The sequence below is a fragment of the Amborella trichopoda genome, chromosome 13 (assembly GCF_054954075.1).
Source record: "Amborella trichopoda isolate Santa Cruz 75 chromosome 13, AtrichopodaSantaCruz75HAP2 v2.0, whole genome shotgun sequence".
Lineage (NCBI taxonomy): Eukaryota > Viridiplantae > Streptophyta > Magnoliopsida > Amborellales > Amborellaceae > Amborella > Amborella trichopoda.
The window spans coordinates 36807177-36879265 of NC_142348.1; the positions used below are offsets into that span (position 1 = coordinate 36807177).

At 36.9% G+C, this 72089-nt stretch overlaps 1 long non-coding RNA gene across 1 annotated transcript; it reads left to right on the forward strand.

The window, feature by feature from the left end:
- Positions 1 to 10734: 10734 nt before the first annotated feature.
- LOC148779197 (uncharacterized) lies at positions 10735 to 33780 on the forward strand. The gene is made up of 3 exons (XR_016047157.1): positions 10735 to 11032; positions 31479 to 31559; positions 33421 to 33780. It is a non-coding gene; the product is annotated as an uncharacterized LOC148779197 (long non-coding RNA).
- Positions 33781 to 72089: the final 38309 nt, after the last annotated feature.

Consider the following 72089-nt stretch of genomic DNA (forward strand, 5'->3'; position numbering starts at 1 on the left):
GGAAAGAATCAAAGCCGCTGGTGAAACATAGCTGGCATGGTTGGCACGACTAATATCCTTCTGCAATCTTCTCTACACTCCCCCTCAAGTTGGGATTGAAAAATGTCAAAGGATCCCAACTTGGACAAAATTTTAGAGAATTTCGACTTTGTGATAACTTTAGTAAATATGTCTGCCAATTGATCTTCACTTCGAACAAACAGAGTGTCTATGAATTTAACTTGAACCATATCAATTGCTATGTGTTTTGTTCTTTCATGGAAGACCGGATTAGAGGCAATATGGATAGCAACACGATTGTCACAAAATAGTTTCATTGGTAACATTGTTTGAATGCCCATATCATGAAGAGGATACTATAAGCAAATCAACTCGCTTGTTGTTGACGCCATGGGTTTGTATTCAACTTTAGCACTGGAGTGAGCTACAACACTTTGTTTTTTACTCTTCTGGGTGACTAAACTTCCTCCTACCATTGTACAATTGTAGACTTTCTATCATTAGGGCTACCAGCCCAATCAGCATCAGTATAGCAAAGAATATCAATATTGCCATTACGTTTCATTAAAATACCTCTTCCTGGGGTAATTTTAGGTACTTCATGATTCTATTAACGGCTTCCAAATGAACAATTCGAGGTGAATGCATAAATTGGCTTACAAGGATAATAACATGAGTAAGGTCAGGCCTTATAATAGTAAAATAAATCAATTTTCCAACTAGTCTTTGATAATGGCTAACATCATGAAGTAATTCTCCCCCTGAGCTAGTTAATTTTGCATTGCATTCAATAGGTGTCTCGACCGGTTTGACCCCCAATTTTTCAGTTTTTAGCACGTATTTTCTTTGTGAAAGAAAAATACCTTTATTTGAATATGCGACTTCAATTCTTAAAAAGTACTTAAGTTGCCCAAGATCTTTGATGTCAAATTCCCTATGAATTTTTTCTTTTTTTTTTTTTGAAGTTTTGAAATTCCTTCTTTATCATCTCCATAAATGACAATCTCATCAACATCGATAAGCACTATAATTGTCCCATTTTTGCTTTTCGTTGTAAAGATAAATGAATCAACATAACTTCTCTTAAAATCAATGCTTAGGAGAGCAGTGCTAAGTTTATCATACCAAGCCCGCGGAGATTGCTTTAAATATAAGGCCTTTTTTAGCTTGAAAACAAGACCATGGTTTCCTTTTTGTGGATGACCTGAAGGTAGATCCATATAGACTTATTCCATCATATCTCCATGAAGGAAAGTATTTTTAACATCCATTTGATATAAAGACCATCCACAATTCACAACAATAGATAAAAGGACATGAATCGTATCCATTTTTGCCATAGAAGCAAAAATCTCAATGTAGTCTTGTAGACACCCCATTTTAAATCTGACAAATTCTATGGTTTTTGGAGCCTTTAGGATTATACTTAACCTAGTAAACCCAAATATATAGTTCACACAACCTACCTTCTGATTCAGAATCAGTTTGCTTGCCCGGAACCCTTTAGAAACCTTGTTTGGACCCAGACTTCTATAAACACCTTGTTTTACTAAAAAATCATTAAAAATAGTAAAAAAATCCATTTTGGCCCAAATGTTTTCTGATAGCTTCACAAGAGGATGAAGAACACACCAGAAGTGAAAAAAAATCTCAATTTACTTGGGTGACACGACTCGTGCCGCACAATTCTGTGATCCTCAAAATGTGCATATTTGATTGAGAGATTTGTTTATTATGTGTGCATATCCTTCCCAACAAGCTTTGACCCCTATAAGGCCTCTTTTTGAGGTCCTTTGGGGGGAAACGGAGAGTAGATAGAGATCAGAGAGAAAAAACTAGAGAGAGTTACACGAGAGAAGAGAAACCCTAGAAACTGCTTCAGGAACTCGAGCCTCCTGAGAGAAAACCTAAGTCTAAGAAAACTTAGACCTAGGGAACAATCACCCTAGATCTACCCTTAGGGAACAACCACCCTTCTTCAACCAGAGACTTTCTGATGAACATCCGGATCAGAGAGACAAAAGAGGACCGGTTCTGATATGGGCGAGCTCTGGAAGGCTCAGTATCCTTTTCTTCCATTTTATCTATTTTTCTTTTATTTTTTTTATTTCATTTTGATCTTTTTAGTTTCTTAAAAATCATTTTTTTTATTGTCTTGGATCATAGTGGTACTGGCACAGATCTGAGAGTAGATCTGCTCATTTCCGGGCAGATCTGGCCTCAAATCTGAATTTAATTTGTCTCACTTTATTTACCATCTTGTTTCCATTATTTTTATCAGTTTAAGGTGTCAAGAACTGAGAGATTTTCCGATGAAAATCTATTTGATTTTACATTGTAAATAGTTTGGCACCCACCGTGGGGCCTTTCGAGCTTGATCCAAGCGCCAAAATACAATTTTTATTCATCATTTCTCACTGTTTTCAGTCACAAAAAGTCCCAGAAGTCGGTGGTAACCAGGATCTAGGATTTCAATGTTGCGAAAGCTAGATTTTTCTGGGCGACACATGCCGTGTCACTTGAGTGATACCACCAGTGCTGCCCAGATCCAGGGCGACACTCCCCGTGTTGCCCAAAATTCAAAAGTTTCATAATATTCTTAAACTTGGTAGATCTATTCCTGAGACTCTCTTGTGACTGTCCACAAAATTTTCGTGCAAAATACAATTTTTAAAAATACCAAAAAAATATTTTACTGTTCTGTCTACACTGTTCTACTTTACTCTGTTTTAATTTATTTCATCATAAATAAATTTTTTTCACACTTATTTCAAGTTTAAAGTAGTCTTATTTAATCAAGATTAACAAGATTATATATATATATATATATATATATATATATATATATATATATATATATATATATATATATATATATATAATAATTGTTTTTGGGCGACCCTATTTGCCTTGTGCGACACGAGGCATGCCGCCTGAGTTACACGAGATGTGCCGCCCAGGCGACACGGGCCGTGCTGCCCAAGTCTAGGGCAACATGCCCTCTGGTGCCCCTCGTCGTCCAAGTCAGATTTTTTTGAAATTTTGCAGGCTGGGTCCTAGTACTCTCTTGTGACTATCCACAAAATTTCAGAGCAAAATAAAAATTTTAAAAATACCAAATTTTTTTTTTCTTCAGATAGGTTTGTACTGTTTATGACTCTTTATTTTATTTTAATTTGTTAATTTTGATGGAAACCATGTTTTCCATGCTTTCACCATGCTTAGTTTAACTATATTTCATTAAGGTTAAAAAGACAATTTTTTTTTTTTTTTAAAATATACATCGAGGGCTGCTTGCACCCTCCTTAAACCGTGTCCTGTTCAAGTCACCCTCGACTCGGGCCGTGCTCGACTTAGCACAGACCATACCTGGTCTCATTGTTTTGACTTTACCTTCTTAGGGGTTGCTTACCCCTCCATCGATAATGTACTTCGAGCGAGTTTCACCTCGAACCGCGCATCGCTAAGCACGATAAGTGCCGAGCGCTCACTTATTTCCTTACTTGTTTTGTGTGCATTGTGTTCTTGACGTTATTTTAATTGCGTGATTCTTTACACACTTCAACACACACTAGATAGGGAGTGCCTGGGAAACCAGCAAACAAATATTTTAAAAACCCCCAAAATTTGTGTTAACAGCGTGGGGGGAACCTAGCTTTGAGAGTCAAGGCGGTTGGGATTTGCATAACTTTAACTGTGAGTGCCCCTCCCTAATCCTTTTCCTCAAAGCAACTCCACGTATAGTAGGACCTGATGAACATCCTATAACAGGAGGGCAGGACCTATGTGGGGACCTATACCAGCCTAGCCGCATTTCAATAGTTAGGAACTTACTCTCAAGCCAAGCCTACCTATAATACTAGGTCAAAAGTTTTTGTGTGTTTGCTTGCTTAGTTCTGTTGGTTAATCTTAGATCCCAGTCCGGACCTGCTTTTAGTCTGAGTTGAACACTCTGGGTCTAAGTCCAGGCTTGTACCCAGCTTACCCTAGGTCCGAACCAGGTTTCACTTTGGTCCGAACTTAGGCCCCCTTTGGATCCGAGCCGAAGGCTCGTTCCTAGTTCATCCTTGATCTAGTTCGGGTCCACACCTAGTCTGATCATCAAAACTCTCTGAGTCTAAGTTTAGGCTTATACCTAGCTTAATTCAGGTCCGAACCAGGATCACACCCAGGTCCGAACCCAGGCCCCCTTTTGGTCTGAGCCAAGGGCTTGTGCCTAAACCAACTTTGATCCAGTCCGGGTCCACACCTGGTCTGATTATTACAACCCTCTTAGTCCAATCCTTGGCTTGCACCCAGCTCAGTCCAGGTCCGAACCAGGCTCACACCCAGGTCCGAACCCAGACCCACTCTTGGCCCGAGCCAAGACTCATACCCATCTAGTCTAGGTCTAGGTTCTAGCATAGGTCTAAGCTTAGAGTTGCCTCTAGAGCTAGACTAGGCTTATCCTAGTTCAGGGTTTAAACCAAAACCCATTGAGTCTAATAGGTTTCATCCAGTCTAATCATAACCTAGATCTTAGTTAGGGTCTTGCCCCTAGAGACATAGCAGGTCTACCATGAGGCATCGAGTCTAGATCTGACCAAGTCTAAGAATTATGACCCATGGCAGAGCAAGGTCCAACCTTATGGCCCCTGCTTAGTCTAAATCCAGAGAACCTAGTCAGTCTGAGAGGCACTGTCACAGTGCTCGCTCAATGATCATTCGTAGCACTCGTGTCAGTGAGCCGACTCTCGACCCGCATAGAATTAAACCTAGCCGTCCAAGCCGCCTTCAAGGCCACCCTTTAGAAGTCACGAGCCAACATGTTAATAAGGTTCGTAATACCCTAAATAGTCAAGGGATCAGGCCTGAGGCAATCCTCCAAGACATCAGGGTTAACCTCAAATCCAGTCGACACAACAAGAATAATGCCCTGACCCAAATCTTTGAGTTAGCCGATCTCAATCATATGAACCCCGATGGTCATATAACAGCCCAACATTCCAGTCTTGGCAATCAGCCAGTTAGTGGGCGAGTGGGTTCACTTACAACTAGGGAAAGTATACCCAAGCAATCCATCACTAGTAAAGATCAGGGTTTTGATCTAACTTGATATAAAGACAATCCTAAAGTGCATGTTTACTTTCAAGACCTGCTCAATAGAGGATACACCATCCAGCGCACTCAGTCCAAGAAAGTCATGTCAGAAACTCAAGCCGTAGGCCAAGTCCAACATTTGGCTCAAACCAGGATAATCCTAAGGCTATTAGTCTGCAAATCCAAACCACTACGGGCCAGGGGTCTAGTTCTAATCATTACTCGAGCCCAAGACTACTTAGAGGGCAGACTCCCTTTGGCAATAGTCATGGCCTTCCTTCACTCTTTCAGTCCAGTGCTGGGGCAAGAGAATACCCTAACCCTAAGGATAGATCATCTAACTAAGGTCAAGGTCAGGTAGACCTAGCTTCCCAAGGTCAGAGGTCTAGTTGTGATAGCAGCTTGAGTCGTCCATCCCAGTTAAGTGGTAATCCTATCCTGCAGGCCTCCTTTCATGGCCAAGCTATGCAACCTTCGAGTAATGGACATGCTCTGACCCAATTCGGCTCGGGTGTGTCTACAAGCTGACAATCGGCACATCAAGTTCAACACATTCCTCAGGCTCAGTCCTTGGGGCAACCCACTACTTGGGCCCAACAGCCGGTTCATACGAGTCACATACCACAAAATCAGATTCAACAGACTATACAACTGAGCCAGCTCACAGCTACAACGACTACTCAATTCACTCGTATGAAACACCTCCAAGACTCTTTAGAGAAAATGAGAATATGAGATTTTTCAACTCCAAAAGCTTATATACAAGAAATTCTAGGACACCTAGAAGATCTACCAGTGGGGTTTGTGATGCCACATTTTAGAAACAGATTTTTAGAGAAAGAGGATCCTTAGGCACACATCAACGGCTACTTATTGATGGTCCACACACTGCGAGACCGACCCAACCAACTTAAGGTCATGTTCTCGCATAGTTTAACAAAAGAACCCTTGCTGTTGCACCAAAGATTCATGAAGGATGACCCACAAGCAACTCTTGACGAAATGTTTAGGCAATTTTCCTCCCGTTATAGTGGAGGAAGGCTAATGCCCGTCACCCTTGGTGAGTTAACTTCTACCAAACAGAAGTCAGGCGAGTCTCCTTCCCTATTTATAACCAGATTTAGAGAGGCCGCTATGCGAGTCATTGAAACTCCACTCCCTGAAGCCTCGAAGATAAGCATAGCATTAGAGAATATGACTCTAGAATATGTCACGTTCTTCAGTGTGGGGGCAGTCCCTTACTCATTTGATGTTATGACTGAAAGAATATCACGATATGATCGAGCCAAGGAAGATAAATCCGCAGATGAAAAACCCTCTCAAGAAGGAGAGGTGAACATGATCAAGAAAAACAACCCTTTTGCAAACCATTCACAAGGAAAGACTAAAATTCATTCTACCACATAGAGAATGAAGACTTCTACCCAGAGGGAATTCACTCCCATTGATGAGCCTATGACCGATGTCATGAAGAAGTTGCTTAAGGGAAGGCTCATAGAATTACCGACAAGAGACAAGATTCCTCCTTTCCATGGAGGCGATACATCTCAATGGTGCGATTGACATCAAAACTATGCCCATAACACTGAGGAATGTCGAGCTTTCGGACATAGAGTTTAGGACCTCATTGATAACGACACGATAAGTGTCAAAAAGAAAGAGACTAATGACATAGAAAAACCAAAAACTCTAGATGCTTCGACAAACAAATCTGATTGCAACCTGATTAACTCAAGAGAATCACAAGTTGTGCCCAAACCCGAAGACCATCCATAAAGGACTTGGAGTATAAGAAGAAATCAACTGAAAAGTCCAGTAGATGAAGAACAAAATAAGCATAACCTCACCCAAGGGTTAATGACTAAAGATCAAAGCAGCGAGGATGATCTTAGCTCCAAGCCCATAACCGAAGAAAGGGGAAAAGAAAGGGGTATCACATATGAAATTCCACTCTAAGATACACTATCAAAAGTGGCACATGAAATCCCCATCATCAAGAGTCACACTAGGGCATATGAATCCTTCAACCCGTACTTCCAAATTAACACAATAAATGGTTCATATATGTGTGACAACGAATCAAACTCACAAGAGAAATATGAACTCGAGCATAAGCTCAACCAAGGTTTTGATGCTATGGATTCCCAAGTCCATGACAACAAGAAAAACTTTAATTCGGGGACATTAACTCGTGAGGGGGAAAATGAGCAAGCATTAAAAGGAAAGTCTTCACCTTAAAACCTTGATGGCCCACCTAAGTGGGATCAATATGAAGAGGATGACATGTTAGAAATTGATGTGGTCTAGATCAACGAGAAGGGATCATCTTTTAAACAAGGGGTCAACACCCCAAAGTCTCTGATTACGCTTCCAAACAAGGGGTCAATATCTCAAATATCGAAAGAAGACAAACCTTTAGAAATTGTAAGGGGCCCACCTGGACCACCTGCACCAGACTTCTTGGCTAACCCACCTATATGGGATGAGGAGCCAAGCTTAGAAGATTTAACCGAGTTACCTCTTGAGGTGAACCCAGTTATAGAAGATGGAGAAGCCAAAAGCCCAAATTCGACTATTCCCAAAGATTTGGCATCTTCACTAGAGTTGATAGAGCTCGAACTTTCTAAGGGGCCCACTTGGGCCACATTCACAAGAGTTCATGAATGATCCACCAATCTGGGATCAAGAATTGAATATTGAAAATCCAACCATGTTACCTGCTCAAGAGGCAAGCTCTCTAAAAGTCATTAACTACATGAGCATGACTTCAATAACCGGAGGGCCACCATATCAAGAGAATTCATCTGTTAAGCACAAGTTCCCAACGGAATAGATAGCCCTGTAGGGGCAACCCCATCAAAATATTCAATAGGGGCAAACTCCTCTCATGAAGAGGATACAATAGGGGCAACTAATGAGACTGAACCCTTCTTCGTTGACTCCCAATATGTCGTAAGTCCATATATTACCAACTTAATCACTCTTCTGGTGTGAGAATCTCACCTAAGCTCGAGTACTGCGCATGGGCCTACTACAGAGTTAACCTCCGAAAAGCAATTTGAAATTTACAATGAAAAGGATTACTGAATAGGAGTCGGGTGATTAGTCACCCCTTGCAAATAACCAAATGAGGCATTCATGCCTCACACTTCAAAGACATTACCGCCTGATGTGAAACATCAAGTATTCCATTAATGGTAAAAGCCTGATGAGCCTATCCGTCCATACAAAAGATTGAGGGATTAGGAAACTGAGAGTGATTTTAAGTCCAAAAATCAAGGTTCAAGTGGAGCAGTTTAAAGGAAAAGTTTAACAGAAATTTAACAACCATTGTCAAAGAGATTTTGGATGCCAACCTGGGTTAAGGAAAATCAGAGGAAGACCGATATTAGAACCTCCCTACCACTTGGAGGAGGGAAATATGATTGAATTCTTACATGATCTTAAGGCGAATTGCTAAAAAAAAAAGAGGCACCTTTGACTCTTCTTCCTCCTCCTCCTCTTCCTTTGTCATTGTTCTCTTCATCAAAAAATAAACATAAAAAAAATTCATTGGGCTGAAAATCCAAAAGGAGCCCCAAGCATTGGAAAAAAGGCTACCGGGCTGAAAACCCGAAAGGGACCTTGGAGCGATAAAAAAAAAATCCCTGGGTTGAAAATCTGAAATGAACCCCAAGCATGGGAAAACAGGCTACCGGGTTGAACACCCGAAAGGGACCCCGGGGCGACAAAAAAAGAAGAAGTTCTTTCCTTCCTTCTACTCTCCAAAGTCTTTTCTCTCTAAACATCTCATCTTCCTCCCCTTGAGTCAAAGTGGTGTTAAAAGAAAAATCAATAAGCATTAGCCTGACGGAACGTTATTAAGGACCTAGATCGTCTGAAACTTTGAAAGGTGGGTGGTGGAAGAACAAAATTGGAAATCCAAAGAGATTCTGAACACCTAGGGGCAATATCTTGTATTTTCAATACTCTATTTAGCTCAAAACTCCCGATAACTCTCTTTGAATTGCAATACAAGAGCTGCGGTTGGAAGATAAATAATACTTTATGATTCCTCGTCTCGAAGATTTAAGCAAGGACTCGATAAGCTCACATAGAGTCCACCAAAGGGGTCACAAGTGGTTAAATTGTAAGACCTACATTAAAAGAAAACTACCGACCAACAGGGGCAGCAAACAAAAATAATAATAATAATAATAAAAACTCCACAGTCGTATGAGTATAATTGCCGACTATACCGTCCATCAATCACTACATGACGTTAAACTGCTTAGAGGGCTCTATGGTTGCAAGAGCTAAAATTGCTAACCAACCTTGTTCTTCGAAATTATCTTCCTCTTTTCAAAATTTTCACTATATGTCTTGTGTTTTCAAAAACTTTAATTTCTTTGTTAAAATTGTAACATGTCCTTGCTCCGGGTTCTATTTCAAATCTCCCCCTACTTTCAAAATTTCTAAAACGACTTTTAAAAAAGAAGGAGCTTGGACACCCATATATGATGATCACCACGTTGCCACGATTATCGCCTTGCTGCCTCGTCTCTCTCTTCGAAATTGTCCAGACCAGTCTCTTCCTATAGAAAGCCTTTTCTTATAGAAAGCCTTAGGAAATCTTGAGGAAATCCAGGAAAATGCAGATTTGAAACTGAAGATAAGTAGCATGGCCAGAAAATCCAACTCGAGTTTCAAGATTGTGTAACTCACCGACATCTCATACTGAAAACCCTTGGAGGAAAAATTCCCTAGGTGGGTGAACTCGATGAGCGCAATGGCTTGGAGGGATAGTTGGTGTACCCTCTGACCACATGACCTCAGAAAGAGATTATCTTTGACGTTCACCTACCCCTTGAAAGACAGGGAACGCCAAAATGTCTACTTTGCCACTCACCAGTCCCTTGAAGGACAGGGAGTGCAAAAGAGGGGCAAATGTAGACACCTCATTTTACATCTGGCAAATTCTATGGTTTCCTGAACCTTTAGGATCACACTTAACCTAGTAAACCCAAATCCATAGTTCACACAACCTACCTTGTGATTCAGAATCAGTTTGCCTTCTCGGAGCCCTGTAGAAACCCTGTTTGGACTCATACTTCTGTAAACGCCCTGTTTTACCAAAACAATCATTAAAAATAATTAAAAAACCTGTTTTTGACCCAAATTTTCTTTGAGAGCTTCATAAGAGATTGAGAAAGACACTCAAATTAAAAAAAAAAATCAATTTGGACAAGTTTTGATTTTGGTGACACAGGGCATGCCGCCTAGGCGACACAGGGCGTGTCGCCCAAGTCATCTTACAATTGCCCTATTTTACCAAAAAATCATTAAAAATAGTAAAAAAAATCCATTTTGACCCAAATGTTTTATGGTAGCTTGAAAAGAGGCTAAGGAACACACTAGAAGTGAAAAATATCAATTTCAACCAAAATTGTTGTGTCCGACATGGGGCAAGCAGCCCAAGTGACACGCCCCGTGCTGCCTAGTTCTGATCAGCCCCTAATCGAATTTTGACTTTTTCAATTTACTTGGGCAACATGACTCCTTTCGTCCAAATCCTTGATCCTCAAAATGTGCATCTTTGACCGAAAGATTTGTTTGTTATGCATGCATATCCTTCTCAACAAGCTTTGACCCTTATAAGGCCTATTTTCGGGGTCATTTGGGGGGGGGGATGGAAAACATATAGAGATCAGAGAGAAAAAACCAAAGAGTTACACAAGAGAAGATAAACCCTGGAAATTGCTTTAGGAACCTGAGCCTCCTAAAAGAAAACCTAAGTCTGAGAAAACCTAGACCTAGGGTACAACCACCCTAGATCTACCCTTAGGGCACAACCACCCTTCTTCAACTAGAGACTTTCTGGTGAACATCCCGATCAGAGAAACAAAAGAGGACCGGTTCTGATACAGGCGAGCCCTAGAATGCACAGAAGTCTAGGGCCATCCGGCCCTGTTCGGTATGATTTTCTTCCATTTTATCTATTTTTCTTTAATTTTTTTTATTTCATTTGATCTTTTCAGTTGCTTAAAAAGCGTATTTTGTGTTTTCTTGGATCATGTTGGCACTACCACAGATTTGAGAATAGATCTGCTCGATTTCGGGCAGATCTGGCCTCAGATCTGAATTTGATTTGTCTCACTTTCTTTGCCATTTGGTTTACATTATTTTTATCAGTTTAAGGTGTCAAGATCCGAGAGATCTTCCGACAAAGATCTGTTTGATTTTGCTTTGTAAACAAGCCTTACTCCATAGGCTTATGTGAAGCCCTTTCAACTAACCTAGCCATGTGCCTTTCTATGGTTCCATCGATATTGTACTTAATTTTAAATACCCACTTGCAAACAACATATTTTTTTCCATTAGGGAGTTGAACAAGATCCCAAGTTTGATTCGTGTTTAAGGCTTGTAATTCTTCTTTCATGGCCATTTTTCACAACCGTTGTTAATTAGCATCATGAAAGTTTGTTGGCTCAAAAGTGGAAATAGAACTGAGAAAGTTGCAATATTTAGATGAGATATTTCATAACAAATTTGAAGGATGCAAACAACATGAAAAGTAATAAAATCTTTTAAGGAAGAAGGGGGTTAAGAAATACGAGAAGACCTTCGAAGAGCAGAAGCTTGAGCAGGGAGATTGTCCACATGGACATCTTCTTGAGTAACCTCTTCATTTTCACCAACCTGATTAGCTTCTCCCTCACTTTCTTCTTATTGGATTTCCTCTCTTCTTTCGTCAGCATAATGGTTTTCAGTTCTAATTTTTTCTTTATTTTCTTGCGTCTCAAAAATATTACTAGGAATGGGCAATGGAAGTTTGCGTAAATTCTCCCCTTGAATCCTATTTTATTGGGATTTTTGAAAATATGATTCTCTTTCATCAAATTTAACATCTCGTGAGATGTGCAATTTTTTGGTTGTAGGATTGTAGCATTTGTATCACTTTTTTGTGGAAAAAGATCCAAGAAATATGCACTCAGTAGCCCTAGGATCAAGTTTATCCCGGTGTTGATCAATATTATATACATAACAAATGTAGCCAAACACACGTAAGTGAGACAAGTCAATGTTATTTCCTTTTAATAACTTAAGAGGAGACTTATTCCTGAGAATTTTCCTAGGAAGTAGATTAACAAGGTAACAAGCGGATAGGACCGCATCAGACCAATAAAATTTTAGTGCATTCATTTCAAATAATAGAGGTCTGGTAACTTCAAGAATATGATGGTTTTTCCTTTCTGACACACCATTTTGTTGTGGTGTTCCAATGTAAGATGTCTGATGTATAATGCCATTATGAGAGAAATATTTTGTGAATACATTATTCACATACTCTGTTCCATTGTCTGGGTGAAAAATCCTAATTTTGGCATTATACTGATTTGATACAAGATTATGAAATTCTTTAAACATAGGGAAAACCTCATTTTTAGCTTTTAACATATATATCTAGGTGCCACGAGTATAATCATCTGTAAATGTCACAAAATATTTGTAGCCACTATAGGATTCAACAAGGGCTGGTCCCCACGCATCAGAATGTATCAAGTAAAAAAGCTCATCATAATCATGTATTGAAGATTTAAAAAGTAACCTAGGAAACTTGGAATATTTGCAAACCTCACAATTATGAAATCTTGGAGTTAAGTTTGACATCAAAATTTTCAAAACATTTTTAGAGGGATGTCCAACTCTAGAGGGATGTCCAACTCTAGAGGGCCATAATCTACCAATATTACCATTATTAATTTTTGCAATCATAGCATAATTCTTTTGAACCCAAAAGTAAAGACCATGATCCATTTTCCCTTCACCAATCTTCATCCCTGTGGCCCGGTCTTGAAAGATAGCAGAATGAGGAGAAAAAATAATATCACAATTCAAATTTTGAGTTAGTTTGCTAACCAACAATAGGTTGAGAGGAAAAGAAGGCAAATAAAGAACCTCAGAATTGTGGGTTTCAGAAAAGAAATTTGTTCTTCTAATGCCATGAATAGGAATTAAAGAACCATTGACAATTGATACAGGAGTTTTATTGACCACCTGTTGAATCTGAGATAGGTAAGAAGGATTGCCTATCATGTGGTTGATTTCTCTTGAATCAATAACCCAAGTATTAAAACTCAAGGAAGACAGGAAGGTACACTGATTACCTTGATCAGAGGAGATATCATGAGAAGAGAATGCATCATTCTTATCCAATTGTTGAAGAATTTGGGTAAGTTTATCAATGGAAATATGAGAATTGGCAGAAGCACTCTGAGCCAACGACCTTCAGAAGACTTGTCACGTGTAGGTTTAAGATGAGGATAGAGGACTCAACACCTATCCTTTATGTGGTCAAGACCTTTGCAATGCTCACAACAAGAAGGTGGTCTTCCTCCATTTCCACGATCCCTTCTTCTGCCATGATATCCTCCTAGAGATCTCCCTTCAAAGTTTGTATTCGCAGGTTTTTTATTTATTTCAGTTTTCTCTTTAACGACAGTTATAACATATTTCTCACTACTCCTAGCTTCACTTTTTACTTTAACATTCATCACTCTTTTCCTAGTTTCTTCGTGTAATATTGTAGAAAAACTGATGAGAAGCTGGGCAGTTCAGATTACATCAAAATTTGGATCCTTACTTGCTCAAATCAGGTTTGAGAGCAACAAGAAATTGAAAGATCTTATCCTGATAAGCTCTCTTTTGAATAGTGAAAATATCACTAGTAGCAAGGCAATATGTAGATAATTCATCTCACATAGGTTTTAAAATACCCAACAATTCAGTAGCGGTCTTATTCTCTTGCTTGGTTTGGTATATCTCTTGTTTTAATTCAAATATTCGAGTGATATTGTTTTGTTGTCCATAAACTTCTTTTATGGAATCCCATAGATCCTTAGCATTCTTGGCATGAGTAAATATCTTTGTAATCTTAGGATCCATTGAGTTTAATATCCATGACATTGTAAGTTGATCATCTATTTCCCATTCTTCGTACTCAGGGTCATCACTACTCGGAGCCTTTTTCTTATCGTTCATATGCTCAAGTTTTGATTGACCCAGACAACCAAGAGCAAGAGAGACGGCTCTGGCCTAGAATAAATAATTTAAACCATTGAAGAGTGCCGAAGTTAATTTCATAGAGGTGTTACTTTCGGATTCATGCACCACAGTTTAACAGGTTCTGCTTTATTCTTTTCAGCCATGATATGAAAAAGAAACAAATAAAGTGTGAATAGCCACATACCAGTCAAAAATGACAACCGTTTTTTAAGAGAAAACTACAAAAAAACAAGCTTCTGACTGAAGTCACCGAAATGGAGCTTCACATGCTGAACGTACCAACAATAACAAAAAGAGATCAACGAGATAGAGAGTTCAAAGTTCTGCACCCCACTTTCACCCCTACGTAGAATCACAACGGACTCAACTTGGGAAAAAGAAGAAGAGGAAATCAGGTTTGCAACACCATGAAGAACTTGCACCATTGTCAAAGGGGTTTGCACCAGGTTTGCATCAGGGAGTTGTGCTTTTGCACAGAAAAAAGCTTGCACCAAGGATTTGTCTTTTGCACAATAAAAAACATTGCACCAAGGACTTGTCTTTTGCGCAGTAAAAAACTTGAAAAAATCTTGCATCGCCAAAAGGCAACGCAAACAGCAGATAGCAAAAACGACAAATCAGTTGTTCTAAAACAACTCAGAAAGGTAGGCACTGCACACAATGAAAAGTGTTTTACAGAGAGTCGAAAATATGACTCAACAAAAGATCTCAGATTGGGTTCATAATTTAACAGTAGGTCTTAAAAAATCTTATGCTCTGATACCATGTTAGAAAATAGAACTAAAAAAAAGATAGACACATATCAATAGAGACATATACGTGATTCGGTTGTTCAGTCTACATCCACGAAAGAGGAACCACCATATTTTCATTCATAGGATTACAATAATTCCTCATCCTGATACAGGATAAACATGAGTAAAAAAAAAAATCCCATGATACAAGCCTAAAATAATGAAGGATCCTGTAAATAGGGTAATTATGGCACAACTGGATAAGGAAAGAATCAAAGGCACCGATGAAGCGTAGCTGTCATGGCTGGCATGGCTGATATCCTTCCGCAATATTCTCTACAATAATAGAGCTTGGGAAACATGAGTGGGGCTAAATTACTTAAATGCATCTACTTATTCAGAGCTCCCATTCATTTTTAAAGGCGATTCAAACATTTTTTAATATATTGTTTAAGGAAATACTGAGTGATATGAAGTTCGTAAAGCAACCCTCTCATTGTAAAATGGAACGACATCACCAAATTAATCTAATCTTTCCTTTCTTTAAAAGGGATAGATTTTGGTGTTCCAGGGTGCTCATAAACCTTCTATGAGTTTTTCTTTTAAGGTTATTGGTTAACATGAGTACCTCTGCGACATGCAAATACGTTCTGCCACTGCCTCAACATGGAGGAATTTTTTTTGGGTGAAATTATTCATGGATGCTTGAGGATTCAATAACTACCCTTTGCAATTCATTTCTATTATAGAAAAATATATTTGTAGTTCCTAAAATTAGCCGACCCTAAATAATAGGAAAAATACTTTGATGTTAAAATAGTGTAGAATCGAATGCTCCAAGGTCCATTGTAATAAACGACCAAATTATGGCATTCAAAGATAATGCATATATTGAACTGCAAATCATCTCTTTTCTCCATTCATATGGTCTACATGAGAAAGCAAATTAGATTTAGAAAAAATACCACCATACACCCTAATTCGGTGTACCATTTCCCATTAGACCAATAAATTTTAAAACTTTCCAACAACATAAAATTTTCACAAAAGATATATTCTAACCGCCTAAATCCAGTTGTCATTCTTTTATCATACTTTTTTGTCCCAAACAATATAAAAAAATACGACTCTCTTTCTCTCTGTTTTATTACCGTCTTTTTTTCTTTTCTCTTTCTCTCTCCCTGTCTCTCATAATCCCTCTCTCTAGCTTTCTCGTACTCTCACCTCTCTCCCCTAAAAGTGGCCCTCTCTCTCTTCTCTTCTCTAAACCCTCTCCTCTCTCGCATCTCTTCTTAACCTTTTCCCTCTCTCTCGCCTCTCTCCTCCAAACCCTCTTTCTCTCTCTCTTACCTCTCACCCCAACCCCTCGTTCTCTTTCTCTTGACTTTCTCCCCCAAACTCTTTCTCTCTCTCGCTCTCTCTCTTGCCTCTCTTCTCTCTTCAAACTACAGGAGAAAGATCAGGTCTCTCTCGTTGGCTCCTCATTGCTTCAAATTATTCAGCCCTCATTTTAAGTTCCATCTCTACAAGCATGCTTTCATGGTTTACTTCATGCATGGTGACCCAAGTAGATAGCTCTCAACTTGGGTGGAATCAATTGACATTCCCTTACTCCTTATATCCATATGTCTCTCTCTCCTCATTGGCTAATCTCCGAGGTTTTTCTCTCTCTTCCCATCAAAACTCCACTATGCCTGCTTTGCTCTTGGACTTCATATGCATTAGTAATGGAGATGGTATTGATTATGAGCATTTTGGCAACTCTATTCACCATAATTGGGATGGTTGGTGATGATGCTTCTAGAGGGATGTGAGAGGATGCAAAGGGTAAGTTCCGATTAGGGCGATTAAGTTACGTTTTGATGGTGGCTGTAGTGCGATTTCATGACAATTTTGCTTTATGGCCATCATTGGCCTCATATTTCTTACTACTTTCATGTGTGGGATTTGCATGAATGCTTTGCTGCCCCTGATGGGGGGAACAGGTTTGGGGGAGGGGGGGGAAGAGAGAGAGAGAGAGGGTTTTGGGGAAGAGGTATGTGAGAGAGAGAGGGAGAGGGTTTCGGGAAGAGAGGAGAGAGAGAGAGTGTGTGTGTTGGGAGTTGCCAAAGTTTTCAAATTGAAATTCAAATCTTGAATTTCAGATCTTCTATTGTTGTATATTCTAATTGAATAGGATAAGCATTGTACATTTTCTATTTTTATTAGATAGATCCCTATAATCAAGGGATTGCAACCTCTTGTATTCTCTTGTATTCTCTACAAATACCCTACATATGGGTAATATAAAAGACAAAGAATGCTTCCATTCAAATTGCTTTAGAACTTGACATGGTATCAGAGTGTTTACTTTTTCTATATACTGATTCTATCACTCTTATCTTGATGTAAAGCTTTGCTAGCAACCTTTACCATTGGTTAATCGTAGAGCACCTAATGATTCGGAGGTTTTCTCATATTTTTCGTACTGAGGTTGATCTTTCTTGATAGCTTTTGCATGCTTCTTTTTAATCGCTTTTGCTTGCATTCATTAGTGGTTACAAATCATATTTTCTTGGGTGCTCTGTTTGTTTGTGTTTTTGCTTGTGCAATTTTTTTTCTACCTTCTCAATAGAAAGCTTGCATCTCTTTCTCCCTACCTTTGCCTATCGATGTTTGCATCTTTTTTTATCTCATGTGCAAATATTGAAAACTCTCTCTCTAAGTAACAACCTTTACTAGTTTACCTATCAAATTGTTCTCTCTTACTGATTTTAGAAAGTTTGCCTCTATCCTTCTCTATCTTTACATGTCTAATTGATTTTTGGCCAGATTTTTGTTTCTTCTCACTGTTTGATGTAAAAATTTCCTATGATTTTTTGGCATTTTTTATTTTTCAGCAATTGCTGCGTTTCATTTTTATGCTGGGTTTTGGTCAGAGGTTTTGTTCCCTCACTACTGTTTTGGTCTAGCATGATATCACACGCCCTACAAACTTCAAAGACACCGAGCACTTCCTCTTTCTTCAAAGTTTTGTGAGCTATGAATGATAACAACACTACCATGGATTCTTCGTTTGAAAACCAAACTCCTTATGGTACCGATTTTACTAGTATTCAATCCCCTTATTTTTTACATCATTCACGACAATCCAAGGACTATTCTTGTTTCGCATCCTCTCACAGGGGTAGGAAAAATTTATTCTACTTAGGCTCGTGCCATGCGCATGGCCCTAAGTGCCAAAAATAAGCTAGCCTTTATTGATGGAGCTCAATCTAAACTAGAGTCTTCTTCTCCATCTTTTCCTTTATGGGAGAGATGTAGTGTCTTGAAATTGTCTTGGTTTCTTAATGCCTTGTCAAAATATCTCGCAAAAAGTGTTGTGTTTGCCTCTACAACACTTGGAAGTGTGGACTGATCAGCGAGATCATTTTTCACCAAGCAATGGCCCACAACTTTACTAAATCAAGAAATTTTTAGCCACCTTCCAACAAAAGTAATTCTCAGTTGCCTCTTACTTCACACAATTAAAGAACAAATGGGATTAGCTAGCTTCTCTCCCTTCTTCTACCCCAGGCACTTATAAATCGTAATAATTATATACAACAATAATGACTTCTTCAATTTTTGATGGGTCTCAATGAGTTCTAGGTCGTGGTGCATAGTGACATTTTACTCATGGATCCACTACCAATTGTTGCCAAAGCCTACTCCCTTGTTCTTCAAGAAGAACGACACCGTAAGATCAATTTACATATCCCTACACTAAAAGCTACAACCTTTACTATGATTCAGTCTCATCCATTTGCAAAACCTACTGCAAACTATAATACTACCCAAAAAACCTCCAAGACTGGTACACGCCCCTTGCTTCATTGTGATTATTGTCACAAAGATGGTCACATGACGGATCGATGTTTCAAACTCGTGGGCTATCCAAAATGCCAAAACATGCCTTGTGCCTGCAATGTTGTATCCATTGCGGTTCATTCAAGAAAGAGTGTCAGAAACTCAAGAAATAGTAGAATGAGAACAATGCCAAGGATGATGGCAGGCAAACCGGTACATTGACCACAGAGTTGGCATGGTTGAAAACTATGGTGATAGGTACTTTAATATTGCATCAAGTTCATGCAACTCTGACTGTGTTGTAGATACTGCATCATTATTTCATGTTACTTTACATATATGTTATTTTTCTTCTTATAGAGCAGAAGACTTTGACTTTGTAAAGATAAGGAACAATGGTTTCTCAAAGATTGTGGGTAAGAGAGATAGATGAATATAGTGCAACAAGATGTCAGACATTTATCAAATAACCATTTGAACCTCATCTCAGGAGGGTGTTTAGATGATGAAGTGTATCATTCAATATTCTGTAAGGGATACTAGAAGCCAATGAAGGGATCTCTTATCACGGTGAAGGGCAAGAAGTGTTGTTCACTCTACATATCAGAGGTGCAAATCTCTAATGACAAAATTAATACTGCCATGGAGAACCCTCTCTAGACCTATGGCACAAGCATCTTAGCTAAGAAGCATATCATTCCCAATGTCAAGAATCCATCTCTGATTCCATGTGACCATTGTTTGTGAGAGAAACAACATAGAGTCTCTTTCTCTAGTAAGAGCTCTAAAGATAAGAAAATAATAGATCTAATGTATTCAAATGTGTGTGGCCCCATGGATATGAAGTTGCTTGGTGGTACATAATACTTTGTCACCTTTATCAGTAATGCTTCAAGTAAGGGGTGGGTGAACTTAGTGAAATCAAAAGATCAGGTGTTTGATATCTTTTAGAATTTCCATGCTAAGGTGGAAATGGAGATAGGCAAGCTTTTGAAATGTTTCGGATCAGACAATGGTGGGGGGTTACACCTTAAATGCTTTCAAAAGTTAATATGTCAAGTGTGGTACAAGGCAAGAAAAGATAGTGCCATATACGCCTAGCATAATGGTGTAGCGGAGAGAATGAATTACACCGTTATGGAAGGAGTTAGGAGCATGCTATCCACCACCAAGTTACCAAGCTATATTAGGGTGAAGCGGTCCTTACAACATGCAACCTAATAAATAAATTCCTATCATTTTCTTTTGGATGGTGAGATCCCAGGTAGAGTTTGGACCGAAAAAGAAATATGTTATTCATATTTGAGAGCGATCGGGTGTAAGGCATTGATGCACTTACCTAATGAATAAATATTCAAGTTGGATGAGAAAGTACTCCTATGTATCTTTTTAGGGTACCTAGATGAAGAGTCTGACTACATCCTATGAGATCCTGAGAATAGGAAGGTGAACATGAGTAGGGGTGTGGTCTTTCAAAAAGATCTTGTCATTGAAGATGTGAATAAGTCAAAAAAGGCATGAATCTTAATAATTCAGAACCGGTCATAGTTCCTCTTACTGTAGTACATGAAGAAAGGGGAGAAATGCAATAAGAAGATGGGTGGTTCTAAGAGTTTGACATGCTAGTTCCAAGTGATGTGGAGCAGTGGGAGCAGCTTGTTCAAGAACTGCCACCTACAGTTGAACTAAGAAGGTCTTCTAGGAGACATAAACCCTCTGTCAGATACCCTGCATCAAAGTATATCCTATAAATTGAAGGGGTAAACCAAAAAGCAATTAGGAAGCTTAAGCTGATGAACACAAAGAGAAGTTGGTTAAATTAATGAAAGAGGAGATGAAATCCTTATAAGAACCACACCTATGAAATTGTAAAGTTGTCTAAAGGTAAGAAGGCATTGAAGAATAAGTGGGTCTCTGGCTGAAGACTGAAAAAACAAGCTTACAACCAAGGTAGAGGTCTAGGTTGGTTGTGAAAGGCTTCAAGCAAAAGAAGGGCATCGATTTTGATGAACTCATTTCTCACGTGGTGAAAATGTCATCAATTTACATGGTGTTAAGCCTGGTTGCAAGCTTGAATCTTGAGATATAGCAGCTTAAGACTGTCTTTCTCCATGGTGATTTGAAGGAAGAGATATATACGGGGAAACTAGAAGGATTTAAGTTAAAAAGAATGAAGCGGATGGTTTACAAGCAGAAGAAAAGCCTATACAGGTAGAAACAGGCCCCATGGTAGCAGTACAAGAAGTTTGATTCCTTTATGGGGAGTCATAGGTATAAGAGGATAGCCTCAAACCATTATGTGGTCATCAAGAAGTTCTCTAATGGAAACTATAATATTTACCTTATGTTGATGAAATGTTGATTGCCAGTCCGGACATCAGCAAGATTGACAGGTTGAATGAAGAGTTGAGTAATACCTTTACCATGTATAAACAAGGCAAAACATATCGGTTCCCCACTTGGAAGCCACTTCAAGTTAAGTGCCCAGTAGAGCACTTCAAATGATAATGAGAATGAGAAAATGCAAAATGTTCCCTTCGTGTCGGTTGTAGGAAGTTTGATGTATGTCATAGTATGTACGAAGCCTGATATTGAACACACAATTGGTGTGGTGACAAGATTTATCACTAATCTTGGTAAGGAACATTGAGCAACAGTTAAGCAGATATTCAAATATCTCAGAGAAAAATCCAAAGTATATTTGATCATGGGGGAGGTAAACTTGTGTTACCAGGGTACTCAGATACATATATCTCCAGGAAGTCAACCTTGGGATACCTATTTAATTTTACAAAGGGAGCTATTTCATGGCAATCTAAGAGGTAGAAGTGTGTGGCTCTTTTGATCACAGAGGCAGAGTATATTGCAATTACATAATTTTGCAAGTAGATTATATGGATGAAGAGATTCCTTCAAGAGTTGGCTTGAAACATGTCACGTGTATCGTCCACTATGACAATCAAAGTGATATTCATTTGGGCGAGAATGTTAGCTTCCATTCTAAAATGAAGCACATTGGTGTGCGTTATAATTGAATTTGGTATGCCTTGAAGAAATAGAAGTTATTGCAATTAAATAAAATTCTCCAGATATAATGACAAAAACCTCGGCCAGAGACATGCAAGACTTATGTAGATTGCATGGGGGCAATCTAAGCACCTTGTTATCAACAAATGAGATCCGCCTTCATGGGACATGAGAGAGGGATTATTAGCGTGTCTTGTCCCATGTGCAAAGGACCCTAAGGTCAATACCCCAATAGAGTGGGATTTATGGGAATAACACAATGACTTGCATCGTTTTTAAAAAAAATGTTAAAGGAAATTTCATTGAGAGAATGAGAAATACAAAAACATGTAGCATATTTAAAAAAAAAAAAACGTTAAAGGTAATTTCATTGAGAGAATGAGAAATTACAAAGAAATGAACCAAAAAGGGAAAATTAATAATAAAAAATAAAAATATAAGAACATAGAAGAAGAAGGAAAGTGAGGACAGGAGAGAAAGAAATAGAGGGAGGGAGAAAAGAAGCACTAAGAAGACCCTAGTTTCGCAAGAGCATCAACATCGCCATTTCTTTCTCTATTGATGTAACTGAAGCGGACCTCTTAGGCCAATATTTCCATGCAGATTTCATCCAAAATTGGGGACCATTGCCAAGGAATTGAGGACGGGTGCGAACATCACTTGATCACATTAGCCAAATCACCCTCAATAATGATATGATTATGATGACTCCTGAGCCGAGAGACCCCTTCCTTGACTGCCGTTAATTCAGCCTCATTAATGTCACCACAGGCCAATTCCCCTAAGAACGAAAAGCTAATGTTCCCATCACGGTTTCTTAGATTACCACCAAAGCCAGCTTTATGAGTTTCATGTCTAACACGACCATTGGAGTTTAACTTCAACCACCCCAGTGGGGGGAGGTAGCCAGAGCGAAAGCTTGATAACTCTATGTTGCCGATGATTGAGAAGGTCTACAAAATTGGTGAAGAAGGATTCTTTGGGGTAGTATTTGAGACATAGACAAGCCTAGGCCCAAAGAATAGTGAGTTTCATAATTTTCTTATGGAGATTATCCTTATCATTAGAAACACCATAACAAATTCACCGATTTCTCTTTCCATAAAGACCACCAAAGCACAATTGCACAAAGAATGCACCAAAGGTGGATCCCAACTTTGGAGAAAGAGGGATTGAGTACATAAGCGAAGAAACCTTGAATATTTCTTGGCATGGTCCATCATTAATTGGAGATTGTAGAAACCCAATTCCAGAAAAAGGTAGCAAATGGACATTGAAGAAATAAATGATGACAATCCTCAGTTGCTAGATTACAAAGAAAGAATATATTAACCAGTATCATTCATTTTTTTCTTTAGCTGGTCTCCTGTAACACCCTACCTTGTTCCAGCAACCATAAGAAAGCTTTGACCCTTTTAGGGGCCTTAATCATCCAAACCTTAGTATATTTGTTGCTCATATCAAAGATCCTATCATTACTAACTTCCTGGTACAATGACTTAACCAAGAAACTACCACTAGGTGTAAGATTCCAATCTAAGGAGTCCTCTCTGAAAGGGAAAAAACGTAATGAAGTAAATTGTTGCATCAATGCTAGAAATTGTCTTTCTGTGGCCTCATCAATCCTTCTAACCTTAATATTAACCTTACATGAACAGTTAAGACGTTCACCTTCAACCATCTCCGAGATCGTCGCATGTTTGGCATCAGCCCAATGAAAAACTTCAAAAAATAGAATCTTTAAAGGAACATCTCCTAGCTGTTTCCCAAACCAAAATTTTGTTTTGTCTCCAATCCCCACTATCACCCTACTGCACACAAGAAAAGAGATCTAACTAATTTGATCCCTTTCCATATCATAGAAAGCAGATCGATTGCTAGTGAGTTTTTTGGGATAAAAACCAAACATTTCAGTGCCATACTTAGCAAAAACAACCTCCTGTCATTGAAGACGTGGTTCCAAATACAATTTCCACCACCACTTCGTGAGAAAGGCATCATTCGTATGCCTAAGTCTTTAGATACCTAAACCTCCCTTAGCCTTAGGTGTGCATACTTTATCTCATCAAACTAGATTGTGCTTTTTAGACATAGATGGACTACTCCATAGAAAATTTCTCGTCAATGATTCCAACTTCTTGAGCATCGAGACAAGTGCCCTGAAAATGGACATAAAATAAATATGAGTATTGGGAAGAGTTGAATTAATGAGGGTAACTCTATCACCAAGAGATAGGCGCTTGCTCTTCTGCTCATCAAGCTTTTATCCAAATCTCTTCACAATAGGATCTCAAGCTGATCTAAGGTGTCTGCCATTAGCCAAAGGGACACCAAGATATTGTGTAGGGAGCTCTTTTATATCACATTGTAACCAAGCGGCCCATCTCTCTAGATCTATAAGGGCACATTAATCTCAACAAGTTTTGATTTATGAAGATTGACTTTCGCACCAAAGATCAACTCATAGCACTTAAGAAAAAACCAGATGTTTTTCACTTGATACAGAGAAGCCAAATTAAGTAGAAGAGTATCATTTGCATATTGCAAATGAGTAAAAGGAACCTCACAACCATGAATTCTCAAGCCATCAAAAATACCAACCCTCGAAGCTGAATTCAACATAAGACTGAAGGATTCCCCTACCGATGTATAAATAAAAGATAATAAAGGATTCCCTTGTCGAAATCCCGTGGAAGCATGGAAGTATCCACACACTTTGATAATGAGGAGCACAAAGAAATGGGTAGAAGATAAACAACCTTTTATCCATTTTCTTCAAATAAGACCAAAGCCCATAAGTTTGAGAATATCATCCAAAAAATTCAACTCAACTCAGTCATAAGCTTTTTCAAAATCAAGTTTGTATAGAATACCCTTAGTACCTTCGAGTCTGGTGGAATGAATCACTTCTTGAGCAACAAGAAGACCAACCGTCGAAGCTGAATTCAATATAAGTCTAAAGGATTCCCCTACCAAAGTATTAAGAAAAGACGGTAAAACATTCCCTTATCGAAGACCCCAAGATACATAGAAGTACCACACACTTTACCATTGATGATCACAGAGAAATGGGTTGAACATTAACAACTTTTTATCCATTTTCTCCAAATATGACCAAAGCCTATAAGTCTGAGAATATCATCCAAAAATTCCGTTCAACTCAATCATAGGCTTTTTCAAAATCAAGTTTGCATAGAATACCCTTAGTGCCTTCAAGTCTGGTGGAATAAATCACTTCTTGAGCCACAAGAATACTGTCAGTAATCTGTCTTCCTTTAATGAAAGCAGATTGGGGTCCTTGAATCACCAAAGAGTTGAAGTTTTTGAGTTTATTTGCTAGAACTTTTGTGAGAATATTGTAACAAGAAATCAACAAACTAATAGATCTGTGATCCTGAAGTGCTTCTAAATTCTGCTATTTAAGAATCAATGATATGAAGGTAGAGTTAAGAGTTTATTGATTGTGCCATTTGAATGGAATTTTGAAAAAAAAACATAGAAAATAGTCTTTCACAATATCCCAAAACTCTCGAAAGAAGGCCATCTGGAATCCATCTCATCCAGGAGCTTTGTCTCTAGGTACGAAGAACACAACATCCTTAATTTCTTCAATGGCGAAGGGAGCCTCAAGATCACATGCTTTGTCAGAATCTAGCATCTTAAAAGGTACTCCCACCAAAGAAAAAGGAAGTCTAGGTTGAGAAGTGAAAGCCTTTCTACCTATCTTCCCTATTGCCAAGGTATGAAAGTACTTCGTATTATTGTCTCCCTCTATGGACTAACGAGATCTCGATCTCTGACACCAAAAGATCTCTTGAAGTCTCAATTAATCATCTAGAGAAGCCTTCAGAGTATCTCTTTGAATTTTCTGCTCAACAGATAAACCCTCGTGCAATTGGTCCTTCTTATTCAAGTCTGAAATTTGATTCTCAATAAGAGAGACTCTGACATTGATTGATCCAAATTTCGTATGATAGGGCATCATTGGAGGTGGTTATCAAAAGACAACTCGAACGTGTGAGACATATGGGTTTGTTAAGAAAAGAACAAATCCCACATAAAATGGATAACTACTACATGAGAGGGGGCAGAGATTTTGGAGAAACAAAATCTCATCCCATATAAAAAGGAAGCTTCACGTAGAGGCCATGGTTGTCTCCTCCCAAAGTTTTAACAAGTTCCTCTTCCTGGTATGTACGACGTCTTTTATAAAGAGAAATACAAAGAGGATTCTTTTAGTTGGAAAAAGAAGAAGAGAGAGAAAGTGATCCTTCTCTCCAAGAGAAGAAGAAGAGAGAGATAGAGAAGTCTGTTAGAGAGAAAAAGAGGAGCACATTTGAGTGAGAGAGAAGAACCTCAAAGAAGGGAAAACCTAGAGATAAAATCCTCCAGAAGAAGTCAAAGAGCCCAAGAAAGGCAAGAAAACTGGCTTCTTTGGTGATTTTATAACTATTACTTTTAATAGTGGATCTGATATCTTTTTCCTGTGGTTGTAGCCAAAAAAGGTAACCCATGTAAATCTCAGTATCTGTAAGTTATTGTTTATTTTATTTGTTTTATTGCAATTATTTTTTTCACCCATACACACAAATCTGATGTTTTTGTCCTATAAATTTGAATTCCGTTGCACGCATCTGCATCTTGACCAGGTGAACCCAACAATAGAGATAGAAAGGGTGAGTTGTTGTAGTCTTTTGGAGATGTATTTTAAAGAGAGAGAAATCTTATTCTAGGGCTTGTGAGAGAACTTGAAAACCCTTGTAATTGTCTTGCTTACAAGGTATTTTTCTTACTAGTGAAAAAGAAATATTGGTACGTCATGAATATAGGTAGTCGTTGAATCATACAAATCATTGTGTTTTATTGTTTTGCCTTTCTAGTTTCCACACAATATTTTCCCCTTTTTATTTTTGCCCTCGATTTTTATGTTCTATATGTAACGAGTTCATCATTTTACATCATTTCTGACAATTCATCTAAACTTAGTTTTCAACAATTTAAATAGTACTCTCCAATTCCATCTTAGCAAGGACAATTAGGAGCCATTCCCTTTTTTGGTGAACTTTTTGAGGCCATTTGTCTCTTCCAAGACATCCCATAAAATAATGAGGCCATTAAAATAAAAGTTACATGAAAATATGTTTATAAAAAACATTTCTAGATACAAAAAAAGGAATTTAAAGACTTTAGGCCCCTTTTGATCTACCACCATTTTATGATTAGGTTTTATCTGAGACTTAATTGTATTTTGGCTAAACACGATTTGATTTTTGTGTGTTTGGTGTTATCTACAATTTGATGGAAACATACAATTTAGAGGTCCCCAATTGTAATTGAGCTGCAAAACTACTGGGTGTTTTTGTACTTCAACAAAATACATTTAGAGCACAGTGCTCTTTTTTCAAGATTAATTACTCTCTTTTTTTTTTTTTTTTGGAATGGTTTAATTACTCACCGCCATCTCTTTGCCTCCCACCACTACCATCACTACCAGTGTCACCATCCTGTTGTTGCTGTCACTATACCTAAAGCATCACTATTGCAGATCACTGCTACCTCTGCCATTGCTATCACTGCCACTACTACCATTCACACCATTACTACTCACTTTGCCACCTCGACCACCTAAACCATCACCATTGAACATCACTTCCTCCACTCCACCGCTACCGCCTTCATGCAGTGCTACTACCACCACTATAGCAATGCCACTACCACCACTCACACCATTCCTATCCACCCTACCACCACGACCACCTCAACCATCACCATTGCACATCACTGCCTCCAGCGCTACCGCCTTCATGCAGTGTCACTGCCACCACCACCACTACCACTATGTAGGATACTAATCTAGGTGAAAACAATCAACACACCATAATTGAAAGCAATGCAAAATCTAGTTTAAAGCAGAGCAATCAAACAGCGCGTCTTAAAGGAACCATTACTTGTCAAGTTGCTAATTTGAATCGGGGAAAGTGCTTTGTGCGTCAAGGGACACAATTCTACATTTGTATCTATTGACGTATCACACATCCATTCCCAAGATGTATGTGAAAATAGAGGTAGGAATTGGGTTGAGTTTGGATCCATTTGTATCTACTGACTAGGTCCAAATCTGGGCCCAGCCTTTGGACCCAATGGGTCGAGTTTGGGTCCATTTGACATTGATCCGATTAGGATGGGGTCTGAATCTAAGTCCAGCTTAGACCTTGTCAGGTCAGATCTAGGTCAATGTCAACCAGACCCGAATGGGTATACATTAGTAGAAAATACAATTAAATTGTAAAATATATATTATGCTTCTATTTTTTTTATTTATACACTACTCGACCCAGTGGGTCAGGTCTAGTTCCGATTGACGTGGACCCAACCCAAGTCTGGGTCAGGTCTGGTTCCAACTCATAACTAGTAGGGTCGGGTCTAGGTCCAGGTCTGGGTTCACCCAACCTATTCCCAACCTTAGTGAAGAAGTGTTAGTTCTACATGAAAATAAAATTGATGATCTAAGTCTATTCTTAAAAAAAATCATTTTAAAATTTTGAAATTTATTTATTTTTGAATTCTAATGCTCCCCATGTTAAAAATTATATATTCCAAAAAAAATTAAGGTCAAAGTCCATCTCAAAAATAGAATATATATATATATATATATATATATATATATATATATATAGAGGAAGAGACTACTAAACACCTATGGGAGAAAATGAACAGTATTTTCACCTATAGGCTCAGCGGCGTCCGATTTTTTCGGACGGTGTGGATTAACGACCGCCAAAGGCATAATATGTCCTTAGCGGTCTATCACAGACATAGCATGTCAGTGACAGGATATTTTTCACGCAAATTTGACATAAAAAATATACAGGGACCGCCACAGCCCCTGTAGGTCCGTGGAGGTTTTTAGACAAAACCCTCACGGACATAGCATGTCTGTGACGGGGGCGAAACACTGTAGTAATTCGCCTATAGGCATTTTAAGACTTATATATATATATATATATAGAGAGAGAGAAAGAGAGAGAGAGAGGAAAAAGTTTATATAAGGATGTAACCTTATAATGTAGATCTACGGTTGCCCTTCAAAAATCCATCGGAAAAGGTAGTTTTAATATTGAAAAACCCTTTGATTGATCATCTCGACATCGAGATGTATGACTATGAAAAATAAAAAGAATTCAAGTTTCAGAAATAATGCATTTTACAACATATTATCAACACCGTCCATTTTTAAAATTTCCATATGTTTATAGATCTACTTGATTTTAATCATTTTTTAAATTTAAAATTTTATAAATAGATATAAAAATAGATTTTAAGATAATTCTAATAATATTTTACATCAAAAATATGTACCTTAATAAAATTTGAAGGTGCACCTTACCTCTGCACATAGCCTCTAAATCCAACACGTTGCAATTTGATTTGGCTTAATAAAATTTGGTGCATTACCTCTGCACATAGACTCTAAATCCAACACGTCGCAATTTGATTTGGTTTTACATATTTTTTTTAGGCTATTATTTAGATAGAATGAATATAAATGTTAAATTGAGCTTCTAATACAAGGAACCTCATGCATGGTGTTTTATGGACAGCTGTTCCCATTAGAATTTGGAAGTGTCTAATTATTTGGGCAAACAGAAGGCCATCTCATCATTCCAAACAAAAGGAGTAAATAAACAATAAGCAATCTCATCAAAATTCTATATATTCCTTGGGGGAATAATAAGTCAACTCAGTATGTGAATAAAAACCGGACACTAATATGTGAATTCAAACATTTATTGATTTGCTTCTACTTATCTATCATGATAGTGAAGGGTATTTCGTCTTGTTCCAATCAAAATTTTGGATCCATTGTTGTCTATCCCACACGTTCCGCTAACTGGTTTCTTTATTCAAAGCTTTATATCCCTCTCTCTATCTCAGCCACGACTCTAAAAACGCAATCATTGTTATAGACTGTGGAACATGTTTTTAAGTTGGGCGGTTCCTGACATGATTGTTTCTTTCCCCATTGATGAGTTTTTATATGACTCGTTTTTCATCCTTACCACGCGTCACGATAGAGTGGGCACTTTTGCTTTGGTGGGGTACATGCCACTATATTGGGCGTCTTGACTGTTGGGTTTATGTGGCATTTAAAGGCCTTATGAGTGCTTCTAAAATGAAATAATGTAATGGAACATGAACTCAGTGGGAGTGTGATCCCTCATGGACCATTCCATGCAAACGATGTTTGCAGATACCGGACTGTGTTTGACAATCTAGGCCAGTCAGTTGGGAAAAACCCATGTTACCTGGGCATGAAGAGCAAACTAAAGAGGGTTCATGGGTTAGCTCTTGAGGAGGTCGAAAAATATGCCCGGATGAGTGAGTCGAGGGACTGTGTGACCGTTGTGTGTGATGGTAGCCTACAGAGATTGGAGTCAAAACCTCATCCATGTACCATCACACGGCATGCTATCGATATATCGTTCGGGAAAGCCAGAAATCCACTTTTTAGGGTGAAACGTATGCATGTGTGAGAAATCCCCCTATGCGCCATAGAGCTGTGGTCTCATCAGGTCTTGGTGACCTAGACTTGTCTCTAGGGGAGGACCTGTAATCCACAGACTGGGATTGCTACCCCTTGGCTCACCAGCTAGACTTTGGTGACCCACTATTAAGCCCCTGCTTGGACGATGGGTCATGGGAAATATTGGGGCGGTCTGATAAAGCAAATGTAGTTCGTAGTCCACAGTTGAAGATAGAGTGCCTCCATGATTGTTGATTCGAATCTTAAATCATAAGGATCTATTTCCCATCAAATTAATTTAATTGTGTTAATTTAATTTTGGATATTTTATTTATAATTACGTTAATTTAATTTTGAATATTTTATTTATAATTTTTGGATTTATAAAATTAAAGATATTGATTTTACAATATTTTAATATTCACTAGAAATTATTTTGTTAATTTTAAATACATAAAAAAATAATAATCATGGGGCCCATTGTGCACATGGGCCTACCATGTTTCTAGAAGGTGGGGCCCACATGTGCCTCCCATAGGTGGCACGCCCCACCTCTTACTACTTTCTATTTTATGGAAAGTTTTATTTTTTGGTCCACGTGACTTTATGTTTTGGTAACTTTAAATTGTGACATGTGGTCAAATTATGGATTGATATGTATTGACCATATATTAACTTAATATAAAATTAGATATTGACTTGATAAATCTTTGATAGATTTTATGGAAAATATGTGTAGAGATGTGCTATTTTATAGAATGCACAATATTTAGTTAAAATTATTTTCTATTGATGAAAATTAGTTTAGGAAAAGGGGATAAGGGTTCATGCATCTTCTATAATGTTGATGACCCATCTATGGAATGAATGGCTCAAATCTCTCACCCCACAAGTCACCCAGGATCAATGGTTCATATTCAATCTCACAAGAAGAGGAAAGCCAAAGAAAACCTTAAGAAACCCTATCTTGTTCAAAGCTTATAAAAAAATGATTGTCTCTACCCAAAAATCTCACCTTATTCCATATTTCTCTCTCATATTCCACTTAGAATTTCTCTTTCTCTCTTAAGAAAATTTTCTCTCTCTCCCACATTGTGAAAGAATTTAAGGGTTTAGGTTATAGAGTTCATCTCTCTCCTATCTTTCAACTACGGATTTATAACTAAGGATTTTAGGGTTTGAGTTTATGATCAAAGGGGTTCCTATTCCATTGTGTGGCTTAACCAAAATTTGTTTTCCAGGATTGAGATTGAAGGTTGATCATTGATCCCGCGCCATCGGATGGTGGTGACTTGGTGTGGTATGTAATAAGGCCGGTTGAGGTAATCTCCGACACTCTTCTCTTTTATTTCTTGCAATCTTATTTTTTATTATCATGCATAGTGCATAATTATTTCAATGACATCAAGTTTTAAGATCTTGGTTTTATTTCCATGTTGATTTTATTTTGAAGTATATGTTGTTGTAATAAGACCATCTGTAAGTGATCTTTTATCAAACCAAAATGGATGATATAAAAAAAAAAAAATCCCCCATAGAAGATCACGTAGGTTTTTATTTCATTGGTATCAAATCTTTTGATACTTGATGTCATTAGTTGTCTTTTCTCTTTATTGTATCTCGATCAAACTTGGAAATGAGATATAAGAAAACTAATAAATTTTGTGGTCAAGAAATACACCTCGATTTAAGAATTATTAAAATATTCAAACACTGAAAAGACACTCTATACAATGGGTATTCTGGGCTATTTTGGATAAGTAATATGAAAAAGATAATTATGTATTTTTCTATTCCATACTTCAGTGATATTATATTATTTGAGATTAGGATCTACCTGCAAAATTTTAGTGGGAGATCCTAAGGTAATTGAGAGTTATGGAATCATCAATAAAGGGTGTCAGTTCTGACCCTACAAAATCTAAGAACTGTTCATTGAGTTCCGTAACTTTTCCCATCAATCATATGATTTTTTTTCTTGTTGAAATTTTACTGTGACTCACAAAATTGAGTTTACTTTAAAAAAAAAAAGGTTTCATCAAGAAATTCATTGTGGTTTGAAAGACATGATCAATTTATTGAAGGGTGCACAAGCGTTGTTTTCTGCAACGAAACTATTTCCATGGCTTAGAAGTCATGATTTTATTTTTATTCTTAACATAATTTTTTGTGGCTCACGCTAAGTTTTAAGACTTCCATTCTGAGTCTAGTTTCTAATAAAATTTATTTAAGAGAGAAATATCTATGGGAAGAGAGGAATAAAAATTTTAGATTGAAGAGAGGTCATCCTGAATTTTCTACAATTTGATATGTTCTTCATTGAGATATGAATAACTATATTTACCAAGCTTACTTAACATAGTGATATGAGACTTGTGCTACGATTATGTGTCTAATTTTAAACAAAATTTATTTCAAAGGAAATTTCCATGAGGGTAGAGAGAAAATGTAATTTTATTAGACGGCATTCATCCTGAAATTTTACAGTATAAGTTTTTTTTTATGATGTGTATGTCACCTTATTTATTTCTAATGTATTTTTTGGGATTCACACTATGATGTTATGATTTGGTTTTGAGTTTAATTTTCAATACAAGAGATTTCATGAAGAAATTCTCTAAGGCTTGAGAGCAACAATTTTTTATTGAGAGATGCTCAACTTAATTTCTGCTGAAAAAATTGCATTATGATGTAAACGTCACTAAAAGGTTGACTCACTAAATGGTGTGATTTAAGGATGGAACTGAGCACTATTTTATATTTTTTGAGCCTATTTCAATATTAAAAAAGATTCGGAGAGAAACTCTTTATAAGTTGAGAGATATCATATTTTTTTTGTGGGATGCTCATGTTCTATGCTGCGTAAATTAAAAGATGTGGCTTGTTAAGGCACATCTTTTGATTCCTAATTATTGAGACCTTTTTATGGCTTATTTTAAAAGGTTTTATAGTATGTCATGAGTATGGTTTATTATAGTACAACTTCAGAGAGATGTAATACAAAGTTGGCAAGATAAGACACTCTGTATGAAGAATATTCAATCGGGGAATATAAGAAAAAAAAAACGATACCTATAAAAGCATATTGGTTTTTTCGAGATGAAGGGATATAGAAAGAGACTTGGTGGTAACATAGAAACGAGTGGGAGAATTGACATTGTGATATTTAAAATCATGGGACAGAGAAGATTATTTCTTCACGGTGTGAGATAGGGAGAATCCAAGTGCCAAAAAGATGGACACTTCATGACATATCAAACCGATGACCAATATATTTTCCATCAGTTACGTGCTCTTTCAAGATCACAAAAGCTTGTCAAAGAAATAAAAGCAATGGATCAAGAAAGCCCAGGTACTACACTACATGGTTTTGAGGTATGAAATCTATCCCACATTACATGGTAAGGTCATATAGGGAAAGAGGATTCAATATCTTTTTATTTTATTTTCTTTGGTTATATTTTGGCTAATTGTTTTATGAATATGTATGGATATTAAGTGATATGTGCTAACAAATTTGAAAGAGCCAATTTTTTAATGCCCTACGTTTTAGTTCATCATTGTGCTAGAGTATGAACTTCTTAGTTTTTAATTGTAATCTTCCTATACATTGGACCTGGCTCAAATCTGATCGTCGATCTCAACATCAACTACTTATAAAATGTTTAAAAAAAAAATTCAAAGTATCCTAAGAATTTGTGATATTTTTTGTCATTTTTGAAATACTTTATTTTAAATTTTTTAAGGATGTAGGATAATAAGAAGTCTGAATTCTCAAAATTTGTGTTTAAACAAATGTATATATATAAAACAAAAGCTAAAATTAAATTAGAATAAATACTTTCAAAAGTATGATTTGAGCATAAAATATAAAATATAAGAGACTATTTTTTAATTATTATAATAAAACGAGTTATTTTTGCGTAGATTTCCCCATCTAGATAGCAAAGTTATCTAAAATTCAAATTTCCAATTGGAACCAACTGGAGGAAACCAACTTGGACGGGCCAAGGTCAACCTGGATCTCACTTGATGTAACAATCCAAATGTGGTTGGGAGTATCAAAACTTAATACTATCGCTGCCTATGTTTCTTGGTAGAAATAGCGAAACATGAGGGAATTGACAAATCATTGTTATTAAGAAGCACAAAAACGATTTCCTTGTAAGTTTTTGAATAAGGAAAGTGTACCATGCATCAGGGGATGCACGTCAACATATACATCCCGTGACGCACCAACCATCCATGGTTGGTAATGGCAGTGTTAGTGATGCTTTCTGGACACCCAAAATCAAGATGCAATATAAGAAATCAGAGATTTGATACAAACAGTCCTCAAGTACATGCAAGCTTAATGGACAAAAAGACCTTGTCGCTGGTTAATCAGTATGTTATATGTGGAAATAATTCTATAAGCATGACTTACCCTACATGGTCTCATATACCTTGACAGTTCTGTACTTAGTCATCATATATCTTGACCATCGGATATAAACAGGGACTGTCACAAATCTCATTCTGAGACTTATGGGATCAATGATCCAAGGGGCATTATATGCATCTCTTCTCTATTTAGGGGAAGTTTGGATATAAGTCGACAAGTTTTGAGGAATTCCATCAGTTAAAGGGATCGTAATAGTGAAATAAATTGGTCTAAGGAGATGATGACCTTAAACTTTCTCTTAACCCGTACCATGCCCGAGTAAAGGACTTGGGTTATGTTAGGTAGGCAGCCACAGTTCTATAGGACAGCTGTGAGACCATCTTTGCTCTATAAGGCAGAATGCTCGGTGGACAAAAATAATATACCCATAGAATGAATGTAACGGAGATGAGGATGTTCAGATGGATGCGTTGCAAGATAAGAAGGGATAGAATTCGAAATGAATCCATTCGAAAAAATTTAAGCGTGGTACCAATAGGTAATAAGATAAGAGAGCAGACTTTGGTAGGCTGGGCATGTGTGATGCTGACCCAACACAGTACTTGTTAGAAGGTGCGAGTTAGTTCAAGTGAAAAGAATGAAAAAGGAAAGGGATAAGCCCGAAAAGACATGGTTGGAAGGAGTCCAAAAAGATGCAGGGACTTTTAGCCTCACTGAAGATATGGTATTTGATGATGATGATGATGATGGTGAATAGTCGAATAAAGCTTCAAAACTATCACAAATCTTATTTTGAGACGAATTGATGGGATTAATGATCCCAGGGCCAATATATATGCCTCCCCCTCTCATATTTAGCAGTAGTTTGGATATAAGTTGATAAGTTTTCAGAGACTCCTTTAGTTAAAAAGTCTTTAATGGCCAAACCTATGAAAATGTCATCATATCATTTCAAATCCAAGTAAAACTTTGCAGATGACAATTATTAGTCATTACATGCCTTCAGTCCATGATTCATTAAAAACGGACATCGATTGATAGGATCTTCTGATCCACCGTCAATTAAACAAGTTTAACTAATGGATTCATCCACAACGCTTGAAAATTGGCCTGAAATATTTAAAAAAATCATATTTGTGGTTTAATAATCCCTCTATTCAGCAGTGAACTTCTATGGACATTGTTCGTTAAAGCACCACACAACAGCCATGATGATATCCAGTCGATAAAACTGCCATATCTCTCAATCTAGAAGGCCCTTTTTCATGGGACCAAAGCCCATGGAACCCAACCTCGGACTTCTACCATCCCTATGAAAGCCCCATCCTAAGAATCCTCCATGAGAAAAGCTATCTGAGCCGTACTACATGTCACTTCCTGAGTCATGTTTTAATCGACGAAATGCCTGTATCTCCTAGATTATTTGGAGTTCTCACCAAATTTGGGAAAGATGTTCATCACAAGGACCCTACAACATATTAAAATTTTGTGATTAAAGCTTTTAAGGGCATCAAGTTATTACTCTCGTCATCTATTGATTGTTTCTTAAAATGGTAGAAAAATAGCCTCAACTTCAAGGATGAATATCTCCCTCAAAATAGGTCCAATGGGATGAGACTTCAACCATTTGGTTCGTCTCTGAGTCCTCAATCTGCTTGCATAATCTCATGGCAAAGGCTTCTTCATTAGAGAGTTACATTCGTTTGATTTAAGCATAGTCAGATTGACAGACAATTTGATAGTTGAAAGACCAGTATAACTGATCTCCTATGTTTTCTCATGGTTCAAACTAATTCAAAATGAAGCCTATTTGTTTCAAATTTGAATACAAGTTCAAAAGAAGTTGAAGCCTATCCATACTAGTTGTTTTAAAGGATATTTCGAAATCAAAGGATTCAAGCTTATCTTTTGCAACTAACACAAGAGAGAAGTGGTCAGCTCGGCCCCCGTAGTTTGCGCTCAGCGCTTCGCGCCCCTTGTTTGTGCGTGTGTGCGCAGGTGGGTGACACTGAGTGTCCGTGCGGTATGTACAGTGCGGTGCGAATCAGCAAATTTAGGGTGAGGTGTTGCTTACCTTGAAATTTGGGGTGGGATACGTTCGGGAGTTTTGCCCTCTCAGATCTTGGCATGGCGTGCCGTAGAGAGCCTCTCGGTCGCTTTCGGGATCGGTTTGGTCCCACTCCAATGCACCTTCTTTCGCCTCAGTTTCCTCTCGAATCACACACTCTCTTGCTAGACGTGTCCTAGGAACTCCTTGGCCCGACTTGGCTTGGTTAGGATTGATACGTGGTTTGGTTTGGGGTTTGATTCAAGTGGGTTTGATGCTTGACTCGGATGGGTTCGAGTGGGTACAAAGTGGGTTCAAAGTGGATTAGCACGACTAGGGGTGTGTGGTGGGTTAGGTTAGGCTCAGAGGTAGGCTAGACAAATCGCTTGAGAGAGGGTCGATTGGGATCCAATTGAATTCCGACAGCACCTCCCCTAGGGAGGGAGTAGACAATGGCAAAGGGTACATGGCAAGTAGCCAAAGTAACCCGAAGAATTCTGCACAGGTCGGAGTGGGTCAAGCCCACCCGGGTGCCAATTTAATCTGTAGAGAAATTATTTTATTTTTGACAAAAAGATCAAGCGGGCACTTCCAGCGATTTAAAGGAGGATTGGCCTACATGGGCTAATTGGACTTTAAATCATAATTCAATCATCATCCACACAATCTCTATCGACTTTTAAATTAATTAGTTTTATAGCAATAGATTGGAGGATCTTAGATTTGAAATCCACTCAATTTTTCACTGTAAACATTACTATTCGAAAAAAAGATATTAGCAAATTTATGTTAGAAGAACAATGTCACAATAGCAAGTATAGAGAAATGATCGAATGCAATGGTTGTATCACAGTATTATGTTACCACACTTCAAAAAAACCATGTTTGTAGTAATTATATGACTCAAAATTTTTCACATGCACTATCTCCATCTCAATAATGAATCCAAAAAAAAACAAAGTTCAATTTGAACCCTAGATAGGGTCTAAATGAGTCCCATCCAACAATGAATCTAGACCATTCATTCATTTAGTGAATTTAAAATCTTTTTTTTCATTTTTAATATTGTTCTTCTAATGATAAAAATTGGAAAATAAAAAAAATACTTCTAAGGCCTAGATCTAAGCATCTTGCCAAAATGGACGACCTATGTTAATTGGGCTAAAATAATACTTTCTACGTTGCGTTTTCAAATTTTTCTTTTGTATGATTGTTCACTAGAATGAAAAGAGTGTATATTTTAAATTTTGGATCAAACAAATAGTGTTAACATGGTTATCGAAGGTTGTACATCATATTACTATGCAACCATTGCATGAAATCACTGCCCGCAAGTATAATATTAAAAGGTTGTGGTTTTTACAACGTTGAAACCTTAAACAATCCAATTATGGTACACCTCCCAATTTTATTATTATATGTAATTTTGGTGGAAAAAACTCTTAGGATATTTCAAAATCAAAGGATTCAAGCATATCTTTTGCAACTAACACAAGAGAGCAGTGGTCAGCCCGGCCCCCTTGCTTTGCTCTCAACGCTTCGTGCCCCTCGTGTGTACGTGTGTGCACAGGTGGGTGACCCAGAGTGCCCCTGTGGTATGTACAGTGCGATGCGAACCAACAAATTTAGGGTGAGGTGTTGCTTACCTTGAAATTTGGGGTTGGATACGTTCGAGAGTTTCGCCTTCTCAGATCTCGACGTGGCGTGCCTTTGAAAGCCTCTCGGTCGCTTTTCGGATCGGTTTGATCCCACTCTATTGTACCTTCTTTCGCCTCAGTAAGCACACACTCTCTTGCTAGACATGTCCTAGGAACTCCTTGGCTCGACTTGGCTTGGTTAGGCTTGATATGTGGTTTGGTTTGGGGTTTGATTCAAGTGGGTTCGATGTTTGGCTCGGATGGGTTCAAGTGGGTTCAAAGTGGGTTCAAAGTGGACTAGCACGACTAGGGGTGGGTTAGGTTAGGCTCAGAGGTAGGCTAGAAACATGGCTTGAGAGAGGGTTGATTGGAATCCAATGGAATTCCGGCAGCAGCTCCCCTAGAGAGGGAGTAGACAATGGCAAAGGGTACTTGGCAAGTAGCCAACCCCGAAGAATTTTGCACAGGGTCGGAGTGGGTCAAGCCCACCCGGGGGCCGATTTAATCTGTAGAGAAATTCTTTTATTTATGACAAAAAGATCAAGCCGGCACTTCCAGCGATTTAAAGGAGGATTGGCCTACATGGGCTAATTGGACTTTAAATCATAATTCAATCGTCATCCACACAATCTCTATCGATTTTTAAATTAATTAGTTTTATAGCGATAGATCAGAGGATCTTAGATTTGAAATCCACTCAATTTTGCGCTGTAAAAATTTCTATTCGAAAAAAAGATATTAGCAAATTTATGTTAGAAGAACAATGTCACAATAGCAAGTATAGAGAAATGATCTAATGCAACGGTTGTATCATAGTATTATGCAACCACACTTCTAGAAAACCATGTTTGTGGTAATTATATGACTCAAAATTTTACACACACATTCTCTTCATCTCAATAATGAATCCAAAAAAAAAAAAAATGTTCAATTGAAAGCTAGATATGGTCTAAATATGTCGCCTCCAACAACGAATCTAGACCATTCATTTGGTGAATTTCTAGATCTTAGCCTTTACAAATTTAAAATCCTTTTTTTCTTTTTTAACGTTGTTCATCTAATGATAATAAAGTCATCTAAAAAAATTGAAAAAGAAAAAAATATTTCTAAGGCCTAGATCTAAGCATCTTATCAACATAGACGGCCAATGTTAGTTGGGCTAAAATAATACTTTCTAGGTTGTATTTTCAAATTTTTCTTTTTTATGATTGTTCACTGGAATGAAAAGCATGTATATTATAAAATTTGGAACAAACCACTAGTGTTAAAATGATTTTTGAAGGTTATTGCATCATATTACTATGCAACCGTTGCATGAAATCACTGTCCGCAAGGAGAAATGATTTAATGCAACGGTTGCATCATAGTATTATGCAACCTCACTTCTAGAAAAGCATGTTTGTGGTAATTATATGACTCAAGATTTTGCACACACACTCTCTTCCTCTCAATAATGAATCTAAAAAAAAAAAAGAGTTCAATTTGAATCCTCAATATGGTCTAAGTGAGTTTCCTCCAACAACGCATCTAGACCATTCATTTGGTGATTTTCTAGATCTTAGCCTTTACAAATTTAAAATCATTTTTTCTTTTTTTAATATTGTTCATCTAATGATAATAAAGTCATCTAAAAAATTGGAAAAGAAAAAAATATTTATAAGGCCCAGATCTAAGCATTTTATCAAAATGAACGACCTATGTTAATTGGGCTAAAATAATACTTTCTAGGTTGCGTTTTAAAATTTTTCTTTTTTATGATTGTTCACTAGAATGAAAAGAGTGTATATTGTAAAATTTGGATCAAACAAATAGTGTTAACATGGTTTTTAAAGGTTGTTGCATCATATTACTATGCAACCATTGCATGAAATCCTTGCCCGCGAGTATAATGTTAAAAGGTTGTGGTTTCTATAAGGTTGAAACCTTAAACAATCCAATTAAGGGGCACCTCCCAATTTTATTATTAGATGTAATTTTGGTGTAAAAATTTTTTAGCATTATCTCAAAATCTATTTTCATATCTAATTATAAAATTTTAAACTCCAAAAATATTTAAGATCAAGTAGATTTTTAAACATATGAAAAACGTTTTTGGGACGTTCTAGATAATGTGTTGCAAAATACACTATTTTTGGAACTCAAAATATTATTTTTTTTGTTTTTTTTCATATTCATATATCTCGATATCGAGATGATCAATTAGAATATTTTTTAATATTAAAACAACCTTTTTCGATGGATTTTTTATGTACATCTTTAATTCTACATTTTAAAGTTGCAACCTTATATAAACTTTTTCCCTATTAAAAAGGGATATTAGTCGCTAATTGCCGGAATGGAGGATAGCGTGTTTTGACTGCATGGTGAGTTATTGTATAAACTCCATGAACCAAAAGCGTGATTCATACCCTCTAGAGGTGAATCTGGACATTTGAAATTCGGGAGATTGTGTCGTTTAAAAGTTTGAAGATTTGTATTTGGATTAGGTTTGATAACTTGTTTGGAATGCCATGGGACCATAAAAACTTGTGTTTGATAAACATTTTGACATTTCCGAACGTGGAAATTTTCAATTTTGATTCCATGTTCCACTATTTCAATTCTAATTGTTTATGCTGAGCTAAAATTTTGGTTATTAATAATTTTTAATCATTCACTCCAAAAAAATATATTAAAATCAAATCCAAAAAAATGAAAATGACCAAATTACCCATGAAATATAAGGTATTTTGCTCATTTTATTTTTTACAAATTAACCTTTTTTAAAAAATTTCATAATGTGCTCCAATAAGGCCTACTAATCTTGAAATTTTCATGTTGATTTTTAATAAAATAAGAAAAAGTACATGGGCGAGCTTCCCATGAGTAGTGTACCCTTCTCATTCAATGAGAAATTTGCGCTTATGTGCGAGTGCATTTTTTTCTTTTTTTTAGAAGTGCGCACTTCCGAACATTGCATAGTTTGTCAATCTAGGAACTGCTACAACACCCAGGAAGTTTCGGAATAGGTTTTTGTACTTCCCCTACAGCATAGAAGATCTATGTTTTCCCTACCATCCAGCCGTCCAATATTGATGAACAGAGCCACTGACCATTTGATCTTAGATCCGACGTCGCAAAGTATTTTATTTTTAGTTTTTTTTATACAAATTGTATGAATATGAAATTTGGTACGTGCAATTTCTCATTGGGGTGCACCTATAAAAAATATTAAAAATACTTTTTTCAATAAAATATAATGGCCAAAATACCCCTTGAATATTTCAAGGGTATTTTGGTTATTTTATTTTATTGAAATATTTTTTTAATATTTTTTGCTAGAGTGAGTTTAATAGAGGATTGGACATCCAACATTTGGTGTCAAAATAGTTTATATAAAAAACATTAAAAATAAAATAGTGTAGAGACGTGACATTGTGATTGGGGCAATCTTAACCCTCCATTCAGAATGGACGGAGTGATAAGGGGAAATATATAAGTTTTATGCTGTAAGGGAAGCATAGAAAGCTTACCTAGAAGTTTCAAATTCTGTCACCAAAAAACTCGAGCCGCCAAAGCGCTTGTCAAAACACTCTTCTAGATCCAAATATGAATCTTTTTGTCAAGCTTTCTATGTTCTCCAAATCATATAGGGTGGCATTTAACAGCCGGAAACTTGGGCACTAGATGCCAAGATTTCCAGGACACTATAGAAGTTAGGGAAAATTACAAAAAAAGGCTATACTTTTTATGCAACTTACCTTCAACCTATTTTTTTTTCTCATGTTTTTTCCCAAAATACACTTTCTATGCAAATAAAAATAAAAATAAAAATAAAATAAATAAAATAAAATAAAAATAAAAAAATAAAAATAAAAATAAAAATAAAAATAAAATAAAATGTCTAAACTACCATCCCTTACTTATACCTTACCCACGCCTCTCTCTCCTCAATCCACCAAAATAAGGCTCCGACACTATGTAAATGCGGTACGGCAGTAGAACACTGGAGTCCCAGGGCTCCAGCACTATGTAAGTACAGTCCAGCAATAAAACTTCTGGAGTCACATGGCTCCGGTAATTGCAAAGGGCGGTCCGCTAGTAGATAGTTTTGAAGTTACAGGGCCCGGTACTATATAAGTTCGGTCTGGCAGTAAAAATTCTAGAGTTACGGCAATCCGGCAATTGCAAAGGGCAATCTGATAGTAAGATGTTACTGGATTCCAAGGGCTCCAGTATTATGTAAAGGGTGGTGGCAGTAGTCAGTTTTGGTCTCGTAGTTGTCTTAGGGCGGTCCGGCACTTAAGTTTATGGAATAATGGGTCCAACAATGCGATGGTGCGCTCCGGTAATGTGCTACTGGGGTCATCACCAAAATAACTTTTTTGTACGGGAAGGGTATTTCCTTTGGGGGTATTTGCATAAAAGTGTTTTGGGGGAAAAGTGAGAGAAAAAGTTAGATTTGGGAGTAACTTATATAGAAATTATGGTCTTGGGCTTTTTTGTAATTTTTTTTAGAAATTACGCATATTTTTATGGCGCCTTGAAGGCCAAACTTTCCAAGAGAAGTTTGGACTTTGGCCCCACGAACCCCCCAATTCAAAGTGCAAAGCTTTTTTTTTTTTTGAAAAGTGCACACTTCCCATTTTAATAGTGACCCTGCTGGGCTAAGCACATAAATAATTTTAATATTTTTCATAAAAAATATAATGGAATGAGATTATGAAGATGGATCAGTCTCATTAGGGAGCATTAGAAAAAAAAAATTCAAAAAAAAAAAAAACCATAATACTCCTAAATATTTGGGGATATTTCTTTTATTTTATTTTTCAACTTTTTCTTTCAATAGTTTTTAATGATGCATGAGGTTGAGAAATGTGGATACCTAAAATTTTAGCTCAATCATAAGAAAAATGAAAATTTAAATAATTAGACATAGACATGCTCTCAACCTTCTTATCAGGAACGGATGGTTTAGGTCGATAGAAATTAAATGATCAAAATCTCATTCATTTGACAAATATCACCTCTTATTGGTGAAAACGACAATGAATCGTTAAAATTGACTAATTTCTAAGTCTCTACATTCTAAAATTTAAGGTTCAACCGAAAATAGTTTTTTGAATTTCTAGGCAGATTACCTAACACAATATTCTCATTGCCAAGTATTAAAATTTCTTAACATCTATCTACATTTCAGAACAAGAAAATCCAATGCCAAATGCCCCCATATAACACGAGAAAACTACTCTCTCTCTCTCTTTCTTTTATTATTATTATTATTATTATTATTATTATTATTATTATTATTATTATTATTATTATTATTATTATTATTATAATAATAATAATAATAATAATAATAATAAATCTTGGAGGGAACTATTCCTATTCCCTTGTGGCTGACCGGATTTCTGACAAAAGAAAAAATATATTTCAAAATTTGTGGCACCGAGCCAACAAGGAGTTGGGCTGAGAAATATGCTTCGAGCTTGGAAGTGTACAATCACATGCAAACAAACTAAAAAGAAGACAAAGACAATGTATGCCTCTCCTATAATTGTGAAAAGATGCAAACAAATAAAATGAAAGGCCATTGCATAAACAAAAGAAGCTCCAAAAGAACATTAAAAAGCAAGAAAGAAGCATAAATGATTCCACATGTGAAGTCGAGGATTATCCCTTATATCTCTCCCTTTTTCACATGTGAAGAAGCATGAGATTATTAGAACATGGTCTACGCGAAGATGAGGCTATTATCCACAACTTTTAATTGTAACATAAATTTAGAGAAACATATTTATGTTTTTGCCATTATATGTGTAGAATTTGCAATAAAATAAATAGAGACGAAAGAGAGAGAGAAAGAGAATCGACAAGACGTATATGTTGTTCGACAATGGTGCCTATGTTCACGGAGGGTAAACCAATATCTCATTCATAGGGATTACTCTGGTTTGCTAGAGATTTATAGAATTACAATTCTTATCTTTTAAGAAATAAATTTCACTACAATAATAATCCCACAAATTAAAAAACTCAATATATGAAACTTTATATCTTGTAATATACAAGATAGGAAACTCAATATCTGGTTTCCATAATTGTCAACACTCCCCCTCAAGTTGGTGCATATATATCAATGGAACCCAACTTGGACAGTATCTGATGGAACTTTATCTTTACAATAGCTTTAGTAAATATGTTTGCAAGTTGGTCTTCACTTCAAACATAAGGAGTACTAATAATTTTTTATTGAACATTTTCTCTCACAAAGTGACAATCAACTTCTATGTGCTTGGTTCTTTCATGAAAAATTGGATTGGATGCTATATGCATAGCTATTTGATTATCACATATTACATCTATTGGATTGACTGTTGGGAATCCCAGATCTCGAAATAGGTATTTTAGCCATATCAATTCACTTGTAGTTGAAGGCATAGCTCTATATTCAACCTCTGCATTGGATTGAGCAACTACATTTTGTTTTCAAGTAACTAAGTTTCCTTTGACTAATGTACAATAGACGATAGTGGATCCCCTATCAATTGGACTACCTACCCAACCAGCATCAGAATAACCAATAATGTCTAATGTGACAATTTGATTTAAACCAAACACCTATGCCAGGTGACGACTTAAGATATCTGAGAATCCTGTCGACAACTTCCATATGACATGATATAAGAGCATGCATAAATTAACTCACAAGGCTAACTAGATACATTAACTCACAAGGCTAACTACATACATCATATCTGGTTGTGTCACAGTCAAATAAATCAACATGCCCACAAGTATCTAAAAGCTGCCTACATCTTCAAGACGTTTTCTATTTGTTGAATTAAGTTTGCAATTAATATCAACAGAAGTATCAACAGGTTTGATTCCCAGTTTCTTTCAATCAGATCTAATACATATTTCCTTTGAGAAATGAAGAGTCCCTTGTTTGAATGTGTTATTTCAATGCTGAGAAAATCCTGTAGTTGACCAAGATCATTGATGTCAAATTTCTTGTGAAGATAATTTTTAAGCTGCATGATTCTTTCTTGATCATTACCTGTAACGATAATATCATCAACATAAATGAGTGTAACTTTTGTACTTGAAGTTCCATTTTTATAAACATCAAAGAATCTACTGAACTTCTAACAGACTCGACACTCATCAAAGTTGAGCTGAGTTTAACATACCATGCACGATGTGATTGCTTAAGTACATACAAGGCCTTCTTTAATTTGCATACAAGACCTTTCTCATTTTCTTTAGAATGAACTAAAGGAAGATTCATATAGAGTTATTCTACAAGGTCACCATGTAAGAAGACATTTTTAGCATCCATCTGATGCAAATACCACCCACAATTAACTGCGGTAGACAGAAAAACACGAATAATATTTATCTTGATAACTGGTGCAAAAGTCTCTTTATAGTCGTCTCCATAAGTTTGTGTAAATCCTTTGGCCATCAACCTGGCCTTATGTCTCTCAACTGACCCATCACTGTTAGATTTGATTTTATAAACCCATCTACATCCAACTAATTTCTTCTATTTAGGTAGCTTGACAATGTCCCAAGTATGGTTCTTGTCAAGTGCTTGAAGTTCCTCTTTCATGGCCTTCCACCACACAGATTGAGCAATAGCATTTTGAAAATTGGTTGGCTCAAAATTATTAGAAATAAAACTAAGAAAAGCAAAATAGTTAGGAGAGAGATTTTCATAGGAAATATGATTTTGAACAGGATAAGAACCTGTATGGTAAGTATAAAAATCTTGAAGTCTAAAAAGTTGGCAGATACGAGAGGACCTACGCAAGGGGGATAAGGTGGGGCCACGACCACGGTGGAGTCTTCTTCTTCTAAATTAGTTTGCTGAGTTTCAAAGGCATCTTCTGCTTTGGCTTGATCATCATGACTTGTTTCAGGTGTGTTGGATTTGATACTAATATTAGGCAAGGGCAAACGACCTCTTAAACACTCGCCCTGAGTCCTATTTTCCAAACCACTCTCCAATGTGTCATGGAACATCTCTAGAAATAGGTATTTTTTTAATTGTGGGATGATAACATTTACATCCCTTTTGAGTAGAGGAGTATCCAAGAAGGATACATCTACTGGAACGTTTATCAAGTTTATCCCGGTTGTGCCCGGCCACATGTACATATGATACATCCAAATACTCACAAATGAGACATCAATTTTTCTATTTTTCAAAATTTCAAGGGGAGATTTATCTTTAAAAATTTTACTGGGAAGTCTATTAATCAGATAGCAAGTAGTTAAAACAAATTCAGAACAATAAATTTTTGGAATATGCATCTGAAACATCAAAGACATTGTAACTTCTAAAAAATGTCTATTTTTCCTTTCAGCAACTCCATTATGTTGAGGTGATCCAACACACGATGTTTTGTGTATAATACCAAGATTCAATAAATGCTCAGAAAAAGAGTTATTCACGTACTTGGTGCCATTATCAATTCGCATAATTCTAATCTTGCCATTGTATTAAGTCCAAATTTGTTTGGAAAATTTTTTGAACACAGGGAAAAAATTTATTTTTTCTTTCAATAAATATACCCAAGTATCACAATACCAATCATCAATAAAAGTAACAAAATTTTTAAAGTCGGCATAATAATCAATTGGGATTGGTCCCCACACATCAGAATGTGTCAAATAATAGGGTTCATTTGAAACATGCATAGAAGACTGAAAAGGAAGTCTCTTTTTTTTTTTAGAATTTACAGACTTCACAAGAATGAGAGTTTAAATGTAGAGAGGGCATTAAATTTTTTAAAACTTTATCTTAGGGGTGTCCAAATCTCCAATGCCATAATTTATTAATATCATATTTATCTTGACTCGCAACTAAAGTCTTATTCTCCTGATTAAATAAATATAGCCCAGGAGACAATTTTTCTTCACCAATCTTCCTCCCCGCTGCATACTCTGAGTAATTTTACAAACAGACATCAAGTTAGATGAAAAGGGTGACATAAACATGGCCTCAGAGTTATGAGACTTGAAGAAGAATTTGGTATTACTAACACCATGGACAAGAATCAAAGAACCATTAGCAATAGACACAATGTTCATATTTCCATTATTTTTTAGGTTGGATAGACACTGTATATTACTAGTCATATGATCTATGACCCCTGAATCTAGTATTCAAAGAAAAGTGTCTGAAGAAGACATAGAAGCATAAGGGTTACCTGTATCCAGGAATGAAGAAGGAGAATCTTGTGCAGAGGAAGAACTAAGGTTGTTGATTGGTTAGTGATGATGATCACAATTACAATGACAGGTTTGAGTGGTTGCGGTCTAAGCGCTAGATCTGTCAGCTGTCCTGTTATTACTAGGCCTTAAGTATGGGTATAATACCCCACACTTATCCTTCACATGTTTCATATTGTTGCAGTGGTCACATCTAAGACGTCATCTATTACTTCGATCCCTTCCACCATTGCAATAATTGTTAGGGCTCCTACTTTCACCATTATTTTGAGGCTTTTTTATTTCATATTTTTCATTATTAACAACCAGATAATATTCTTTAATACTTTCTTTAGAGGTTTGAAATAAAAATTCATAATTTTCTTCATAGTTATGTATCCAAGTTTAGATTTTCCAAAGAGAAAATAAAAAACAATATTCAACCAAGCAAGATATTTAAGTCCATTCAAAAGAATAATATTACGCTTCATGCTAGAGTTAGGTTTTGATCATGCCATTGCAAGAGATAAAATGAACTGGAATACTGACCTGATCAGTAGAAAAACACAAGAAATTCCTTACTTGAAACCAGCCAAAGACCCAATGATGGTTGAAGTTGTAGCCAAATATTTTCAGCAGCCACGAATGAGAACACAATCAAGGCTATAAAAGTTCCCTTTGCATCGATATGGCAATGGAACAAGAGAAGCATGGGGTTACCACTTCATAGTGCGCATGATGAACTCCTTAAGAACCCAATCCTTGCTAGTAATCATGGATTGAAAAGTAAAAAATTTGCAGCATCCTCAATCGACAGTTGAGCTCAACTTGTAACATAAATATTCGAAGTCGTCAAAACTTTTTGCTCAAGTTTGCAACATAACTATTGCGTTAAAGATGACATCTCAAACAACTTTGCAATATGCAACAAAGGATGGTGAAGATGTGTCTCAAAAGCTTTGCAATATACTCTTGTTTGCAAAAACAAAATGAAAATAGACAAGGATTTGATAGGAAAAAAACCGTCTATGGAGCTATGGAGCAATCAACCGCAAACTATAAATCCCCTGCTCTGTTACCATATAGAATTTGTAACAAAATAAATAGAGACGAAAGAGAAAGAGAATCGACAAGACATATATGTGGTTTGATAATGATGCCTACGTCAACGGACGGTAAACCAGTATCTCATTCATAGGAATTGCTCTGGTTTACCATAGATTTATAGAATTACAATTCTTATCTTTTAGGAAACAAATATCTCTGCAATAGTAATCCCACAAAATAGGAAACTCAATATATGAAATTTAATATCTTGAAATATACAAAATAGCAAACTCAATATGTAGGTTCTATAACTGTCAATAATATGCAAGTGCACAAGGCCAGAAGTGACTCCTCACTTATCACATTTGTGTTGAGATATGCATTTGTGGATGTTACTTCGCAGGGATGGTAGGAAATAGAGGAAACACACACACATACAAAAGTACCACATTCGCTTCCCATTTATCTTAATTTTGAAATCACATAAAATACTTGGTAACAAAATACCGGAAGTTTACTTTCTAGGAAAAACTTACAAAAGTTTTGACATCGTATTCTGTTAAGGACTGGTATATAGAATGTCTGTCAAAACCCTGTATAGCACATTACCACTAAAGAAGATTTCATTTTCTTTTGTAATTGCTACCATGAATTTATTCTGTTGTTCAAAAGTCATTTTTACATCCGGATATAGCTAGTAAAGCAGCTAGATCATGACAAAGGAGTCGAGTCGCACTTTCAATATTGGAGCCATGCCACAAGAGGATTCTTGAACTCTGGAGTGATGACAGTTCAGTGAAATAAGCAGAAGCCTTGCTTCTCAATAGACGTAACAAAACTAAGGGACAAAGTTATGTCCGCTTAGGATATAGACTTGGCTTAAACAATCAAAGATGCATTAACAGTTCCCTGCCTTGCCTACATGCCAGCTTCCTCATAAACAAATGTCATGTTCTTCCTTATATCATGTCTTGTATTACATTACACAAATTTTTTAATGCCTATGGTACTTTTCTCATTTGCACCATTTTGTATAGACATCAAATGCCCCTCAATAGTCACATTATGTTGAGCTGCATCTCTGACTTTTAGGCCTTATAGTACTGCTCTAGTCTCTGTCTCATTAGTCGCAGCATTAAAGTGAGAATTATAGATCAATTTTGATCATGGGTAAATACCCAATTTGAGATTGACTTCGTTCCTAAATCCTGTAACATAAGAAGTGAGCCAAAAACACAAGAAACAATGTCTAAATCAACCCGTTTGATCTATAATGACAAACATGCTTCATTATACTCAATTCCACATCAATCTAGAGTCATACCAAGCATAATTCAAACCGAAATATTCCCCAAATGTCCCATGAATCCTAAATATCCTTATTTTAGAAAACCAAATCTTCCAAATAGGTAAGTTTCATTGTGAATTGAAGAGAAATTATTATAGCATTTTTTAAATCGAGGATTTCTGAGTAGGAATCACAAGGAAATATTATCATAACCAAAATACTGAGAAAATTTGCATAAACCAGATCTGATTACCTGCCGCCGACACAAGATGCCTTGCTAAAATGTGAACATTCAGTGGCGCTTGATGCATTGCTACCACGTGTCTGCTCAGGATTTGCAGCAAACAACTACCTTCCTTTATTAGGGTGAGTTTTTCCTATAAATAGACCTCATTCCGACCTTTTCAGGAATTGGACATTAGTTAGACATTGGAGAGACCTTTGAAACCCTAGGTTTTTTACCTTAGCCCCTAATCCGTAATTCCTAATTTTAGTTCATCATAACTTACGAGCCAGAGAAACCCTAACCCTAGTTAAAGAGAAACCCTAATTTTCCTTATGACCCATTGTCATTCATAATACATTTAAAGTATAAAGGTTTCAATTCACTTTCATGGGCTAAACCTTAGCCGTGTAGGGATCTTCATTTCATATCAAACTTAAGAATATAGGGAGGCATTTCTTCAAAGGATTAGGGGATTGATCTATTCTCCTCAATCTGATGAAGGCTCCTACTGTGAGTGTCAGACCAGAAGACACGATAGTTGGTAAGAAATCTTATTTTATCCAGTTTCATCACATGTTTAGTTTATTTCTTGCATTTATTCAATTTTAGGAGTTATGTTGTAGTTTCTTTTTTTATTTAGATGCGATTTACAACTGGTGTTGTCGATGGTATTTAGAGGATTAGATCTCTATGAGAGGTTGAAGCAGGAATTCGACAAAACCACATACTATATTTAATTAAGTAAGTTTACAGTGAATCAGAGTCAAACTTGTGGCCATATCAGTCCTAGATTTTGTTCTACATAGTTTAGCGCCTATCGTGGGACCTGTTGAGCTGTGGCTATATCAAAATCATCCCTGGAAAATCCCTAGACTAACATTTAGAGACCTTCTAGAGGACAAGAAATAAAGTAGGAAGCACTTGACTAGCTCTAGACCTCGCCGGGGTCCGGAACTAACCAGTGGTGCAGGAGTCTGTTCTTCTCCAAGAACCGCACAATGTGCTACTAGTGGCATAGACCCCAGAAAGCCCTTTGAGGTTCTTCTCCTGCTTCTGGTACACCCTACGTTGCATTCTATTCTTGTTCAGTTTTGATTTCTTTGACTTTTACATTCTCATTCGCGAGGGTTACTTAGGTCCTTAGAGATGGGGGATCTGTACAGAATTAAGCTGAACATCCCTCTGTAATTCGGCCACAAGAGAACCCCACAATAGTAAGATAAATGCTCTCTCATTAGCAGTGTTGGAAACCACGAATTGGAGATGGAATTTGGCCATGAACTAAGCTCGAATAGATGCGTAACTCTGTTTGAGTTCGGAATTACCTTGACCTGAAATGGGAGGGTACGGCCTGGTCAAAAAGTATTTAAAAATAAAACAAATCCTAATAATTATTCAACATATATTGAAAGTTAAATAAAACAAAACACATCTAAATGAGGATAATAAAAGTAGTAAAAATAAAATGTAAAAATAAGTATTCATGGCAAAAAAACTATCCAATCTTTGCCAAAATGACGGAAAACATAAACAAATATAGTACAAATATTTTTTATTATTTTTCAAAAAATTTATGATCTTTTTATTTTTTATTTTTTATATTACCAAGCTTGACCACCAAACTCAAGACACTTGGGCTCACCACATTCGGGTGTGTCACGACCCTGCCCCCAGCTGCCCTTCTGTTAGGGTCGAAGGGCGACAGAGTTCGGGTCCGTGATCTAGAGGTAGCGAATGCCACTCAGTGTGCTCATCACTTTAATAATGTGGTTAACCAAGCAAACCATAGAGACAAAACTAAACAATAACTCTAAAGGGCAGAAGAGCAATGAAGATTGGTTAAATCCATACACCAATGAAAATCCACTATACAAAATATTTTTTAAAATATTACACTAGAGTTTGGGTCATCAAGGCCCAATAATACATACGTCCCAAAATACACAAAAGCTAAGGCCTACTGCCCAACAAAAACACACAATAGAAGAAGTGTTCTCGTCAAGCCCCAGGCCCCAACCGTCCACTGTTCTCACCAAGCCGCTCGCCTTCCGCCTGCAAACTATTACTCTACATAAATATAACAATGAAATGAGCTATGAAGGCCAGTAAGTAGATTTAGGTATTATGCATCATTATTAAGTCTATCCATCCATCATAAATAGTTCTTTAAATTATAAGAAATCACAATGCAAATGTCGTATATAATCAGAAATCACATTCAGATATTCGATATCATATAAATTAGCAGTTCAGAAAACCCTTCCTTTATGAGTACCATCACTATTTATCATACTATGCATTTCTCAATATCACCCATTCATCTATAACTGAACATGTTTTACAACATACATTCTTATCACAATGGAGCATACTTTAATTTCATAATAGAGCATATTTTCATTCCATAGCAATCACAAGGTCAGGTCATGCAATACACCCAAGGCATGCACCTCACTAGTATCAATCACATAGGCAGGCTTTGCAATACTCTCAAAGCAGGCACCCACTCATATCAATCTTGGTCATGCAAAACGTACAAAGCATGCCAAAGGGATCACACGGCATTCATCACATCAGTTACACTACTACTGGGTATCCCGTTGCGTAGTGCTTCATACCACTCTAGCTCGTATCACCCAAACCATCACAAGGTCCCATCACATATCATGTCTAAGTGGCAAGTTCATACTTGCCCATCAGTACCACAATAGGCTTACCATGTCATCATAGAGCAGGTCTCATTATTATGCATTCATATCATAGTTGGGCAAAGCTTGCTCAGCAATCATTTAGCAGTTATCACATTCCACGTTATACTACCAATAGGTGTCCCATTGCGTAGTGGTCATTATGATAACATAATAGTATAACATAATAGAACCCACCACCAATAGATGTCCTATTGCATAGGGGTCATTATCACAGTATCATAACAAGCTCATACATTAAATTTCCTCATACTTCGTCAGTACTTTATGACAGATAATTCCAGTCTCATCATGCAAAGTTTGAGTCTTGTTCACAAATATACAGTTATCATGTAACACTATGACACTTAACATGAACCATTCATCATATGAGGGCTATTTCATGACACTTACAATCATCAATTGCCATTTATAACGCTTTATCACATTAGCACTACGACACTTTACATGTATTGTTCATCGTAGGACTGATCTCATGGCATTTACACTTATCAATTATCATCTATTGCATGGCCACCTAGCATTGCTCACACACCCTATAGCACGTAGCATGTAGCATTCATCACATCAAAACTACCACATAGCACTCACGCTTAGTAATTATCACTTGTAACACTTTGTCACTTCAGTCGATCAGTGAACAATTCATTAAAAGAATGTACAATTTCACACATTGACAACCAAGATATTCTCATAGAAAAGGGGTGCCATTATCAAACCGTGGAGAGTTTCAGTGTGGTTTTAAAACCAATTTCGAAATAGACTTACTCATGATTCATGAAAAAATGATTTGAACACATTTGGGTAGGGTTTAAGCATAAAACAATTTATTTCCCAAGATGGGCACAGAGCTGAAAATCGTGGTAACGAGTAATAGTGACGTACCCCTCTTCTCGGGGGCATAACTCCCAATATAGAGAGAATTTCAAAATGATTCCAACATGCAACTTTAAGCTTATCCATATATATTTAAAATAACGGTAGTTTGAAAGTGTTTGGATGACCTTTGATAGGTCGAAAGCTCGGCACGAAGTGAATGACAGTTGCCGGAATTTCCTGCAACTGTGGAAAGTAGCATATCTCCACATTTTGGGGCACAACTCTCAATCTACCTGGAATTTCAAATGAGTTCAACATGCAACTCTAAGCTCATTCATAAAAATTTGAAATGGTGGTGGCTTGAAGACATTTAGACATCATTTGATAGGTCAAAAGCTCGGTGCAAAATAGGTGACAATTGCAGAAATTCCTACAATTGTAAGCAGTAACATCCCCCCACATTTTGGGGCCTATCTCCTTATTCATGCTGAATTTTGAGATGGCGTAAAAGAAAACGTTGTAGTAGACAAGTATAAATTTCATTCAAAACCAGTTTGGATCCATTTGGACGGCGTTTGCCTACTGAAAAATGCGATGCAAGAGAAACCACGGTACCAGAAAATTCTCATTTTCAAGTTTGGCATGCCTTAAGGAACACTTAATGTTTCACAAACCAATACAAATCTTGATACAAAACCTTGTTCATATTAAACTAGTCTTACAATTAATTTATTTCACAAATTTCCACAACTAGCAAGATCATTTACATTTCTCAAACAATCATGGAATGTACAAGCACAAATTTGAAATTTGAAGCTGATTTTAACCCATTCACATCCATACATCTCATCCTACCATTTTACCCACTTTCATGACTAAAATTTAATTACTTCTAAATCAAGTAATGCATGGGAACTAGACCTACTTACATGTGCTCACGGTGCCTTCAAATCTCTACTCGCTAGGAACTTCAAGCTTCAAGCGGTGGTTTTTTAATGGGCACATCAGCAGAATCTATCTAGCTCTAGAGAGAGAGAAAGTATGAGAGAAAAAGGGGCAAATGGCAGTGAGATAGAAGGGGAGTGGGCTTAAGTACTCCCGGTAATTGGGAAACTGTGGCTGACCATTGCCGTGCTTGGCATTGATAGGCACGACACTGACAGGTGCGGCACTGACAGGTACGACACTGACACATGTATGACACTGACAGGTGCGTCGCTGACAAGTACGGTAGAAGTCAAATCTTCTCTTTGCACTCTCAGTAGTGACATGCACGACACTGCTCATTTCACATGCGGCGATGCTCCATTTCATGTAATACGCCCAAAGTAGGCACCTTATTAATATCAATCATGCAACACACTCAAAGTATGCACCACCAAATTACAAAATCACAAAGTCAGGCCCTGCAATACTCCTAAAGTAGACACCCTATTGTTATCAATCACGGCCATGTAATATGCTCAAAGCATGCACCACAGAATCACAAGGTCAGGCCTTGCAATACGTCAAAGTAGGCACCTTACCGCTATCACAAAGTATGGTCCTGCAATACACTCAAAGCAGGAACCCCACTGGTATCAATCATGGCCATGCAATACGTTCAAAGCATGCACCACAGAATCACAAGGTCATGCTCTGCAATACGCTCAAAGTAGGCACCTTACCGATATCACAAAGTCAGGTTCTATAATACGCTCGAAGTAGACACCTCACTGGTATCAGCTAGGGTCATGCAATACGCTCAAAGCATATCCAGGTAATCGCGCATCAGTTGTTGCATTCATACCACATTTCATACATCACAAGATTGGCCACACAGGTTATATCATATAGTAATTATCACTTCAATTACATGGCACTTATTAGTTCCTAAACAAATGGGGCAGGACATACCCCTCAAGCAACGCCCTCAACACTGTTATCATACTAAAACAGTCTCAGCAGAATCCAAATCAGTTTGCTCACAACTTAAGCACAGTGAAGCAATGAAGGTTCAAATTCTATAAGACATGCCAAAATATGGTGCTACAGCAGCAATGAGAGGAAACAAGGTCAAACAAAATTTTGGATTCTATACTACAATCAAAGGCATACCTTTGGTCTCCGAAGTCAAGGCCTTAGTTCCTTCCCCATCAAGTGCAAAGGCCCGACCCTGTGTCTTTGGTTTAGACTCATCCCTAAATGTTGGGCAGTCTCTAATCGGGTGGCCCGACTTGCCACACTTGAAGCATGTTGTCGTTTTAACCAGCACTCGAAAGCCACATGACCTCCTTCCCACATGAGGTACAATGCACTGGCTGGTTTTACTTGATGTCACCCTGGGAGGCCTTTTGGGTCTTATCAATCCCCGGACTTCTTTTTTCTCGTAGGCCTCCAGAGGGCGGAGGCCCTGTCTTCACTTCTCCTTCCTTAGTCGGTAATCATCGCAATCTCTTTCTATCTTTCTGGCCAAATACACCAATTGGGAAAAGGCCTTAAGATTGGCCGACAAAACTCTTCCCCGAATATCAAGTCGCTAGCCCCTCTCAAACTTGCTTGCCTTGAGAGCCTCTGTGTTGATAATATGCAACGCGTATCAAGATAACTCTAAACATTTGGCTGCATAATAATCAACAGTCAGCTTCCCTTGCTGCAATTCTATAAACTCGACCTCCTTCCTCTCCTTCACCGATTCAGGGAAGTACTTTTCGTTAGAGGCCCCTAAGAATCCTTCCCAAGTAAGTAGTACTTCTACTTCTTCCCAAGCCTGCCGGACTGAATGCCAGCAATGTTTTGCATTCCCTTCTAGCATGAAGGTACCCAGTCTCAACTTCTGCTCATCTGAGCACTGTAAGACTCCAAAAGATCTTTTCCACTTGCATTAGCTATCTCTCAGCTTTCTCTACCCCTCCTTGCCCCAAGAAAGTTGGGGGTGCTAGCCTCTTAAATATCTCTATCACGTTACTGTCATTTTTCTCTAGGACAGGGGTAGATTGGGCTGGCATCAACTCTTTCATCATTTGGTTCATGGCCCTCAGAGTTCTACAAAATTCACAGAGGGCCTCGGTATTCTCGTTGCTAGAACTTGCATAGTTGGCACGAGCCCTCGTCATCTTCAACCTAATACAAGAGCACCTAGTCACTAAATCTGTCCTAAAACTATTCTAAGGACACTTCTAAAATTCCCTAAGCAAAGGATTCTATCCTGGCTGCTCTAATACCATAACTGTCACGACCCAACCCCCAGCCGCCCTTTCGTTAGCGTCGAAGCACGACAGAGTGAGGGTTTGTGATCTAAAGGTAGCGAATGCCACTCTGGTTGGAGTGCGCTCATCGCTTTAATAATGTAGTAAAACAAGCAAACCATGGAGATAGAACTAAACTAGAGCAGAAGAGCATTGAAGATTGGGTAAATCCATACACCAATGAAAATCCACTATATAAAATTTCGTCCATAATATTACACTAGAGTTTGGGGCATCGAGGCCCAATAATACATATGTCCCAAAATACACAAAAGCTAGGGCCAACTGCCGAACAAAAACATACAATGGAAGAAGCGTTCTCGTCAAGCCCCAGGCCCCAACCGTCCACTGTTCTCACCAAGCCACTTGCCTTCCACATGCAAACTATTACTCTACATAGATATAACAATGAAGTGAGCTATGAAGCTCAATAAGTAGATCTAGGTACTATGCATCATTATTAAGTCTATCCATCAGTCATAAACAGTTCTTTAAATTATAAGAAACCACAATGTGAATGTCATATATAATAGAAAATCACAATTCAGATATTCGATATCATATAAATTAGCAGTTTAGAAAACCCTTCCTTTATGAGTACCATCACTATTTATCATACTATGCATTTCTCAATATCACTCATTCATATATAACTGAACATGTTTTACAACATACATTCTTATCACAATAGAGCATACTTTCATTTCATAATAGAGCATATTTTCATTCCATAGCACTCGTAAGGTCAGGTCATGTAATACACCCAAGGCATGCACATCACTGGTATCAATCACACAGTCAGGCCCTGCAATACTCTCAAAGCAAGCACCCACTCATATCAATCTTGGTCATGCAATACGTACAAAACATGTCAAAAGAATCACACGGCATTCATCACATTAGTTACACTACCAATGGGTATCCCATTGCATAGTGCTTCATGCCACTCTAACTCGTATCACCCGAACCATCACACGGTCTAGACATATATCATGTCAAGTGGCAAGTTCATACTCGCCCATCAGTACCACATTATGCTTACCTTGTCATCATAAAGCATGTCTCATTATTATGTATTCATATCGTAGTTGAGCAAAGATTGCTCAATAATCATTTAGCACTTATAACATTCCACGTTATATTACCAATGGGTATCCCATTATGTAGCGGTCATTATCATAACATAACAATATAACATAATAGTACCCACCACCAATGGGTGTCCCATTGCATAGGGGTCATTATTACAGTATCATAACATGCTCAAGCATTAAATTTCCTCATACTAAGTCAGTGCCTTATGACAAATAATTCCAGTCTCATCATGCAACGTTTGAGTCTTGTTCACAACTATACAACTGTCAAACTTAGCATGAACCATTCATCATATGAGGGCTATCGCATGACACTTACACTCATCAATTGGCATTTATAACGCTTTATCACGTTAGCATTACGGCACTTAATATGTATCATTCATCATAGGACTGATCTCATGGCATTTGCACTCATCAATTATCATCTATCGCATGGTCACCTAGCATTGCTCACATACCTTATAGCACGTAGCATGTAGCATTCATCACATCAAAACTATCACATAGCACTCATGCTTAGAAATTATCACTTGTAACACTTTGTCACTTAGGTCGATCAATGAACAATTCATTAAAAGAGTGTACAATTTCACTAGATTCACAACCAAGGTATTCTCATAGAAAAGGGGCGCCATTATCAAATCGTGGAGATTTTCAGTGTCGTTTTAAAACAAATTTTGAAATAGACTTATAATGATTCATACAAAATCGATTTGAACACATTTGGGCAGGGTTTGAGCATAAAACAATTTATTTCCCAAGACAGGCACAGAGCTAAAAATCTTGATAACGAGTAACAGTAACGTACGCCTCTTCTCGGGGGCATAACTCCCAATCTAGAGAGAATTTCAAAATAATTCAAACATGCAACTTTAAGCTTATCCATAGATCTTTAAAATTGCGGTGGTTTGAAAGTGTTTGGATGATCATTGATAGGTCGAAAGCTCGACACAAAGTGAATGACAGTTGCTGGAATTTCTTTCAACTATGAAAAGTGGCATATCTCCACATTTCAGGGCATAACTCTCAATCTACAGGTAATTTCAAAATGAGTTCAACATGAAACTCTAATATCATTCATAAATATTTCAAATGGTAGTAGTTTGAAGAAGTTTGGACATCATTTGATAGGTCAAAAGCTCAGTGCAAAATAGGTAATAGTTGTAGAAATTTCTTGCAACAGTGACATCCCCCCACATTTTGGGGACTATCTCCTTATCCATACGGAATTTTGAGATGGGGTAAAAGGCAACATTGTAGTAGACAAGCATAAATTTCATTCAAAACTGGCTTGGGTCAATTTGGATTCCTTTTATCTACTAAAAAATTCAATGCAAGAACTGCCACAGTTCCTAGAAATTCTCATTTTCAAGTTTGGTGTGCTTTAAAGAACACTTAATGTTTCACAAACGAATACAAATCTTGATACAAAACCTTGTTCATATTAAACTAGTCTTGAAAGTAATTTATTTTACAAATTTCCATGACTAGCAAGATCATTTACATTGCTCAAACGATCATGGCATATAGAGGCACAAATCTGGAATTTCAAGCTCATTTTAACCCATTCACATCCGTGCCTCTCATCCTACTATTTTACCCACTTTCATGAGTTAAATTTAATTACTTCTAAATCAAGTGATATATGGGAACTAAACCTACTTATTTGTGCTCACTGTTCCTTCAAATCTTTACTCGCATGCCACTTCAAGCTTCAAGTGGTAGTTTCCTAAAGGGCACAGTATTAGGTTTTATCTAGCTCTAGAGAGAGAGAAAGTATGAGAAAAAAAGCGGCAAACGGCAGTCAGATGGATGGGGAGAGGGTTTAAGTATTCCCGGTAGTTGGGAAATATTGTGGCTGACCACTGCCGTGTACGGCATTGACAGATACGACACTAACAGCGCGACGCTGGTAGGTACGACATTGACAGGTGCGGCGCTGACATGTACGACACTGACAGGCGTGGCGCTGATAGGTTTGACACTGACAGGCGACGCTGACATGTACGACAACAATCAAACCTTCTCTTTACACTCACGGCAGTGACATGCGCGGCGATTCACCATTTCACGCACGGTGCTAGTCACATTTTAGGCTCGCCGTTGCCTCTTCGACGCGCACGGCGTTACCTCCCTACATGCGAGGCGCTACTCTTTACGCCCGCGGTGTTGCTCTCTTACACACGCGACGTTACCTCTTCTTTAGTCTTTTCTTTTATCTTCATGCACGGTTCTGCTTTCTTTCTCTCCTCTTCTTCCATGTGTTTGCCATGCGCGGCTTTAACTCAGTGACACGCGCGACAGCAGTTTTCCTTCAACTGACCCTGTTGCCGTACGTGTCTCACTCCCACAAAAATTTGTGGTCCTTACAGGGTGAGTCCAGGTTGGCTCAGCCGAGTAATTGAACACTTCTCTTAGGCAGCAAGCGTAGACTTATGTGGGTGTGTCTCCACGTGATTCTGTGACTACCTAGACTAATAAAAGTCCAATCTGTTTGAGACTATGTCCAAATTTAATATGTAAAATTAGAAAGACGTAGATCCCGTCAAATTTAAATCCACAAAGAGATTGGTTTTTAAAAGACTTATTCCTTGCAAATCTGTGGCAAAAGCTAGCTTAGATCGTATGAAATTTGAAAAAAACAAAGAAAAATAGGGAAACAGAAATAAAAGACTTACTAAGAAATGAAGATGATTACGTAAAGATAAGAACGAGAAGAGCTACTAATCCATAAAGAAAGTAGAAATAACATACTATGAGAATAAAATGATGATGATCCTAAAGAAAATAAAGGTAAGATGAGATAAATAAAATAAAGACAAGTGAACCAAAGAGAATAAAGAAATAAAGTAACGAAAATAATAAAGCCAAGTAAATAATAAGGAAAAAGGAAAGAACTTGTTGGTTAGGCCCTCAAGCCTAACACCTGGAGTTGGGCCCAAGTGAGAACCACTTTTGGTTATTTATTTGTTTATTTCAAGTGAGTTTTATTATACTTGGACCTTTGTAAGTATTCTAGTCAGTGAGAAAAATAAAATTAAAAACTATATATATTGTGCTAGATCACCTTGTCCAACTTTCGTTGGTACAAGAGCTTGAATTTCTTGTTGCCATTAAGAGTTTTTATTTCTTTATATTCGAGTCTTGTATTTGCTTTGGGAAAAAGAAATATGGCTGCACTCACTTTTATCTCGGAGATCCTAAAAACGGAAACGTTCGATGGGATAATATCCTCGTGGAAGCGCAAGATTAGCTATGTGCTTTATATAGAGGGTTTGCATGAGATAATGACTGGTATCGTCCTCATTATCCTAGAAGCGATTAATCTCAAGCTACAAAAGATGCATATCCTTTATGGAAGCATAAGAATATGTGTACTAGGCATATCTTACTTTGCTCTATGAATGACATACGCATCTGAGTATGAACCAATCAAGACTGTAAAAGGCATACACGAGAGGTTCGAGAAGGAATATGCAAATCAATGTTCCCAAAATCGAACCGAAACAGTTAACCAGACATGGGCCTATAAAAGATTTAACCGGCCTAACCGATAAATCGGCCGATTCAACCGTTCTAACCAGGCAAGTTAGGAAAGATTAAAAAAATGTTAAAAAGATACAAAAAAAAAATCTACAAAAAAATCTAAAGCATATAAAGAATGTGATTAAAATAAAATACACTCAAATGAAGTTGAAAATTAATGAAAAAATGGATTTTAACGAGTTGATTTGTGCTTAAGGGTATTTTTAAAATTTTCTGAAAAGATAGGAAAATATAAAAGTGATTATCAATGAACAAAATATTTTTTAATCTTTATTATAATGTAAAGAATATTAAAATAGTGTTAAAAAAAATAGAATTTTTTTCAAAAGAATAATCTTTTTTTAAAAAGAAAATGATCTTTTTTTATTTTTTTTAAGAAAATGATCTTTTTTTTCATAAAAAGAAATGAAGAAAAAATTATGTTATAAACCTTATTTTTACCAACTAAGTAGTAAATGGCATATGGTTTTTGAACCAACGAAATAACAATTCTTAAAAGAAAAGAACTGACAATTCTCTTAAAAGAAAAGAACACTGGCGGCTTTTAAAACCAACGAAATGACAATTCTTAAAGGAAAAGAACGTTGGTGGCGGGATTCTAACCCTGATTCATATAAAAACCAATAACTAAACCTAACCAAAAAGCCATTGTAATGTAGTTGATATAAATTAGAAGTACTATTTTATTTAACGTTTAAAATATTGGGTGACCACCAAAACCGAAACCTGTTGCCGGTTTCGATCTATCTGGCTGGTTAGCGGTTAGATCGGCCAGTTTTTCAAACACTAATGCAGATCCATCCCTCATGAGGCAATCAATGGCTATAAAAAAGTACAACGATCTGAAAATGGTCGAAGTTACAAAAATATCGGACCATGTGCATACTTTTCAAACACTTGTTCGAGAGATGGAGGAACTCAATATGCGACCCTAAGAACCAATACAAGTAGTTCACATGCAAAACACTCTCCCCAATTCTTAGGAGACCTTCGTCAGTTCCCTCTCCACATGAAAACGACTCCAAGTATAGAGGAGCCCATCACATTACTTAAAGGCGAGCAAGAAAGGAGGAACGCGCGCAATGCACCGGTACCAAAGGATGCAGTACACATGGTAAAATCTCAACCTTTTTTTAAGCCTTATAAGGGGAAGGGAAAGAATAAAAATAATAAGAGATGAGAGGAAAAAATAGATAAAGAAAATAAGGGAAGGAGACAAACTAGAACCTGCTTCATCTACAAGAGGGTGGGCCACATGGTTAGAGATTTCCAGTCAAACAAAAACTTTGGGGCCAATGAAGAACTTGCATGTGTGGTTTTCGAAACTTTGCTAGCCAATTCCAAGGGCACATTTTGGTATCTTGATTCGGGAGCTATGGCTCACGTGACAAACACCAAGGATGGATTCCGCACTTTTACTCCGGTGGGGCTGGGTGAGCAACATATATTCTTGGGGGGCAATCAAAAAACCAACATTCTGGGTGTTGGTGATTATACTCTTGAGATGAAGAATGGAAAGGTCTTGATCCTAAAGCAAGTTCTCTATGCTCCTGACATGAAGAAGTGCTTGGTTTCGGTTCTTAAGATTCCTAATGCAAATTTTGTCATCACCTTCTAGTGAGAAAAGGTGATTGTGAAAAACCACAATGACATTGTCATGACCGGCCAACTTATAGACAGTCTCTATTCGATTGAAATAAAAAGAGGGAATTGTTTATGTCTTGTCTTCAAATGATATTTGATGCTTTCTAAAGGAATATGTGTCTAGGGCATATAGGTTTTAACAGAATTGAAAGATTAAGAAAAAATAGAATCCTTCAAATTTATAGTGGTGTCTTATCAAAAGTATGTTAGTCGTGTGTGTAAGAAAAATTAACAAGGAAAATTTCTGCCGGGGCACAAAGAGCTTCTAGCGTATTAGAAATCATTCATAGAAACATCTGCAGTTCTATGAACGTGGCTACCAAAAGCTACAAAAAGTATTTCATCACATTTATTGATGACCACTTGCGATATGGTCACATATACTCGATGCATTCAAAATCTACAGCTTTGAAGAATTGAAAGAATACAAAAACGATGTGGAAAACCAAACAAATCTGAAAATCAAAGTCCTAAGGACCAATAGGGGTGACGAGTACTCTTCCAGAACTCTTTAGGGACCTATGTGTGGAGCATGGCATTATCCATCAATACACTATGTCCTACACACCGGAGCAAAATGGAGTTATCGAGAGATAGAATAGGACCTTGGTAAAAATGATGAATAATATGGTGGGACACACAAAGCTCTCCTTAGATCTTTCGGAAGCAACAGTATTGACGGTAGGTTATATCGTGCACCAGACTCTTACCAAAGCTGCTTCTCTTACACCTCGCAAGATATTCACTGGACATACTCCATCCTTCGATCACCTAAGAGTGTGGGCTGCTTTGCTCATGTCTTGATCTCATACCATTAACAAAGTTAGATCCCAAAACCATCAAGTCTATATTCATTGGTTTCCCTTACCACAATAAGAGGTATCAATTCTTCAACATTGAAAATTGGGTGGTTATTGAGAGTCGAGATGCCTATTTCTTTGAAGATGAGTTCCTCAAAGAAAAAGTGAGTCACATGCAAGCAAATCTCTATGAGATGGCTACGGATATGGTTAAGTATCAAGAACCCAGCAACCGAGACAGTAGACCACCTCAATACCTTAAAGACTTTACCTACCTTAAGGAACACTTTAAAAGGGTTGGGGATGAACCTGATCATTAGCCTAAAACTTACCAAGAAACCATAATCTGATCTAAAAAGAACCATTGGGTAGAAGGCATGAAAAATGAATGCACTTCTAACCAAAACCATGTTTGGAAACTAGTACCTCTACTTCAAAACCGTAAGGCAATATGATGCAAGAGGATTTTTAAGAAAAAACTGAACTCAAAGGGGAAATTAGAACAATACAATGCTAGACTAATTTCTTAATCAGCTTGAGTTTGAGCCCATATGATGTGAGAGCATGAGAATCTTCTGTGACAACACAGATATAATATGCATATCCAAGGAGCCACGATTCCATAAAAATTTCAAGCACATAAAGCCCTGCTTCTATCATCTGTGCAATGAGGTGTAGAATGAAGAGATCAAGGTTAATTACATACTGACATAGGTAATGGTTGCAAACCCTCTTACAAAAGGGCTTCCTGCAATTGTTTTTGTAAACCACGTGAGAGAGATGGGGTTGAGAGAAAGTGAGAAAGAGAGAATGTAAGGCTTTCAAAGCCCAAGTGGGAGATGTTGGATTTCTGTAGCCATTAAATATCTAATAAGAACTTGCATTCAATTATTTGATATAATGGAATATAAACTCAGTGGGAGAGTGGTCCTTTTGTAGATCAAGTTAGTCAAATGTTATCTACCGATACCTAAACTTGGCTTGACGTGCTAGGGCAGTCGAGTTGAAAAATCCCTATTGTTTAGGCATGGAGCAAACCGATGAGGGTTTAATGGGACATCCTTTGATGAGGTCGAGTTGCTCAGAAGAGTGAGTCAAGGGACTGTGTGACCCTTGTGTGTGATGGTTGGCCTCTAGAGATAAAAGCCAAAGACTCATCACTTAACCATTATACGACATGCACATATGATAGTCGTATAGAAAAAGTGAGTTACCATTGAGGGTGAAACATGTACATGTACAAGAGGTTACCCCTATGCACCATAGAGTTGTGGTTGCATCAAGTTTGTGTGACCTTGAACTCATCTCTATGGGAGAACCTATAATCCATAGACTAAGATTGTGTCCTCTAGCCTATTAGATAACTTTAGTAGCCTAATTGTAAACCCCTGCAGTGGTTTGTGGGTCATGGGAACTGTTGTGTCAATTTGAAAAAGTAAGTGTGGATTATAGTCCACAGTAGAAGATAGAGTGCTTCAGCGATATTATAATTCCTAAACCTATTCGGATACAGTTCCCATCAAAATTATTTGGATTTAATTATTTTGATGTTAAATGATATTTAGATTGATTATTTGAATTTTTATGAGTCTCTAGATATATTTCTTTTACAAATGGATTTATAAATTTTGAGATATTCAATATTCAGTATTGAAATATTCAAAGGAAAATAAAGTTTATTTCCAATATTCTAAAAATCAATTTATAAATTTTATAAATCATTAATTATATGGAGGTCCAACATGAGCTATGGGCCCACCGTAAAATATAATCATATAACACATGACTAAATTGGGTGGGGTCAAAATGAGGCCACCTAGGGCGGCACTCCCCACTCAAATGAAATTTTACTTGCTAAATTTTGGTCAAGCCAAAAGGATTGCAAATCAGATTGAAATATTATGGTATGAATTGAAATTAAGGAGGTTTGATTTCTATCAATATTTCATATGTAAGAAGATTATGAAAAAATAAAGTAAGGTTGAGAATATTTTTCATATTTCAATATTTGATGAGATTAGGTTTAAAAAGTTGAAGGATAAGGTTCTAACACCTTCATTTCAGTCATAATGATTGATTTAATGATTAGATGGTTCAGATCTCTTACCTCATAGGTCTCTTATGATCAATGATTTGGATTTAATCTCATTAAGGATGGCTTACCCCTAAGGAAACTCTAACTCCTTGAAAATATATAAATAGGGGCACTCTCCCCCTTAAATCTCTACACCTCTCTCTTCTCTCTCTACTCTCTACAAGGGTGGCATGCCACCCTTAGGCTTCTCTCTCTTATTTCTCTCATCCAAGATCTTTCTCTTTCTCTCGTCTCTTTTTTATTTTAAGAAAGAGAAAGGGGCACACCCCACCTAGGCCAAGAAGGAGGGCATGTCCCATGACCTAAACATTTAGATCTAGCCCTTTAGTCCATAGTCGTTCCATGCTCTCATAGTTTGTAAGGGTTGTAGCCTTAAGCTTTCCCATACTTGATAGATTCGAGATAGACCATTGATCTCGTACGCCATTAGAGGAGGAGACCCGATGTGGGGTATACTAAATCTAGTTGAGGTAATCTTTCAGCATCTTTACTTTGTGTTTTGCAGTATTTTATTTTTTATGCCTTTCTTATTGCCATGAGCATTGTGTTGATTTTATTCATTGAATAAAAGAGGTTGTGATTAGTGGCAACAAGTGAACCACTTTTGATAATTTATTAGTTTATTTCTAGTGAATTTTATCACCGTGGAACGCTTAACGAGGATCAATTCCATCGCTTGAAGGAATAAATTATGATTTTCTTGCTATAAGTACAACTCCTGCGAACCTGATATGCTTCAAGGCTTCGTTGGGTGATCAAGGGTTTTTCATTGAGTGCATCAAGGTCTTGATAATGGAGCCTTATATGCTCATCATCAGTTAACCCCAGATGTAAGGCCACCCTTATTGATAGGAGTAACTTTAAGAGATAATGGTATTTTCATTCCTCATGATAAAGAAGATTGGGAACCATGAGTTTATATTTAATTGGACTGGAGCTGCATACTTCCTATTGTGAAGGAGTGTAAAACAATGAACTAAGGATAATGGTGTAGATCATTACAAGAATCATGATAGATGATCAGAGGAATAAACACCTGAGATTAAAAGCCTCTTCTACCCTAAGAAATCTCTTAGTGAAAAGGAGAGTCAAGACTCCAGCTCAGCTTTAACCCTAGTATATTAATACATAAAGGATGGCTTTGAGCACAACCTCCCACATGTAATGGATATTAACATGACTCTCTCCTAATACTACTTTATTTGATCTTATGTGGGAAAAACATGGGCAAAAATGGGGTAAGGAAAATGCCTCTTTAGTGGTTTTTGAAATCCAAGTAGACATAGGCTACGTGATGTATGTGAAAGAAGATTAAATATTTTCTAGGCTGCTGCATGTGTGCGATGGAAAAAGAAGTTCCCCAAGCCTAAATGATCAAAGAGACATGCATTTATTGGCCACTTCATAATATAATAAAATGAGCGAGGTCCACAGAGATGCACGTGCAATATGAATCGGAAGTTACATCCTGGATGGGTGTTGCTCTAAAAAAGGTTTGAATTCTATTTGGTTCTCTACCTTGTTGAAATATACAGCCTAATATCTTGGACTGCAAAGCTGTATACACTAATCAAGTTGTGATATCTTTGACTGCACAGCTGTGTACACCTAATTAAGTTGTAAACAACCAGTTTATGGGTTGTATCACAGAGGTGTTATCCTATGAATAGGGTATTATACACACGTCTAACGTATCTCCAGTAATACAGTATATGCAATTTGTAATACATCTATGAGGTTCAATAATTCAGTTGTGTGGCTTCTATAATATACATCGATGTGGGCTTAAAACCCGAATATACACCTAATTAAGTTGTAAACAACTTGTTTACAGGTTGTACCACAAATAACGTATCTTCAGCAATACAGTGTATGCATTATATAATACATCTATGGGGTTTAGTAATTCAGCTGTGTGGCTTCTATAATATATATCCATGGGGGCTTAAGGCCCGAATATACAGCTTTCATGCTTTAATATGGTATTAGAGCAGGTTCGATCTATGCACCTGCAAGCTTTTGTCATCTATGTCATCTATGTCATCTATCTCAGCCACTAATTTTTATATGTGAGCATGAAAGCTCCTCCGTCATTTGTCCCATGCCTTTTGTGCCAAATGTCTCCGCCACTCTGATAATATTTGTTTGCCTCTCTCTGTGTGCAATTATTTCTCTCTTTACCACCATTCAACCCATTATTTGTCGTTTTTTATTATATTATCTACTTGCTAAAGGTAATGGAAACAACATGTTAATCCATTACTTTAAGGACCTCTACGTGATGTGCTTTGAGGTATATAAGATTTCCTATTTTGGTGGGAAATCTATGGAATATGCAAGAGGGAGATCATGTTGATGTCTTATAAAGCAAGAAGTTGTACGTGATAGGATTTCCCATGTGTCTTGGAGATCCTATTTTATAGAAAAGATATCCTAGTTGAACTAGGAATGGAAAAAATATCAATATCAATCTCAATCCCAATCCCACATAATATGGGACTTCTTTATGTTGGTGATTTTGGATAACACCATATCTAACAAAAGGGAGTAAAGAGAAATGAGTGGATAAAGGTAAAACAGAGAGAGAGAGAGAAAGAGAAAGAGAGAGAGAGGAGAAAGCTCGAGTGAAAGGATAGAGATAGAGGGATCCAAGAAACATTTTATAGGGTAGTGATGGTCCTCTGGCGTAGTAAGGAACCATTTTGTTTTAAAAGAGAAGTATTTATTTGTACCTTTTGAAAATGGGTGGTCTTTCAAATGGTGAACCACTCCATTCATTATATCTTCGTTGTGAAGATTATTTTCTATACGATCGCGTTTGTTACTCGATCCGATCGTGTCTGATGATCTGCGAGATGTTGAATCGATCTCGGGTTTTCACTGATTTTTGTTTGGTTTTCTAAATGCCATTTTGTTTTCTCAACTGTCTCAACAGTTTTTCTGCCTTTAGCTTCAACGAAGATTGAATATTATATTGCTAGAGCTTACTTTAGTCTGGTCATCTGTTCATGAGGACTATTACTCGAGCTTTCTCTATTCGAGGTATTGGTTTCTGAGGATTGTTGATTTACTGGTGCTCGAGCTTCTTCTATTCTTGCCTTATTTATGAGGCTTGCCTTCATTTGTCCAAACTCAAGTTGCTTTCTCCTAAAGCATCTTGAGTTTGAGGGGGAGTGTTGAAATATACAACCTGATATCTTTGACTGCACAACTTTGTACACCTAATGAAGTTGTGATATCTTTGACTGCACAGTTGTGTGCACCTAATTAAGTTGTAAACAACCTATTTACAGACTGTACCACAAAGATGTAATCCTATAAATAGAGTATTATACACACATCTAAGATAACTCCAGTAATACAATGTATGCATTTTTGTAATACATTTATGATTAAGTAATTCAGGTATGTGGCTTTTATAATATACATCCATGGGGACTTAAGGTCCAAATATATACATAATTAAGTTGTAAACAACCTGTTTACAGGCTGTACCACAAAAATGTAACCCTATAAATAGGATATACAATACACGTCTAAGGTATCTCTAGTCATATAGTGTATGCATTCTGTAATACATCTTTGGGGTTCAGTAATTCAGTTGTGTGGCTTCTATAATATACATCCATGGGGGTTTAAGGTCCCAATATACAGCTTTTTACGCTTTAACATACCTTCATTTCAATTTATTTTTTATCCAATGTTGCAAGCATTAAGATCCTATTTAGTTTTTATCTAATATTGCAAGCACTCAGATCCTAGTTTGGATAAGGGTATTTTCATTCTTTTACAAAACTTCTTATTTGATTCCTTATTGGCCCATCCAATCTAGAGAGAATGAGAAACCCTGGTAGCCACTTTCCATGAGTTTTTGAGAAATTAAAAGCTCCCCACAATGAGTTTTTGGCATGAATTTTGCCTGATTCATGGTACACAATTGATGGGGGGAGATCCAATGTAGAGTTTACCAAGTGTCCGAGAGATGATCATGGGTAGTTACAACTATCTTATTTGATAATTTTTTGTTGTTATTACCTTTAGAAAAAAATATAATCATTTACCTTTTGTATAAGGAAGTCACAATCATTCTTGTCATTTAAATTTCAAAATAAGTGGTTGTAAGAGTGTGATTGAATAAACACAAAAGTCTAAACCAAAATTTCATACTTCGTGACTCACCCCAAGCCATCCAATTTCACATGTAATGAGTGGGAATAGTTGTGACCACCTTAAAATAAAAATAGCTAGTCTCTTTGTAGACAATTGCTTCTGTTTTAAGACTTTGATGTATGAAAGTATGGAGTAGCATGTGTAAAGAGCATGTTCCACTATGAATAATAAAACCATTTTGAGAAAATGTGGGACTGTTTGAACACCATTAACTTGTGTAGGAGTTCTGGAGAAGTATCTTGACATTTGATTTGATCTTCAATGAGATTAGAAATGTTTTAAGCAAAAAAGATGTCTCTTTCTAACGATTTAACATACCAGTGGTAGTAGAAAGGATTCATTAAATGTGATTAAATGGATTAAGAAAGAGGATGAGTTTCCATGGTCTTTACATGCTTTGATGAGGGAAGTGGGTGAGGGATGTTGTCATATGACCATTACTTTTGGCCATGTGTATTGGAAATCCAACATGGAGGTTGATCGTCTTGCAAAGGATGGAGTTGCAATAGAAGATCTAAACGTTGTGATTCTGTAATTTTTTCTTTTTTTAGTTTGTAAATATGTAAATAAGCTGTTGTTGGTTTCTAACGTTTATATACGGAAAAAGCTATACATTGTCTAAAGGGGCGACTAAAACAATTTTATTTAGTAAATAAGTTGTGCTTTTTTGGAGGGCTTTTTGTGTAACGAGTTTTGGTGTATGTAAACAGTTTATGGTGTAAGTTGGAGGTTTCAATAGATCTGAAAAATAATAATAAGTCAACCCTAAACTAACTTCTTTTTTTCTCTTTATTGTGTTGAGTTATAATTTAATGGGTGAGCTGTGTATAAGGTGCCTACCTTATATTGAAGGAGTAAGGTGCACCTCTAAATTTTACCATATGATGGAGTTTTGGTGTAGGAAACTTTGTGATGGCTTGAAAATCCATATTCAACTCTAATTATTAAATTTAAAATTTTAAAAAATGTGTAGATCAAGCAGATCTATAAACACATGAAAACTTTGAAAACAGACGGATTAGATAACTTGTCACAAGATGCACTATTTTTAATACTTAAATTTTTTTTTTTTTTCTTGATATCCATACATCTCAAGATTGAGATTATGTATTGGAAGGTTTTTCAACTTTAGATCTTTTTTTTATATTAAATTTTTTAGTTGCACATTACTTTTATGGTATAAGATTGCAACATTATATAATATTTTTCCTAATTTAATTTGCTTTATTCTTTTGTAATTTTCATTTATTTTGGTGGCCTAGCATGCCACCGTTTCGCTTCATTAAAGTCCCTAATGCCTAGGCTTTAGGATAAAAGCAAAACACCTCTTCCAAGAACCCCACTAGAAAATGCACGTCTAGCACTCAATTTGACGATCTCAATCTTCCTGACTATAAATTTGAAAAAAAACAAAATTTCAATCTCAAATAATAATTCTTGTAATCCAATATTTGGACAGTTGATTTCATAAGGTTTCAATAAGATGTCAACCTTGTACTATTAAAGGTTTATGTAAGATGTCAACCTTGTACTATTAAAGTAAGGTGCGCCTCGAGTTTCGGTTTCAAAAAGTCATGTGGTTGGATAAAAATCTATTGTCAACCCTATTTATGAAATTTAAAGTTGAAAAAATGATACAAATCGAGCAAATCTATAAATAATTAATTTTTTTTGAAAATAGATGGTCTAGATAATGCATTATAAGATGCACTATTTTAAAAAATGGATAGTCTAGATAATGCATTAACTTTTTTTAAAATGGATGGTTTTTGTTAACATCATAACAACTTTTTAATCCATATATTTTTGAAATATATAGATTATTAGGTATGCCTTACCTCAACGGTACGGTGGTAACGTAGCTTTTTAATCCATATATTTTTGGAATATAAGTTCGTAGTCATCAATGGTACTAG